The following is a 72,089-nucleotide window of genomic DNA, read 5'->3' on the forward strand; positions in this document are numbered from 1 at the left end:
GGGCAACAACAAGAGCGGCGGTTTCTTCAGCTTCCTGGTCATGCTTCTCCAGTAGCTCCACGTACAATTCCGCCAACACAAAGTGATCTTCACAAGTTCGATCATATTCCTTTTGCGCCTTACGAGCCACCATTTGACATTGCTTGGCGTACTCAGTCACGGACGCCAACTGTTTTTGTAGATCCCTCATTGCCTTAACCAGAATAGTCTTCTCCTTCAGCGTGTCCTGATGTTTGTTCCTCAGGGACGTCAGCTTCTTCTTATCGACCTCCCAAGGAGCACGCATCCTTGCCAACTCAGCCACGGTACCATCGCCGCTACCAGAACGCTGAACAGTTCAGCTTCAACCTATCGTACCCAGCCAGAAACTACATAGAGAACGTTACTATTAACAATCCTCATTCATGTCACAATAAAAGATACAACTAGAAAACTCACCAAACAACAATCCACGTCGGTGGTCTTCAGGGTCGTCTCCATACTTTCACTCTCCAGCTCGTCTTTATCACAGTCTAGCACTATCCTCTCCACAAGACAGCTCGCTATAAAGGCTGAATGGAAACTACAATTAGAACGCTTCACCATGCGCTTCTTCCCTGTCTTCCCGATGTAGAAGAAGTTGCGCCCCAAATCACCAAGACGCGGCGACGAGCTGCCAGACGCAGCATGGTGATCTCGCCTAAGTTCGTCGCCCCCTCCATGACTCGGGGACCTGAACACGACCCCCCAGGTCGCCCACCTCCCTCCACCTTCGCACGTTTACCTTTCCTGGCGTCAGAATCATCAGCTTTACGCTTACCGTGGTTCCCAAGAGGATGAGGTCAGAATGCCATCTCCTCCATCACGAGGGGAGAAGTTTCCCTCGCCCCCTCACTACCACTAGCACTCTTGTTACTATGTCTAGCCATTTTCAAATCTACAAACATATCCAAGCATTAGCGAGCCACTACGTAAACAAAGTTTACTAGGACAAACAAAGAGCCAAACAACAAAAACACGTACCTGAGATGATCAGTAGAGGAAAGAAAACCAACACTGTCTAAGAGAGCATAACAACTTGAGGAAAGAGACAAGCAAATACTCTTCAGATTCTTGAAACAGTTCTATTTATGCCCAAGTAACGTCTCTTCCCAAGGCAAGTCATAATGACATCGAGACGCCAAACGGCAGGCCACCTGGCAACCATCATTTCATATCTCCCGACTGCTCATATTCATACACGTGCCAAACATGCACTGTAGCTCAAGTACCTACAGCTTATAGAACGCTCCACACGTCCTCAACATATGTGCAACCCACAACGCTTAAACCGAACAACAAGCACGACAGGACAACAAATTCACAGGTCGTTTAGACTGCATCACTCTCATAACTAGTCGCAATAACAGTCACTCGTTCACAAAATGCAATCAGACATATAAATACACAAAGATAATTGAACAAAGTTAGCAGCATGCTTCCCATACAAGCAAATGAGCGAACTGACGACTACAGTAAAGCCTCAGTTTGCTGACTAACCGAGCTACTGAGTCTACTCAGGAAATCCAACCCAGTTAGCCACCGGTCATCACTACTTGAGCTCCCCAATACATTTAAGGAAGCCAAGTAGTTCAGTGTTGTCACAAACATAAAGAAAGACGGACTGCCCAGATTACCCCAGGAAACCAGCTCTATTGTTTCAGGCCAAAGGCCACATACAAACACAAATTTAAACGACCATCTTTAAACAACATGGTCAAAGCTTTCAGTGAAAAGGACATCCAAAACTTGCGACGAGCTTCGGGTCACCAGAAGTCGCTACAGCTGCATTAGTCACGGTCGTATCCAGTTCATGCGAAACTAGAGCCTGTTCAATTATCGTGATCGATGAAGGCGAAGGAAGCACAACCGGGAACAATACTTTCGATCTTGGTGGTTTCGCCCTACGACGCGCCCGAGCCCCACGTTCCTGTTCCTCTTGCAGATCATAATATTTTTTCTCCAACTCCTTTATCTCAACATGGATAGTAAGATAGGCGTCCTTCACTTGCAGTCGCGGTAGTTTTACACCTTTCAGCATAAGCATTCGCGGTCGCTACCTTCTTCTTCAGGTCATCCACTTCATGCCTCAGCCCGACCGACTCATTGACAGCTGACGTCTTCTCCAACGTCAGCATCGTCAGTTTCGTCTTCAAACCATTCGAGCTCTTTCTTCTCCGACTGCTCCACTGCTCGAAGAGTTGTGAGCTCGTCCCTCAGCGACTCAACCTCAATTTTTTCTAGCTCAGCGATCTGGGCAGCCGTCTTCAATTTCTGGTACCCAGCAATCAGCTGTGACAACTCGCACAGTATATCACATTAACATCAAGCAATAACATAAAGCACAATAAAGCAGACAATTCATAGCACAAGAACTACTCACCATGCACAACGCCTTATCCATCCCCTTCAGATTCGACTCCAGCTCCTTCGAATCCAGGTCTTTCCTATCACCATCCAGCGTCATTCCCTCCAGCAAACAAGCAGCAATAGGTGCGGATTTGTAGTTACAGTCCAACCTCTTCACATAGCGTTTTTTGCCAGACACGTCATCCACATATATCAGATTGCACTCCAGCTCATCTTTCCCACCACTGGAATGCCTTTTGCCAGTCTCTTTTATAACAGCTTTCCCATTCATCTTTTCGGAAGTATCTCCAGCAACCCTGGTCGGAGCGACCTCCATGGTCTCCTCACCAAGCACGCTTAAGTCGGGCATCGGCCTCGCCCTCGAGCTATGAGCCGCCCTCCCCCCGGTTCGCCCTTCACTACCCCCAAGCGGTCTCAACTACCCTCACGACCTTGGAAGGTCGAGACTCCGGATCGTTACCCTTCCTCGTCGGCAAGCAACTTCGCTCAGGGATTTCAAAGAGGACGTCATCCAAGTCGAACGGAGCGTCCTCTTGACCCTTCCAAACTCCATACCGGACAAGATTCAAAGACCTCCGGTGGTCGCTTCTTCCCAAATATGGCCTCGGTTCTTATCTTCCCTCGTCACCAAATCACTCTTACGTTTATCCATCACAGATTTCCTCGGTGCTTTACCACTCACCTTACCCCGTGCCCTCTCCTTTTGCACTTCCCTCTTCTCCCTAATCGCAGGTCCACCCCGTTCCTTGAAGAAATGTGCAACCTCCGGAAGCTTCACTCGTTTCTTAGCTTGCGTCAACCTAGCGAACTTCTCAATCACCTCCCGATTCGTCTCCTTCTCAAGAGCGACGTCTGCACAAACAACAGAATAGTAGTGTCAGTATAAGATCAACCAACGCAAGTTCAGAATTCTCAGATAAAGTACTGGTACCCACCAGTAAAGTCGCATATTTTATTTTCCACACTTAACCCCCTCGCACAGTAGTTTCCAACAAGCAGCAACGGTCTTTTATCCCAAGACTCGTTACTCACACCATCCAGAACGCTCGACAGCTTAGCTCGGGTTTGCAAGCTAAAGTTAAGCGCCCGAGTTCGCTTTACTGAGAAATGCTCAATAATATCAGCGACCTCTATCCGGTATTCACCGCTGGCGTTCAACAGGTTAAATACTTTGAACAACCGCCACGTGTTACCCACAAATTGAACAAGTGCTTTGCCACAACGGTTCAAGAACTCACAAACCAGCTTAGAGAACGGTATCGTCATGTACGCCCTTAGCTGCCCCTCACAGATTATAACCCCATAGTTCGGTGTACCTATCACTATAGACCCGAGCGTCCTGGTCGGGCTCATGGATCTCCAGACCGCTTATAGTTATCTCATATGTTTCCCTCAAATAGGGGAATGCCCCCAAAGCGTGTCTGTCTACAGCCCAAGGAGGCAGCCCGCTAGAAGACGACCTCTCACCGTGACCTGAAGTGCTAGCTTCAGCAACCACAGATGCAGATCGTGCCTCATCTTTCCCACTTTCAGCCTCCTCAACATCATCATCTTCATCACCACCCTCACTCACCCCACACACCGACTCTTCCTTCTCTTCCTCTGTGTGATCCCAACCAAGAGAAACTTCGCGAACTTCATTAGATCACGTATCGTCTGAGTCAGACATTTCTCTCTGGTCTCTCACAAATTTTAGCCACAAGCAGCTAAACGAACGACCTAACAACTTAATATCTAAGAGCAAGAACGTAGCAAAGAGCAGAAGATCAACAATGGCAAAAACTAACCTGAACAAACTGGGTGTAGTGAGTTTTTCTACAAAGCGAAGCAACAAAATGGTGTTTCAGAGAGCCAGCATTGTTTTTGTATAACCGCCCCTCCAGTTCCCAAGGCGTTATGATGGCACCCTAGCCCTAGCCGCACACGACTTCCAACAACCTGTCCTATCTTTTCAAATCCGAAAAATAGGGCGGCACGTTTTCTCTGCAGCTGCTTAGATCCGCTCACGTGTTGTCCACATGTCAGATGTTTCGCCCATCAGATCACCAGATAGTACGGAGCGATCCCCACAGTTCGCTGGGTCTTTCCACTTCCACCAGCTTCTCTCTTCGCCATGCTCCACACGTGCTAATGTGTTCTCTCAGCAGCTCGCTTCAATGAGCAGCGCGACCTACTAAGAGGGGGCTTTGTAAGGGAGTGATATTCTCCTTCAGGAATATCAGGCATGTCAGCATGGTGGAAATACCGCACCGATCTCCAATACACCTCGCCGACCTATGTCACCAGCTCGCATCAACACACTACGAGATCGCTCCAGAACAGTTCGTATCATCATACAGACCGATCTACAACGTGACTTATCTTATCTTCTAGAAGCAATCATGAAGGAATCTACACGTACGCAAATCACTGCCGCCAGCTACTGACCACTGCCGCAAGCTACTAAGCCAGGCTACTAATCCCCATCATTATAGCAGATCTATAAACACAGTTCTCACACGCCTCCACAATCTGGACCCTACATTTGTGTTGTCCTTTACACGTGTTGGGTGAGGATTCATTTGGATCACCTATAAATACTCTCTATATGAACTACGCCAGACCTGATTCTTCTCTCCCCCTAGAATCCAGAGAAAATATGTAGGCAATTCGCTCCTCGACGAACTTGGTCTTAACTATATTCTAATCCGTTCTCCATCTCTCCCTTTGTATGTAAAGGAAATACCGAAACGCCCCTTTGCAACCGCCAAAACTGTTACTTTGACTTAAGTAAAAAAGAGGGAGTTAATTTGAATGTGAGCACTTTACCAGAAAAAATTTGAATGTGAGCAGTTTGAATGGAATCTCTATAAAAAATGGTTAGGAACTTAGGACCGGACACTGCACTCTGAATACAATAACCCGAGTAGGGGTGTAACCTGGGTTGGGTAAACCTAAGCCCGACAGGCTAAAACCAGAATTTTGATGAGCTTGGGTTACAATAAAATTTTATTTGGTTGGACTTCGGTTGGAAAGTAAAAATCCGGCCTTAATTTGGATGGGGACATCAAAAAACCCGAACAACCCAAGCCAGATCATAAGAATCAATAAATTTCATATCTCTATTTATATTGTTTCCTTCAAGTTAATAAATAAAATGTCATGCATACACGAATATTTTTAACTTAGAGAACAATATAGCCAAATTGAGTAAACATTCGGTTATCTATTCCAATCTATAATATTTTGTTTAATTAATTTATTAAATTTTCCAAATTCAAAACTGTGGTGAAACTATTCAATTAGGTTTACAACACGATGAGATATGGTTATTCTTTGTATTTATTTTTATTCTTCTGCCTTGTAGAGTAAGAAGCAAGAAATGATCTGTCTGCTCATAGTATAGTAATGAATAGGAAAAGAAAAGGTCTATTGTTTAATTCTTCACAAAAGGGGAAAAAAATCCGAGCCACCCGAGTAGGGCTTGGGTTGATGTATTTTCAATTGGGCTCAGGCTTGGGTTGGCAATTTAAAACCCGATGCAGGCTCGAATAGGGCTTGGGTTGAAGTAATTGAAAGTTGGGTTGGGCTAGAGTTAGATCTCAACTCGACCCAACCCACCTGAGTTGCACCCCTAAACCCGAGTTCAAATCTCGGTAGAACCTATTTTTTAAGGGGCTGTTTAGCTTTTGGGCAACTTTTTAATTGAATAATTTGCAGTCACCAATTCAACGTTTATTTGCGTTTGGGCCAAAATTGATGGTTGACTGCATTGACTTTGAGTTGATTATTTTGTTCCATCTATATTTCCCTAGAAATGGCTAAAATGACCTGCACATGCCATACACCTGACTTACTTATGGACCAAACACAAATATTACTATTAACAATATGACCGAATACTAAAAATTCTAAATAATAGTCAAACACTTGACAAGATCGAAGATTTGATTCAATGGCCATATACGAATCTTTTTGAGACCACGACTTAATCAACTTACATCTTGCACCTAAGCCAAGTTAATTAACATACACACACAAATAGGACCCAAAAGTGATGGGTGGAAGCAAAAAAAATGCATATTATTAATTTTTGCATAATTGTACGAATTAAATAATCTCGATCATTACACAAATTTTTTTATGGTAGCGCAAAATGAAACTTCACGAATATTATTATGAACATGTTTGAGGTTGTGATAATTCAATTGCTATACTTAGTACTTAAAGGTTATAAGGTGTTTGCTTTTCATTAGCTTTTAAACTAAAATAATTGTGAGGTATTGTTCAAATTAGACTATCTCAAGCCAAAATTTGAACAAGATTCTTACATCTATACAAAGATGACTGATTGCAGAATACCTCGTACGATTTTTTACCAATGTTAATCATGGGGTTGAACAATCTATTGTTGATTCAATCACTATCATTAGATATAAACTAGAATAATAAAGGTTGGTAAAAGAGAGTGAATATTTGAGTGGTCAGTTTATCCAATTAAATAGTTCTAACATTCAAGAAATAAGCAGTGGTGAGCTTACGCTAATTGGGGAGGTAGAAGAATAGAGGGGTATAATAGATAATATATATATATATATATATTTTTAAGGTTGAGTTTATAGACATAACAAGGGGAGAATATTAGCACTCTAAAGTTATTGTTTAATGGTATCAAGAACTGGTGACTCATAGACATAGTGGCAAAACTCTTTACGCTGAGAGAGGAAAAATGAGCATAGCAACTTTCGTTACCCCTTATTCTCTTTTCTCTTCCTAATTCGAATCCTACCATTGTTTCTCGTTTATCCTCCATCTATCTCCTTTTTTTTTTTTTTTTTTAAGGTTTTTTTCATATATACTTTTCCGGTTACATGTTTTTTCATATATGAGTAATCAGGATCTTGAATTCATTCCTAATGAGAGTGAAGAGGATAAGCTTCACCGTCTCCATCTTCAGATGGAATCTATGTGGAAAATCAATAGGTTTCCAGACGAGATTAATTTGGATTCCATTAATGATAAAGAGCAAAAGCTTTGGGAGAAATCTCTGATTGGTAAACTTTTCTCTTCAAAGAAATTTGATGAAATTGATATTCGTAATCAATTAGTTAAATCCTAGAATACTAACTCAAAGATTACTATTACTTTCTTATATAAGGGTTTATTCAAATTCAGTTTTGAGGATGAACAGGAATTGAGGTTTGTTCTTGAAAATGGTCCATGGTCTATTCATGGATATATTATGTCTCTTAAGCAATGGATACCAGATAATCCTACTAATAATTATATATTTCAGGAGTTTAGATTGTGGATTCAGGTTTTTGGACTCCCGCTCGAAAGGTCTACTTAGGAAAATATCCATAAAATTGGATTTGCTTTTGGGTTAGTTGTGGATATTGATTCAATTGGAGGTTCTGATGCTGGGAATTCCTTTTCTCGTGTTCAAGTCATGTATCCTATTAGGAGGATCGGAGGATGGTTAGTAATGTCGTGGTTAATCCTCATGAAAAAAATTCTATTCATATCTATTTCAAATATGAGAAGCTTCCTGTGTTTTGTTATTGATGTGGTTTAATTAGGCATGATTATAAGGAGTGCAAGGCTTTTATTCATCATCCGTTGTTTGTTAAATAGGGTATTCATAAACCCCCGGCTACCTCTATTCTTCCTTTCTCAAATAGGATTAGAGCTGCGTCTTTTAAGTTTGGTATTGGTGTTCAGTCCAGGAAAGTTCTTGAATGGGATCCTAAGGCAGAAAAGTTGAAAATTAGTGTTCCTATGGAATTCAAGATGCAAGCATACAATAGGAAAGGTAAGCAAATCTTTGTTGCTGAACTTTCCTTTGAGACTGGCTCTGGTTTTTCTGATGAGATTCGGGTAGAGAAGTTGATGGTAACGGATGAAGGTGTGTTGCCGTCTATGGTTAACGGACATGCTCTCAATATGGATGTCACCTTTTCTGAGGCTTCAACCAATGCTAGCTTGCCATTGGGGATGGCAATGCTGTTATTCCTGATATGGTATGTAATTCTGCAAACAATTCTGTTACCTTTTCTGAAGCTTTAACCAATGCTAGCTTGCCATCTGGCAATGATGTTTCTTCTGATATGGCATGCAATTCTGTTATCTTTTCTGAAGCTTCAACCAATGCTAGCTTGCCATCTGGCAATGCTGTTTTTTCTAATATGGCATGCAATTCTGCGGACAATTCTGTTACCTTTTTAAAGCTTCAACCAATGCTAGCTTGCCATCTGGCAATGTTGTTTCTTCTGATATGGCATGCAATTCTGCGGACAATTCTGTTACCTTTTCTAAGGTTTCAATCAATGCTAGCTTGCCATTTGGCAATGTGGTTATTCCTGATATGGCATACATTTCTGCGGACATCTGGTTTTCTCTCTGATGCTTCCTCATCCTTTGGTGGCTTCCCACCTGCCCTTCCCTTGGTTAGTTGTTTGGAGCATGAGGGTCTTGTTGATCTAGTTTTGAAGTCTGTTGATTCTGCATCTACTGGCTCTTGTCCGTCTAAGTTAACAGGGGATAATAATCTAGATATGGAGCTGGGCTTGGATCTAGGCCCAAAGGCTCTTTCTGATTCTTTAATATTTTCTAATATGGATATGGATTCAGGTATTTCTTTTAATAGTATTAGAAGCCCAACTTCTATAAGGTACCCTTCTAAGCCTTTGAAAAGCTTTATCCCTTCAAAAGCCCATACGAAATCAAAAGCCCATCTGTATAACCCAGTATCTCTTTTACCCATCTCAAAATCACATAGGAAAGCATTTATTTCTCCAAAACAAAAAAAATCCATCTTACACAAAACATTCTCTAGCATCTACTCTTTCAAGTATTTCTAAGGTTGTACCCATTTTTCCTGACGGGTTGCCTTATTTTTATCCAAATATCTCTAAGAATATCGAGAAACAAGATAATGAGTCTTACGAGGTCTCCTTGGAAGAAGGAAAAGCTGGTTGTTCAACGCATGTGCTCATTACTCATGTCATTTTTCTGGTTAGAGAAGATATCTTGGTGGTTCATAGAATAGCTATCAAAAGGGTGTTTGAGTTTTCGGAGTTTCATACGGTTGAATAAAGGATTTCCAAGAGAAAAAAAAAAGAGTAATAGTAATCTTCCTTATCCAGTGGGGAAGGAGCTTTGTCCTTCAGCTAGTGCACGTTGGAAAAGAAGAAATAATAGGCATTGGGAGGATGGGTTAAAAAAAGATCTGGAGGAATCCAAAAATTCAGTAAAGGATAACAGAGAGAAAAAAAAATGGATGGGTTTCATAAGGATGAAGTTTTAGAAGATGGAAAAAGGATTCAAAGACAATTTTTTTATGGGATTCTTTTGAGTAAAGGTCCTCTTGTGGAATGTGTAGATAATATAGAAGAAAGTGAAAAGCCAATTGAGCATGGAAAGTCAGTTTTGCATGTTGCTCCTAAAGAGGACAATAAGGGTTTTCTAGGGTCGTCTTTTGTGGTACCTGGTTCTGATGCTGATCATACTGCTGAAAGTGGAGATCTTAGTGCTACTGACCATGAAGATGAAAGAGGAGTTTTTGGAGAGGGTGGATATGGATTCTCCTGTTGTGGCACCTACTCTGGTTCTTGCTACAAAGATCATTTCTTAAAGGAAGATTCTTATGGGTTTATCTTGGTGTCTTCCCTTGGTAGCTCCCTTAATCCTGCCTTTGCTAATGTGTATGATTCTAGTAATCCTAGTTTTTGCTCATATGGAAATGGTGGTCTGTCTAGTGGGAAGGAGTCTTCATCTACAAGTGGTTATGTTTCTTACAAGGGTTCTGATCCTTCTGAGGGGTCTTCTGATAGCTCTGATAGTTCTAGCTCTGGTGGGTTCGCGGTGATTGACCCTTCTCAGTTGCCTCGGTTTTCATGACGATTGAAGCCTGGAATTGTCGGGGAATTGGTTCCTCCACGACAATTCAATCACTAAAGGACCTAATCTTGGTCTCAAATCCTGATATTATCTGTTTAGCTGAGACCAAGGCATCTGAGAAAAAGTTATAGTTAGTTGGAAAAAGGATTAAGTATGGTGGTAGTTGTTTTGTTCCTGCAGTTGGTAAAAAGGGTGGGCTTACTGTTTTTTGGAAAGAAGGTATCCAGATTGATATCATGCGAGCAACCTCTAATCATATCATAGGCAAGATTTCTAATTATCTTTCTAATAATGATTGGTTTTTTTCCTTTGTTTATGGTGAACCTATTGCTGCCTTTAGGAAGAGGGTCTGGGATGAGCTTAGAGATCTCTCTCCTCTAATTCCAGGTCCCTGGCTCTTGTTTGGTGATTTTAATGCTATTTCCTCAGCTGATAAAAAAATTGGGGGGAATGGTATTAATTTTAAATGTTTGAATGATTTTAATGAGATGATTTATGATATTGGTCTTGTTGATATGGGGTATAGAGGATCCAAATTCACTTAGTCTAATAATCGTTTCTTTGGCAATCATATTCTGAAGAGACTGGACAGAGCTTTAACCACACCTGATTGGCTTGAGTTATTCCCTCATGTCTCTTTACATAATAGCCCCTGTGCTTCTTCTGATCATCTATCTCTTACTATCAATTTGGATGGTTCTACTGCTCCTCTGTGTAAACATTTTCACTTCTTTGAGATGTGAACTCATGATCCTTCTTGTAAGGACACCATTGCAAATGCCTGGCAGGATTCCTCCCCTGATAATTATGTTGGCATGCCTACCTTAACAGTACACAGAAAGATAAAGTTCACTAGTAAGAAGCTGAAGAAATGGAATAAGGAAGTCTTTGGGAATGTTTTCTTGAATAATAAAAAGGTTAGGCAAGCTTTGGAAAAGGTTATGTCTGATGATATGCTGGTTGAAGAAAACTACTCTAGGATTGATTCCTTGAAAAAAGAGCTGTTAAATTTATTGAAAAAGGAGGAAAGTTGTTGGAAACAGAAAGCTGGGTTTAACTACGTAGCTGAAGGTGGCAGAAATACCAGATTTTTTTCATTTATCTACTATCTACAGGAGAAGAAAGAATAATATTGAGAAGCTCAGGAATGATGAAGGAGGTTGTGACAGTGATTATTGGAAAGGTATAAGAGAGAATGTCAATCAATATTTCAAGAATATCTTCACTTCAGATAACATTCCTCCAAATGAGAAAGTTCTCAATCTTTTCAGCTCTTGTATCACCCCTAAGGAAAACACTCTTCTCACCCAAGTTCCTTCTGATTCGGATATCTGGAACTCTGTTAAAAACATGGGAGCTCTAAAATCCCCTGGGCCTGATGGTTTTCAAGGCATTTTCTTCCATAAATACTGGGATATTATTGGTCCAGATATCTCACTAGCTGTTAAAGAGTTTTTTTATCTATGGGAAACTTTCACCTTGCCTCAATGAATCCTTTATCACTATCATTCCCAAAATCCCTAACCCAGAACATATTACAAAATTTAGACCTATCAATCTTTGTAATTTTTCATATAAGATCATTTCTAGAATTCTGGCTTCTAGGTTGAAAGCTCATTTACATAAATTTATCTCACCTCTTCAAGGGGCTTTTGTTAAAGGCAGATCTATTGGTGACAATATTGGTCTGGCTAGTGAAATTATGCATAGGATGATGAAATTAAATAAACATAAACAGGGTTGGATGGGTGTTAAGTTGGATATGGCCAAATCCTTTGACAGAGTTGAATGGAGGTTTGTGGATCAGATCATGGGAAGGTTAGGGTTCTCTGAGAAATGGAGAAGATTAATTCAGCAATGCCTTAGTACTGTGTCCTATAATGTTTTGTTGAATGGATCCCCTCTTGAAAAAGTTTTTCCTGAAAGAGGTATCAGGCAAGGGGATCCTCTATTTCCTTATCTTTTTATTATGGTTGTTGAAGCTTTCTCAAGACTTATTGCCCTAGCTGAGGATGAAGGTTCTATTTCTGGTATAAATATTAGAAGAAAAGCCCCAAGCATTAGCCATCTGCTTTATGCTGATGACTCTCTCATCTTTTGTAAGGCAAATCTCATTGAATCTGCAAATATAAGAGGAGTGGTGGAAGATTACTGTAAAGCTTCTGGTCAAGCTGTCAATTTTGATAAATCTAGAGCTTTCTTCAGTGGTAATGTTGCTTATAAGCATTAGAAGATGCTCATGAAAAGGTGGAAAGTCAGAAAGTTTGATGAGAAGGAGATTTATCTTGGAGTTCCCATTCTCCTGGGCAGAAAGAAAGCTAATGATTTTGAATATCTGGTGGAAAAGGTACATAGGAAAATTAGTGGATGGAAATCTAAAATTCTCTCTGCTACAGGAAAAACCACTCTTATCAAAAATGTTGTTCAAGTTGTTCCAATATATACAATGAGTACTTATATTCTTCCAATTAAAATCACAAATAAGCTGGATAAGCTCAGCAGAGACTTTTGGTGGAATGGGACTGATAAGTCTAGATCCTATCATACTCTTAGATGGGATAAGCTATGTAGGAGCAAGGGGGAAGGAGGTTTGGGGTTCAGGAAGTCCAGAGAGATGGATCAAGCTTTGATTAGTAAACATAGATGGAAGCTCGTGAAAGCTGAACATTCTAAGTGGGTCAATCTATTTAAAGCAGCTTATCCCATGTTGGAAGCTATGGTGGATATGAAAACTCTTCCTGGGGATGTCTCTTATTTCTTCAGAGGAATAGTGAGAACCCTCAAACTGTTTCTGTGGAAGGTTGGGGATGGGAGTAATATCTCTATTTTCCAGGATCCATGGCTTTCTCATCTTGGTAAACCTCTTATTCTTAAAGATTTGCTAGATCCTGGACCAGAAGTTATTAATCTTAAAGTCAATTATCTCATCTCCCAAGAAGATTTTTCTTAGAACCAAAATAGATTAGGAGAATTGTTTCCTAATCAGATTGTCTTGTCCATCAATCATATTATTATCCGACCACTTTCTATTCCATATCACATCATTTGGCCTTCTGACAAGTTTGGTCAAATTTTTGTTAAACTTGCATACAAATTTCTCTCAAATCAGTTTGATCCCCCATCAAGTTCATCTTTTAATCCTCTCACTCTTAAAAAGCTCTGGAGATTAAAGTTAGATGCTGCTTCTCAACTGTTTCTTTGGAAAATCTATTCTAAAGGTTTACCAACTGGTGATATTCTTCACAAACACAAGTTTGGGGGTGATATCTCCTGTGGCTTTTGTCATAATTGTGTAGAAAATGCTCATCATTTATTTTTCTTTTGTGATTAGATTAAGAGATTATGGTATGTATCGGATGCAATGTTGGATGTTGATTTGCATCCTGACTGGAATGTTTTGGATTGGCTTAATGAATTCATTGGATGGTGTGGGGTGAAGAATGAGGATTTGAATCGCAAAGGATATTACTGTCTTTTGCTCCTTTATGATATCTGGTCTAGAAGGAATAAAGCTAGGATGGATTTGATATTTGTGGATGTCAGAAGACTTTTACAGCATACTCAAGCATCAAGATTAAGATGCTTTGATGCCTTCCTTCCCAGCAATGACCCTAATTTCTTTGATGTTTTGCCTCTGATTACTATTAGATCTTGGTGTCCTCCTGATGCACCTTGGACTAAAATTAATTTTGATGCTGGCTTTGACAGGTCTAATGGTAAGGCAGCAGCTGGAGTTATTTGTAGGAATGCAGATGGCTTGATTCTAGGAGCTGCTTTTAGGAGGTTTTATGCTAAGGATGTGGAACAAACTAAAGCAATAGGAGCTGAAGTCTGCTCTTTTGGCTCTTAACCTGAAGCTTTCTTCTGTCATCTTTGAAGGGTATTCATCTTCTGTTATTTCTAGTTTTAAGAGTTGTAATATGTCCTCTGTTAGTTGGAATATTTCTTCCACTGTCTGTTTTGTTAAGTCTGTAACTGCGAGCCTTCAGGGCTGCTCTTTTGTATGGGTCAATAGAGCAAGGAATGGGTTGGCACATGGACTTGCATCTTGGGCCCTCAAGCAAGTTTTCAGGGAGTCAACACCCCTTGTGTCTTGAGTCTGTAAAGTCTGTTTTGGATCTTTGATATGTATATAAAGATGATGGGATTATCGAAATAATAATAATAATAATAATAATGGTATCAAGAACATAAACTTGTACACCCCAATTAGCGGCTAATTTGATGTCAATTTAGAGTTGGTCATTATATTTAGGGTCAACTACCAATTACATGAAGGATGCATCATAATTAGAGCATACAATTGCAATTCGAACAAATTTAGGCCCTTTATTAAATACCCGAGTCTTATCTCAAACTTAGGGTTTGGCCCTCAAACTTTAATGGTAAATTAGAGTTTGGTCCTAAAGATAAATGTGTCAATATATAAAATATGGATAGGCTACCGTCAATTTTGGCCCAAATGCAAATAAGCGATCAGTTGGTGACTAACTACAAATTATCCAATTAAGAAGTGACCCAAAAACTAAATAGCCATTTTTTAAGAGACTGTAAGAATACCTTTTCAAAAAAAAAAAAAAAAAAATGGGGTCTATGTAAAAAAATTATGGAGACGATCAAGATCTGCCTAACATTCTGTAAGGATAAGACTACCTTTAATAGAATATAACAGGTCTATTGGGGACAATACCAATATGGCTAGTGAGATTTTTCATGGAAAAAAAAAACAAACAAAACAAACAAACAAACAAACAAGGATAGATGGCCATAAAATTGGATATGACCGAGGCTTTTGATAGGATATAATGGTGCTTTATAGACCATATTCTTGGGCAGTTGGGTTTCTCAAGAAAGTGTAGAAGTTTGATACATAAGTGCATCTCTACTGTTACAGTGTACTTCTTAATGGATCGCCCTTAAGCAAGATTTTTAATTTCATTTTAGGGGACTAACATGAGGGGATCCCATCTCCCCTTATATATTCATCCTTGCATCTGAAGCTCTTTCTAGACTTCTCCTTCAAGAGGAGACCAATGGTAATATACATAGAGTCAAACTCAAACCAAGATCTATTCCTTTTACCCATCTCACTCATATATGCATATGACTTAATAGTGTTCTGCAAAACAAATTTTGAGGAGGCAAGTTCTATGAAGGTAGTAATCAAGAGATATTACAAGGCGTCAGGACAAGCAATTAATTGGGACAAGTCTAGTACTTAATTATTTTAGCACTAATGTTCATTCTATGCAGCAAAAGTTTCTTAAGAAGCTTTGGAGGATAAGAAGTTTCAGTGAATCGGAAAAGTATCCGGGAGTACCTATAGCTTTGTCAAGAAAAAAGAGTGAGTGAGTTTCTGGTGGATAGAATTCAAAAGATGGTTGGTTGGAAGGTTATCTCAGGCTGGGGGTAGCTCAGGCAATACCAATTTACACAATGAGCATTGAGCATCTATGAAGACATCTGATAAATTGGCATCTAATTGCATTGCATCCAACTTACCTGTGCTTGGTAGACCCAAGGCATGATGTAAAGTTGGTTACGTTATCAACCCACTTCTTTTTTCACATTTTATATAAGAGAAACCACGTCTCTTGTGGTTGCATCTATTTACACTGCTCTTTTGGCTACAAGTGGATGTCATGGAAACTACTTATATAGTGCACATAATTACAACTTGTTTACTATTAATGGTATTAATACCACCTTAGAAAATTTCAAACCTAATGACACTACCCTCCACTCTCTCAAAGTCAATCATATCATTCGTCTATAATCAATGACCTGGAATTTAACTAGGATATGATAATTGTTCCCATTCTTTATCAAACACATCATCAGTCTCATCCACATCAGACCCAATGATTTCCAAGATAAACTAATTTGGTTAGGTCATCCTAAAGGGAGTTTCACTGTTAAAACTGCCTATAACCACCTATGCAGCAAGACTTCAAATGCTCAAAGTTATTCTCTTAACTATAAATCTGTCAGAATAATTTGAAAGTTGAAAGTGGAGGCTAACCTACAACTTTTATCTGGAAATTATATATTGCACTATCTCCCAACTGGAGACCTCCAGTCTAGAAATTTTCAAGGTGATCTCAGATGTTGCTTCTGTTATAAGTGCATAGAATATGATATGCACCTCTTCTTTGAATGTGAGTGGATTAAATGCTTATGGTATGGTCCTATGGCTGCCATTCGAATACATTCTCAATCTTTTGTGAACTGTAGACAATGGATTGAATTGTTTATCTCATGGTATAATGATGACTGGGAGGATACTAGTAATAGAGGGCTATATATTGTTTTATCCTTATGCATGAAATATGGAAGCATCGGATTTATGTTAAATTTGAGAATGTGCATTCTTCTCATATAGCTATATGGAGAGTTCCTAATAGTGCTTGGTACATTCATCAAGAGGCTTCCAAGCAAGATGGAGGCACAACAGCTGGAAATGTTGTCACCCCCACAGTTGTTACTAATGTTCCTAATGGGTGAAATATTTATTCTTATGATGCTACTTTTGACAAACTTTTGAACAGAGGAGCCGCATGTGTTCTATGTAGAAGTGCAGCAGGGAATATAATACAAGCAACATTCAAAGCCTGTAGTCCTTTACAGGCTGAATTTCCAGTTGCAGAATTGACATGCAAGTTGTTGAAGCTTAACTCTCCTGAAGGAGCAGTAATTCAAGGTGATAATAGTACTGTCGTTGCTGCCATGAAGGAAGTCCTGACATCAGTGGACTGGAAGTGTACTCCTATCCTTAAAGTATTCGAAATGGTACTACCTCCTTTGATTTTCCATTTTGCTGTTAAGTAGATAAGTAGAACCTGTAATGGGGTGGCTCATTCAATTGCTAAATGGGCAGCAACATTTTCTGGTTTGGAGCCTCCACCAAACTTTCTGACATGTAATCATTTATATTTTGAAAGTTCATATATATATATATATAAACTAGGATTATCGAAAAATAAAAAATAGAATATTAAAGAAATGAATGACTCACAGCCCAATTCCTTTTTTCTGTGACTCAATTTTATATCGCAATAGTTCTTTTCGAGAAAGGGAGAAACACCACTAGTTTGTGTTCAGACTTCCGACACAGCATGATGCAATGCACAAACCTGTGAACATATTTGTTATAAATCAAAACACCAATCATATTTTTTTCATCTACCAAACAGCGTTTTCACTTCTTAACATACATGAAGCACTCAAGTTACCTTTAGGAGCGTGAATGCGACAATACTTGTGCAGATCCTGGCCATATCTGGTTGCATAAGAACTTGAAGTAAAATAGAATATTTTCCAGTATGATATGGAATAATTTCCATAAAACAGCATATTACCATCAGTCGTCAAATATAACAGTTACATAATCTCAGGACACGGCCAGCCACAGATGCTCATGGAACAACAACCTGAGCCATAGACGGGGTAGCAGATATCCCAATTTTCCAGTTGAATTATATTTCTAATCTTCTCTGCTACTAGCTAAACCTCACCAATCTCTATTGCCTGTACACCTGCCAACTCTACCTAGTCAAACAAAAACTGAAACCCTCTTGAACAATATCATCTCTTATCTTATTTACAAGATAATCCTCGCAGATAAATGAGGCACAATTTCAAAATCTTCTGCTCACCTACCAGCATCACCATCATAAAGTTGGCAAGGGATCTCTTCCAACACCTTAAGCCACCACTTCCACAATTGCTGCAACTTCTGCTTGGCCTTGGGGCCCAGAAGCCACAGTATCCTCTTCCGTGTTGCCCTTTCCCCCATCTTTATCATCAGCACCATTAACATCTTTATCTTCAACACCATTAACATCTTTATCTTCAGCTTCTTCATTTTGATCTTCATTCCAATTCAGACCCCCCTCACCTTCATCTTCAATCCTTGGTCGCTTCTTCGACTCCACCGTCTTCATATTTTCCGCAAGACCATCACAATTGGTTGAACCAATTAGTTCTTGCTTATCTTCTTTAACTGTATCAAGTTTAGGAAATGTGGGAACATCACGTTCTGATATTCCAGAGCTTCCGGACTCAGTGCCCTTAGCAGCTGTGGAGCATGCAGATAGCTTCATTCCTGGACTAACATTTGCAGATATTGCAGACAGTATGTCTGGCCTTCTCTCAATATCGACCCACTGACTCCTCACCCAATCCTTGGAGATCCTTAAATTCTTTCTTTCAAAAGTTGAGAAGATATCTTCACCTGAATATATAGAAACAGACACTAATGTTCCTTACCAAATAATAGTCACTTATTAAGCAAGTTAACGGCTTAATGCCCACAAACTCAACAGTCTTTGAATTTTTGACAAATCAATTGAACAGTACTGCATGAGCTGTAATGTGGCATAGGAAAAGAAAAACGCAAAACACAATAAGTATGGTGAAGGGCTTACCCGGAAAGTATACTTGCAGTTTATCATTTTCACAGTTGTCAATTCCAGTTACCACGCCTTCCCACCAGCCATCATTCCATACTGCATCCACAGGAGATCCAATCTCAAAAACAACCTTTGCAAAATCTTGGGAAGGGGGGCAAGGTCGGACTGTTAAGCGGCCTAAACATCTCATTCCAAGTTTGTCACGAGCTGCCAATCTGAAGGCAGGAATCCATTCCTAGACAATATAAGAAAAACATAAGTATTAGCTCCTTTTGATTTCCAACTGTCACATTCACCTGGAGTACTAACTAGTCAACCAACATATCTAAATAGTGTTTCGATTGTCCTTGTTCGAAAACTTGTGGCTCAGTAATATGTTTATCACTAAAGGCCAAAAAATAAAACACCAAAAGAGCAACTAATTAGCCTAAGCCAACGACAAATAAGAGGAAGGACACCCCCTCATAGTTCAAATGCATGTGACGGCGGTGGAAAAGACGAAATTTGACTAATACACAGACATACCTCAAGATTGCCACATCCATCTTCATCTTGCACATCATCATATTGAACCTTCAGTTGCTTTCGAGAAACGTGCAAGATTGTACACTTGAACCAGCACCCTCTGATTCCACTATCTTGACATAGCAACTCTACACTGTCATCAACCTTAAAAGGCCATGGCTGGGTCTCAACGTACTTAAAAGCCGTTGGTCTCATACCCAGATGTCCAAATTTTATGTTCTGATATGTAGGTCCAGAGGCATCTACAGGGCTCCTCTCGGCTGACACTCTGAGGCCAGAATTACTTGTCACAAACCTTTGACGGGAACTTCTAGTCTTCTTAGCTCCTTGCTTTATGGTGCATTCTTGACCTAAATCTTCCACTTCGTCTAATGACAAGAGGATTTTTTGATTGAAATAGCCCCGCAATCTACTCAAATCGAAGGGCTTTACTTTATTGTTTCGGAACTGCCTTGAGCAGAGATTAATTATTGCTGAAGAATCATTAGGGAGGACAGCTGAACATTTCTCATAGTGCTCAGGAATTAAAACAGTTGCAGGACCATCAACGCATTCTGCACTGATGACCTGAGCATGAGGTGTGATGAAGACTTCTCTTGAATGCGTATTTCTTAGGGTGACTACACGCGCAACTTCCCGATTGTCATGAAACCACCGTGCTCTTACCTTCTTTTGTCCTTTACGGTCTTCATACATATCCTCCAAGTATGCGAGATAGCGGTTTTCTTCTTTAGCCATAACAAAAACAAAGGAATGCATCTGGACACGAGAAGAAACAGAGGGTTTTATGAACAACAGGGTTACTGAAAAGAGGGAAGATGTAATTAAAGTGTTGATGCTCACATTGATTTGGATCCCATTCCTAAAAAATGCGGGGTAATGCTTTAGCTGTTTACTACAGGTCCAGGAATCACCCGACCAGAAAATGTCTGAACCATGACTTTGTAGGTTGCTTGCAATTTGGTTCTGAGTTAAGAAACCACAGAGAAGAATAAATTCATAAATTAAACTGATAAATGCAAAAAATGAAAACATAGAAGGAAAATAAAAAGGTGGAAAAAAGGAAAAAATGAGGGGGTATGACGTGTAGCATTAAACATACCGTGTGGTCAGATAGATGGTCCCGTGAAGCATCAAATCCACTCATTGAGAAGTCCGGAGATCCTAAAGATTTTCTTGGTGACACTGTCAGTTGAAAAGTTAATATTGCTCAGCAAAACAAAACATTAAAAGTTCCATATATTACAGTTCTTTTAATACCTAACTCTCATGTAAGGTAAGATTCTAAGAAAACCTATGTTACATGGGCACACCATATTTTAACAATAATCTGTGTCAGATACATATCCACATGTCCATGTCAAACACACACGGACGCATTTTGTATGTGATACATAGCATAACCAAATGATTGTTTAGCCAATGAGGCTCAGGTTTTGATAGTTCGCCGTGTCAGACACTTTGTATCCGTGTCAAATAAGGACACACGTGTCTCTGCCAGTGTAACTTACAAGAAAACAAAACCCCTATACAAAAACTGGGTAATATTTATCAATGGTCAGTATATAGTGTTCGTGAGAGAAAATGCGTCTGAATATACACCAAACAGAAGTGATTGAATGTTTATAGAAGCAGAAATATTTTTAATACTGGTGTCACGAAGGATATTGGTGAGTCCTTTTAAAAGAGAACAGATCATCTGCGTCAAGGATCATTCATTCATCATCTGATCCTTCTTCACATAAAAAAACGTCACTTTTTAACGTCATTGTGTGATCCCCAAAATGATGAATTCATATCATGTCAAAAGGTAGCCTCTAGTGGTGCTTAAAGGAGGATTCAGATGTCAAACCTTTAGTCGTTGGCGCAAGTTATTCAACCTCTTTCCAGAACACTAATTATCAAGAACCAACTAGCGGATCAAAAGTTATGTCACTTTAGAATATAGGAAGTACAGAGCAAATGCATCACTGGTGATTACGTGACATAGAACATGTCAAATGAATTAATTATGAGTGATTGAGTTCTACTACATCTGCTAAACACAGAAAATACATCATTAATTTATTCTTAGCGACAATTCTCTTTCTTCTTTTTAGCTTCATTTTTTCTTCCTTATTCGCATTGTCCCAGAAAGGATCAGTAATCTTCTGTTACAAAGATAAAGGTAACAGGTAAGGATGCAATTTTTTTTTCTTATTTTGTATATGAAAAAAATTTCATTAAATGGGAAAACAAACTCCAAACAGTCAAAGCCAACAGTGTCAAAAGAGAACTACTTATCATTCCGTGCGTATTATCTGTGTCTCTTCTCAAGATAAATTATCTTGCGGCATGTGGCACAACAGTTAAATGACTACTTAAATGATATTCTTCGTGGGTTTAACTTGCGCCCTGACGCTTTTAGCATTTTCTTAACTGCAAAAACAAAGATGTGGTCATGCGACCTCCCATATGTGGGACTCCAGGAATCATTGCTTTACCAGCATGTCACCACGTGATAGTGTATTTATTGCTTGGATGAATGGTAATGTTTTAAATACAGTTTAGCACTGAAGTACCCCACTTTCATCCTAGACAGACCTTTAAGGAAACCTCTAACTATTATGTGGCACCAAATATGGAGGCTGCATTGGAAATGGACTGACTTGAACCCTACTACGTCCTTCCAATGGTGGAGTGCATTGAGGAGTCAAGCCTGCTAGCATGGGCATCTAAAATAAAGAGCCAAAACTTCTATAAGTGAAAAAATAAAATGAAATAAAAGAAGTAATGATCATTCCTACAGGATACCCAAAATCTATAGCCCAACCAAAAGTATACCTTGCAAAAGAGAAACACCTCAGGGGGCTGGATATTTTTGTCACAAACACTTCAGATTTGCTCTCAAGATTAATTAAGAAATAGCAAGTTATCAGCAGTAAAGTGACAGCACTCATAAAGGAAAAAAAAATGAAAGTCGTTCCTCCAGGATCCTCAAACCCAACCGTACTACCTATTACCGACTTTAAACCAATTTCACTCCAATCCACATTCTAAATTCCTCGTCAAACAAAAAATCCTCTGCCTTTATAAACAAAATATGTTTGTCCTTAGACCTGAGACAGCCTCAAGTAAATTCAATTGTCAACTCAATAGTTGATTTAAAATGTAAATGAGATATAGAAAAATAAAAAATCTATATAAGATGGAAAGACATACTTGAAAAATCTCGTGAAGAGTGGCGTTGTTGCTTCAAGAGTGAAGAAGTAAGCCAATCAACAACTTCTCTTTTGGATCGCCATTTAAAAGAAGAAGTAATAGATTTTTGAGAGCCATAAAGCTGAACAAACTCATCTGAAACAACATAAACCATATGCCTAAGACTTCTCTCAGTGCCCACTACAGCAAGTATTGAATTCCCACTAGTATCTTTAAAAAAATAGTGTACCAATCTATTCCCCTTCTCTTGTGATACAAACACTTCTTTCCATTCCAAAAATCCATTCATTATGATTTACCTCAAAACAATGAATGGGTTCAGAGAGAGTTTGGAACAAGAAAAGATAGAGGAATGGGTAGACCCTACCTAGTGTTTTTTTTTCTCTCTCACTTTGGAAATCTCACTTTTGCCACAGTACTGACCGAATAGTGATGTATGTATGTGGGTATTCACTTTTTGAGGCCTGGTGTACTGGTGGACTCTGGGTATGCTTTTCTATTGTGCTTGTTAGTTGCACATTTCTATCTATAATTGGAAAAGGGAAAAATGTTATCTAACCTCTCAAATAACTTACCAGAGAATATACATAGTGCGTGGCAAAATGGCGGGTCAAACACCACATGCATTGCATTGCATTGCATTGCATTGCGATTATAAGTTTCACAATTCAAAAATGATCAAAGCATTTTCAATGCAAATCACTTTTTTTCACCTCCACCTAGGACTATTTCCCATCTTTGCTACTTTTGTGGTGAAAAACAAGAAAATGTTGCCCAATGTAGAGATGACTTTAAACTTCGAACGGAATGTTTGATTCCGTCTGAATGTAAAAATTGAAAAAATGGCCGGACAGAATGAAACATCCCGTCTCTAAAAAAAAAAAACATACGAGATGGAATCAAACATCCGGTCCGAAGTTCACAACTCAATTACTATCTCGGTAGCAACTGCTATTTTCATTTTGACTTAATGACAAGTCACCGTCATTGTCACCCTTACATTGGGCAAGGGTTTTTTGCTCCAAAGCAGTGAAAACTCTCAATTTCCCATCATACTCCCTTGCATTGGGAATGCTTTTATAGCTAGTTAGACTTGCTCTCAGTCAATAACACTGTAAACAACATTGACCTCCATTCACAAGAGAAATCGTTGAAACTAATTTGTTTTTCTTAAAATTGCAAGAAACCTTCTAATTGGTCGGGTAAACATTGTTATCTTGTAGCTTATATAATATCCATCAAACTTAAATTATTGGTATAAATATTTGAATGAAAGGGATTTCATTCAAAAATTTCACATCGTTCCATCCCAAAAGATTCAAGTCCACTACTTAAAAATGGCAAACAAACCCTAAACTTAGGAACGGTTAAACTTTAGGGTTTGTAGCCCCTCCAATCTATATGGTTTTCAATTTTTTGTCTTATAGATTTATATAAGTTCATGTTAAAGTGTGTAAACCTAGTGTTGGTTGGGATACCAATACCTAAGCCTGATCCTCAAAATATTTTATATAAAGAAATAAATTTTTGTGCAAGTTTATTGTTTTATGCATTGCGATTTAGTTATTGACACTAAATTAAAACACCAATGTTCACAAAAACAAGAATAGTAAACTATAACAGGCCAATTATATTCCATTGTATGTCCCAATACGAAGTGTAATTTGGTTTTCTCGTCTCCAAACGATGCACATGTGCATCTAATTTCACTAAGCATAAAAGTGCAACAACTGCAAAGGAGTTGCTCCGGTCTGTGGAGAATTGATGCAGGGTATAACGATTGGCGTAACTCTTCAACTCACAACAATAAACAGAGGCTTAACTCTAAAACTCAACTTTTATTAATGGACTCTGCTATTGTCAATGGGACTTCTTCTTATGCCAAGGGGTCTTTTTTGGTTTGCCAAAAGTGCCCTCTGACAACTGTTTGTACAGCTAGTTATTTAAGGGAAATCTTATTGAAGATTTTATTTCGCATCAAATAAGGCATGATATCTATCAAGAACCCAGAAAAAAAAAACTTAGAAACCAAGCCTAGAATAGTAGAGTTCACCACTTTCATCTTTCCCGCCAAATTAACTCCCAAAACACCCAACAAAGATGACTTAAGCGCCATGAATCTAGTTGGACGACTTTAAGACCAAATATATCAAGTAAGTGAGAGTAAATTAAAAGGTTCTACATTGCAACCCCTACCTTTGAACCGTCATGACCACTCACCAGCAACCCATTATTCGTTTTTAACGTTTTCCATACATAAGAAATATAAAACATATACCAGGATTTTTTTTTTAATAGTCTAATCATTTTCTGCCGCCACGACGACTATGGTGGGATCATGTTTCTGAAACAACAAGCGAAAGAACTGCCCACAGTAAACAACATTGCCAAAAATTGATAGAAAACTAAGTAAAGATGAACTAGTCTTGAAATCAATTAAAAGTATGAAACTTCATTAGGCTAACATAATATCTTGCTCCAATATACCATTATTAAACTTAATTGGGGGAATAAAAGAGTCTTTGTCGACAAGATTATGCAGCTGCATAGCTCATGAATTGACATAATAGTTGTATGTCGTACTTTCTTCCAATATATTGTTTATTCCTCTGATGTGTCTGATGAACTAGTCTTGAAATCAATTAAAAGTATAAAATTTCATTAGGCTAACATAGTATCTTGCTCCAATATACCATTATTAAACTTAATTGGGGAAAAAAAATAAGAGTCTTTGTCGACAAGATTATGCAGCTGCATAGCTCATGAATTGACATAATAGTTGTATGTCGTACTTTCTTCCAATATATTATCTATTCCTCTGATGTGTCTGATTACGTATTTGCAAAAAAATCCCTACCTACCAAAAAAAACACCACAGTTTAGCTACTAAGTGTAGAGGAGAAAAAGAATAAGTAAGAGGATTGTTAAGAGAATATCTTACGTAAGCAGTATGCATAAAGTTGGGAAACATGGAAATGCTTTAACGAACCAACCTGTTAGTCTCACAAAGTTACTAGGCAGAGAATTCAAATCCAGTGAATTCAAGGGGATTCTAGTAACTGGAATAGCATTTGCTACACCAAGTGGACACGTTCAGGAATTATGACCACCTTCTTTACACAAGTTGCATTTCCTTGCTTTTTCTACAATCTCAAATTGTGAAGGATCTCTAGTGGTCGAGTTTGATATCTTCTTAGCCTTGGATCCTGACGGACAATTGGATTAAACACGAGGGGTTGTGACAAATTTATAAGTTGAGACAAATGGCTTTGAGCAGCTTCTGATCCTTTTGTACGATAGGTCATTCCTGATATTTGTTTTCCAATTCTTGAAATTAAACCTTTAGTTTATCATTTCCATCCATTGCTTGAACAAGTACCGCCATCTTCAAATGAGTGCTTATCGAGTCGCCATTGTGAGTGCACATAAAAAAGGTGCAATCCATCCTTCATGTTTCTCATCATATGTGCACAAGGAAGACCCATACTAGCTTGAAAATGACCTATACACGCATGCTAACAATGGTGAATTAGACAAAGCTAATTTATACTGCGCATTAAGCTTCTCCACTGCAAACAGTGATACACCATGAACAAGCTCTTTAAATAATGGAACACATATATGCTATGGGAGATTCTAATTTTCTCACTTGCAAGTTATGTCTTGATTTGGTGATAATTATTTTCAACTGCAAGGCATATCTTTTCTGTTGCCACTTGGAGATTACGAGTAGAAATTTGCAAATACTTCTTAAGGACAACATGTGCACCTTCAGCCCTTGAAGTAACCCGATTTCCAAAGTGCAAGTGAATATCTGTCCATTCTTTTACAAAACGCTCTTTGAAAGGCAACCATGTGTTTTTGATGCAGTCAATGGCAATATGCTTTTCTTTATAAGAGAGTTCAAATGTTTTCCATGCTTCATTATACAAAGATATAGAATTAGATTTCACTAGTTCTATTCACCTAGACAAAGATGCTTCCCAATCTTTTTCTTCCTCAAAGTGCACCTTACAGTTTGCCAAAACATTTTTTTTTATGTGCCAGAAACACAGAAGGTTGGTAGTCGTCCTTGGAAATACTTCCTTGATAGCATTCATAAGAGCAAATTCCCCGTCTGAGACAATCACTATAGGCTCATCGGTACCCAACATTTTTTTGGACATATGAAGCGTCCAAACATAATCACATTCTTCCTCTTTCAATAAGAATGCAAAACATGAATATAATGAAGTGTTAAAGCATGAGATGCCAACAACATCAAGTAATGGCATCTTGAACTTATTAGTCTTGTAAGTATAATCCATCACAAAGACATTTTGGTAACTCCTGCTTAATGTGATTGACAAAGGGTGTGCAAAGAACAAATGTGAAAGGTGCCCTTCTACATCGCATTTATAGTTATGTGTAAACCCACCTTTAGATAGTTCCTCCAATAATTCTTGAATAGGGGTCCGCCCTTGTAACTCTTTTGTTCGGATCTTGTCTTTGGCATTGTAAACAGTCTTAGATATTGCTTTAAAGTCTAGATTTGCCTGCCGAAGTGAGGTAAGCATTTGGCGCGGAAATATGCCTGCTTTAGACATTTCTTTGATCCTCACAATCTCATTCTCAGAAAACCGGCGAAAAGAAGGATGCCCAAACATATCGCTTGATGCTTCGTGGTTATGATCTCTATTTTGTACTTTAAGTATCCAATAACCATCAACTTTGATGCCTTTAATTCGAAAAAGGCAGTTTATAAGTCGAGAACTGGTTTTTCTCTTTTGCTCTTTAGCCACAATATTCATCCTATTTTGATATATAAGTACCCCTTCTATCACAACCAATTGTCACATATTTCTCTCTCTAAGAATCTCGTATGGTTGTTGCATATCCTTAGTATAAGGAAAAAAAGAAAATATGCTTAAGCTTGTTCACAACCCTGGAATTTCCTTATTGGTGGTGGAAGCATCTTTCCATGTTCAAAGATTTCTTCATTCTCATTATAAGTGATGACATTGGGTTATTCTCTGTTTTCCGTGTATTGCTCAGTAATATCCACATCCATATTCCTCATAAAATGTGTTCTTCTGCAATCAAATAAAAAAAAAAAAAAAAAGAAAGAAGAAGTAATATTAACACTAGTAAATGGTTAGTTTCTATACTTTGATTGAATAACGTATTTTTGAACTCAAAGTACATCCCTGTACATTCCTATGATCATATCAAGCGCAAGCAATCTAAAGTTTTTAAACAATCAACAAACCAGAAAAGCAAGCACCATAAAAAATGCTTACTCGCTCACATTACAATCTTAGATTTCAATTATACTTAGTTAACATGTCATACACTTATAGGAAACTAGACTTAGATTTATTGCACAAAGTAATTCAACTCCTCTAATTTGTGTTAGCTTAAGAAAAATGAGTATGTTTCACTATTTACTTCAATGAAGTGTTTTGGATTCTGCACAAACAATCAACAATCTCAATCAATTTAGTTTACATGGCTTTAGCCTTTAGGATCCCCACCCAACTAAATGTTGGATTCATAAAGGAATGCAATACAACGAAAAAAAAGATAGTAGAACGCCCACCCAAAACTGATAACTTGTGTTGGTGAAGATTGAAGCATTCAACCACAATAGATCAACTGAAGTTCATGTGAGCGGTAGGAAAGATAATATTCATGAACTCTAGCTTTTTTTTTTTTTTCCCGGGTTCTTGATAGATATCATCATGCTTTATTTGACGCGAAATAAAATCTTCAATAAAATTTCCCTTAAATGACTAGTTGTAGAAACAATTGTCAGAGGGCCCTTTTGGCAAACCAAAAAAGACCCCTTGGCAAAAGAAAAAGTCCCATTGGCAATAGTGGGCTCCTTATTAATATCCCAAAAACCACCATTCAATACATTCTAAAGGGCCTCATATAGACTTACAACCAATTGCTAATATTACTAAAACAGAGCCTCTTAGTTTAGCAAGACTCCTAAAATAAAACAATACAAAAATTATCTACCTATTAAACAAGATCCAACGAAAATAGAAACAACAATTACTATGTATGAACTCTAGACTGGACACTTATTTTCCCATGCTTCCATAAAAGCATTAGCTTTGAATTAAGATACCATATATGTTCATTTTTACTAATATATGTTTGATATATGCATAATTACAAGTCCGGTATATCCTACTAAAAGTATTAACTACATTTTAGTTTTTGTGAGGTGGTTTAGGAAATCTGGGGTTGTGGGCCGGATTCATATTCCATGGTGAGAATGGCTCGGGATTGACGTCTTTTTAATTCCAAGTTGTTGTGTTTCTTTTCATGTATATATAGTTCGTTCTAATGGACCATAGCTCATTAAAATTCACTTGAATTTTGCCAACTTGGATAGGAATCTAAGTCTAGACATATTTCTAACTAGGGTATAGATCGAAGCATTCTCGATTAGACCATTATTGTTTGACTACATGAAGACTCTTATTTCTATTTCATTCTATTGATGAAAAGTAGACAATAATTAAACAACCCTAAAATAAAATAAATAAATAATCCTTATATATTGGATCAGGAGTCTAAATTCTAAATGCTTTTAGATGAAAATAGGATCTGAAAGTAAAGCATTCCATAATTTCGATACACACCTGAATCTTGTAAGAGATCGTGTAGGTAGCCAAAAGAGTATAGTTTCAATGATCTCCGATGGGAAAAAGTTTGAGTACATTGTCTTATACGTGGTTCTATATCACAAGTAGTTGTTCAAATGAATAACCCTTAAAGAAATAAATAAATACTGATGGTGCTGCCTAGGGCTGGCAATGGGTTGGATCGGTCCGGATATAGGCAAATCCAAAACCGATCCGCTTTTCAACAATACAGACCCAGAACCGGACCCGACCCAAACGGATATTTGAGTTAGAGAACCAGAACCGAACTGAAAACTTTTTTTTTGATTCCGGATCCGATCCATTCGAACCAATAAGTTCAATTTTAACCCGGTGAACCGAGTTTTTAATAATTGGATCATAATTTTCGTTATATAAATATTAAATAATTTTTTTTTGCTAAACACAAAAATAAGGTACACAAATCAAAAATGCATAATGAATTATTTGAAATCCAAATCTGTAAAAGAGGATTTTCCTCTAGATAGAAACCATCTTTTTATTATGTAACAAAACATCGTAATATTACATATGTATTTTGCATATCTTATTTTGGAACTTTAAATATTGCAATGTTGTATAAGGTAATAGAAATATATGGTGGAAGAAAATTAGGAAGAATAAGACTAAAAATTTTAATTGGATTAGGCCCATAACGGTTCGGTACATACTTAATCCAGAACCAATCCAATAAGAGTCTAGTTCTGATTTTCAAGACCCAGAACCGGTCCAATATGATAACTATCTGTCCCCGACCCGCTTTTATTGGTTTGGACTGGATCGGGTATCGGTTCTTACCCGACCCATTGCTAGCCCTAGTGCTACCTTTGGCAATCCAGGTCCTTCGGGTATTAGCGTGACTTTTAGAGACTTCGAAGGGTCTTTTAAACTGTCTTTATGCAAAAATATTGGTAATGGGTCAAACTTTAGAGTTGAATGCTTAGCTATCCTGAAGGGTATTGAACTAGCTATAAGTTAGGGATGGCTAATGTTATGGATTGAAGCCACTACAACAAATGCCTTCTTTAGCGACAAAACTATTTGCGACGCCAAGAAAAACGTAGCCAATGAATACAATTAGCGATACTTTTCTTCGTCCCTAAACATTTTTCATCTTAGGATAATCTTACCACTTTGGCGATGTTCTTTTCGTCAGAAATAGGACTTCGAAATATTATAAAATTATAACCAACTCTTCTACGACGATTTAAGCGTTGTTAATAGGCTGTAAATTTCGGTCATGATAGATATTGTCGCTAGTAAAATGGCATTGCCAACGCTTTGGAATATCGTCATTGTACGTCTATCTTCAGCTACATTTCGTTTCGCTAGCAATTATTATTTGTGAAATATATTAAAAACAAAAGAAAAGGGACTAACCCTAAAAAAAATTAGACGATCTCATCCTGCCCTCTCCCTCTCTTTCTCACTCTCACTCTTTCATCAATGCCTAGCGCCATCTGAAATGGAATGAAACCCAATTGGGTGTGTACTTTCCTAGGAATGAAGGTAATTTTTATCTATATTGTTCAATTGATTGATTTTTATCTTATCATTTCGGTAAAGTTAAGGTTTTTGTGAAATGTTTTATGTGGATTCCACTTCCATGTACAAGAAATTTATCATTGGAAGAAACTCACTCATCTCCTGGAAATCGAATGGGAACATAACTGAAGCAGAAGAAAATATTACAATTTTCTCTTTTGTCGTTTGTTACTAATGGAGAGTTTGGTAGGTAAGCAAAATTCTTTTAGTTTGTAGAAAATTCAGAGTGAGTTTTGAGTTTTCCGTTCATATAGGAGTCTTAACCCTTAGATACAAGTTGATATATTGTAGATATATTGCTTTAATATATATAATTGTTTTTGTGTTTCTCATTTTGCAAGTGTGTTGTTGCTGTTTAGAAGATTATTTAATGTTGCTTCTAATTCTTGATGTGGTGCACTGAATCGTGTTTGGGACAATTTGGTTATGTTTGTCTTGCATTTGAACATTAGTTGGTTCTCGCATTTAATTGGTAAATGGTTAATGTGTATAAATCTTATTCAATCTATTTCATTTCGAGTTTTGTAGGCACAACACAAGTAGCAAATTTGAGTCAAAGGCCAAAGGATAGAAATACTTTAATGTGAAAGGAGGTGGGGAGGCACAATAAACAAAGTGGATTGCTAAAATGCTAAACATGAACAATCTTAGTATAGTTGGATTGGTGGTATCATATTGTCATTGTTATTCTCATTCTTATTGGCATTTGTTATGCATGGATATAATGTACGTATTATTTAATCATCGAATCAGTATGTTTATCCTACATTTCTTTGTATTCATAGTATTATATTATTCCTAAAATGTATTGTTGTTTATTGCTTTGTGCTTAGGTAAGGTACCTGGTCCTTAACGTGGATGTTTAACAAGCAAGTATCAAGGAACAACAATGCTTATTAGATTTGCTCATGTAGAAGTTTCAAGATGATCCTTAACTGTGGTACAAATCCTAAATTTTCTATAATATATGCTGGTCATTGTTTCTGTATGAATTTTAAGTTTTCTACTATTATATGTTGGTTTACTATCTTTCTCAACATTCACGGGACATGTGTCATGTTGCTTTGTTTGTGGAACACTTCAATTACTTAGTTGAATCTCTTTGTGTTCTACAAACTATTGGAATTGGATCTGTGTGTTTTGAGTTTCAACTTACCCCATTGTCTGAAGCTATGATCATAGAAACTTAAGTGTGAAAAGGGTGGGAGTTTCTTAGAGCAAAATTAGTTTCTATTTTGGGTTATAATTTCTATTTAAAAATTGGAATACTTGGTCTTTTTTGTTTGGTAGCTTTAGGTGTTGAACATTTTGGATTATGTTAGGTTGACTCTGGCTAGGGATGATGTCCATACTTTTACCTTAGGTAATTTTATCTGTTTATATGTTTTGGGTCACCAAACTTAAGGGAAGCCATTAATACTTGATTATTTAGATCATAAGCATCCATTTTAAGTTTACTTGATTTTATTCTATATATATGTGAGTTGTAAAGTTGTATTATGTCATACGGTAGCTACTACATTCTTACTTCTATTTTGGGCTTCTTAGTAATTGTATTGTCTTATGGGGGTTGTCTTCATCTTTTGTCGAAGTAATCCTTTTGTTTTGAAGGAAGATCAAGTTTAGTTCATAATATATTGGTGATTTTTGGACTTTTTTTTTAAAAACTTTTGCCATACTTATTATTTTTTTAATACGTATTAGAAAGTGACTTGACATTTTTGTTACAGAGGGACTTGTGTTCTAAGAGTTGCTTAGCCTTGTGCAGAGGGACTTGTGTTCTAAGCATTGAAGCTTGGCCTTGTAAGGACGGCTTGTACCAGATTCAATTTTGTGCTCCTGCAATGTTTTAGCATTTTCTGAGGCATTCAACTAGCAAGAAAGATCAGCACGAGAAGCTTTAGATGTGGGAGCTTGTTTCTTTTTGTCATTTTAACTCTCTTGAAAGCTTTATGTATTTATGTAAAGAATGATGCAACTCTTTATTAATTCTTAAATGTATGGAAGTCTTGGTGATTAATATATATTATTATGTGGTTAATCTTTTCTATTGTTTTAATTGTATGGAAGTTTCAAATATTTAGGTTAATCAAGGCATAGAACTATAGGTGATTCTGCTAAAGTCCAAACAAGGCTAAACGACGTAAAAGCCCGAAAACAAAAATTGTGAAATTCATGCAATTACTGTCGCCAAAATTTGTTTGCGACAATTAAAATCATTGGTAAAAAGGGCTTAATTTTCAAAAGAATGAACAATTTGTGACACTTAAAATTGTGTCTAATGATAGCTTTTTATTGACGATATTTGAACTGTCGCATATGGTGCACCTTTTGCGACGTTTAATAGTAGAAAATGAGCAGAAACATTAGCGACAATTTGGTAGTATTTGCCACATTAAAAGCGTCGCAAATAGTGTTGGATATGGCTACGCCAAAAAAACGTCAGAAAATATCTTTGCCGACTATATCATTAGCGACGGTCTGGGGACGGTTCAAAAAACGTCGCCAAAACTTTTCAGTGACGATTTACTAATTTTTAGCAACACTTTTTTTCGTAGTTAAACATCCCATTTCTTGTAGTGAGCGGACTCGAAACCTGCAATCAAAGCTTTTTGCAATGTTAGCCTACCATGGGAGATGCAACCGCGATAGAAAAATTGCCGCACTAAGCTTCAGGCTTTTACATTCACATCGATTTTTAGAGAAGCCCTGCAATTGCAAAAGCTGGAGTGGCACTTCAAACTAATGAAAGGCTAATCTACGAGGGCAAACCACCATGGTTACTGCACTGGGAGTTACCTTTTCAGTGGTTTTTAAGATTCTAATTTCTTTTACAATTCAAAATCAAGTACTATGTTTTTGGATATTCCGAGCTTGATCATGGTAGGACTTCATAGTCCAGAGCACACAATTTTGTAACTTTTTCCATTTTTAATTTAATTTCTACTTGCCAAGCAAAAAAATAAAATAAATACATGTCCCGTATTTCTAATATAAAAAACAAAAAACAAAATTGTTGAATAAAACAATATTCTCACAAAGGAGCAAGGTCCGAAATGGTTCAATTCATAGATTTTCCAACCTCTACACACACACACACACAAAAGCCCTAGATTTGGTGGATGAATTTCCATGTACATAAATACTCCACAGGATACCCATTGTCTCTCACAGTAATTAGCAAGGCAAGCATCTTTAAAATCTGCACACTATCTTTATTTGGAACATTCTCCACTCCACGTTATTATGCTTTCGAAAATAAAATAGCTAATATGTTAGAACATAAATGAATGAAATAATATAAGTTAGTTTTGCTTCATGATCTTTAGAAACACTTAAAGAAATATGGTTATTTTTTAACCAATGATGTGTTTGTAATATTGCTCCCAAAAAATAAAGTGAAAAGCCTTTTACTGAAGAGATTGGTAGTTAGTTGAATTTGATTTGTCAAAATATCTTGATAAAGTTTTTTTGGTCAATTCCTTGAGACTTGAAGAGCAAATGAGTTCATATAAGCTTTAATGCAGTTTTGTGAAACAATGCTTGAGAGCTTTGTAATGGGATTATGATGTTTGGTTTAACTTCAAAATGAATGAAAAACCCATTTGATTTGAGCTTTGATTGGTAACGTTCAACTAAGAAATTGAATGAAAGTTTTGTATCGTTGTTTAAAGTATTGGTCACTAATTTGTAGAGAAGGTGGTGGTTAGGTGTTAGACATGGTGCTCGGTGGTTGGGTGGTGGTGGTGGCGGGTAGAAAGAAATAGACACTATTATCAAATATTGGACATTGGAGTATCTATCTCTTAACAACGCAAATGATGCCACGTGTTGAGATTTAATCTTGTTAGAAGATGACTTGGTTACAACACATCAACGAGAAAGAATTTTACACTTCAAATTATGATTGCCAACCGGTGCTGCTTGCAATTGCCAAGTTAAGGTTAGGGTCTAGTCGAATAATATGTGTCAACCTTTGACCCTTTCCAGAAATAAGAAGTTCAAAACAAGAGATAATGGAATCCCAGAGAATTAAAAACAAAAAAATGGATGTGAAAATGAAAATACAAAAAACCTTCTAATTTGCCAATGCAAGTAAACATTGTTGTTTGCTTGATCATCAAACGTAAATGGTACAAGTACTTTTCCTCTTCATTCTTGTTCGCCTTCACATATTTAAAATGACCACTTCATTTAAATCCAAATCATTCCATGCCATGCCAAATTTAAGGAATGACTACTTATAAATCTTAAACACGCCCTAAACTTGTGCTTGGAATGATTTGAATTTTTATCCGGTAGAGGGTGATTTTATATTAATAAAAGAATAAGTTACAAGAAAATAAAATTAAAATTTTACATCAAAGATGTCATTGGAATTGTCTTTTATCCATAGTTCAGGATGATTCCCAAAAACTGGAATTCCGACCTCCGACCAAATTTCAAAATTTATATATTTGATCTTGTTATTTCGATACAAACTTGTTTCTTGCAGCAAACGAAATATTCATCGAAATTATGAGATTCTGTTAGGCAAGTTATTCAAAAGAACTTGAAGCTAACTCAATAACCTTAGGGCATTCATACAAAAATAATAATAAAGAAAATGTGAGAAAGCTTGAGATGAAAAAGCTAGTTAACCATACTGATGTTATAATCTATGGGCTGACCCAATGTGGCTGCCCGAGGTCTATCACTATCTATGAAGAGAATATGTTACGTTACCTAATGTAAGGAGGTTACATACATTTCCTATTATAACTTTATATCTTAGAGGATGTTACCTCATCTATATAAAGGTAAACCTCCTCCCATTATCTGACTACTCATAATAAGAATACCTCTCTTACTTTCCTCTATATTGAACTGCACTCATTTGCATCATGATTGAGTCGCAACACATTATCAGCACGTTATCATGATTTTCAGCAGAATTTGATGAAATAGCTACCATGCTTTCATTGTTGGATCTTTATAAGGAAGTTGTGTCACCATTATTTGTAAAGATATGACCATTTTTAGAAAGAGTTTTGTGGGGTTAAGATACGTAGCCTGCATCAGTGCAATAATACTGGGATTATAAGATACTAATGTCGATGGGGAAATGCGTAGGCTATCCTATAGGCATAGACAAACCGACGTCAGAGAGGGATTTTGGTTCTATGCCAGTGTTTTGGTGGATCTCGACTTATCAACACCCATCCCTAACCAGATTATTGTGGAAGTTCCCAATGGGGTGGATTTCTTGCAGGAGATTGAGCTCTCTAGATTACCAAAGTTTTGTAGCCACTGCAAATTTATTAGGCACTTGATAAGTGAATGTAAATCACTTCAAAAAGAGATGCGAATTGAGATGGAACCAAGACCTGATAAGGAAAAGAGAAATGAAACACATAATAACACTGAAGCTGCCACATCTAAGAAAAAGAGAAGCATAAACAGGAAGAATAGAAACAAAGAAGCGGGGAGAAGTGGAACCAAGGATTCACAAGGCATGCCTATTTCGACTTCATCAGAGGATGCAAATGCGGATGCGAATGGGTCAGAGGATGCGAATGGGAATGTGGTGACTGAAGTTACTCCGACAACATGCCGCAACCATGTAGAGAGTACTACAACTCCTCAGGTTGCCACAATCCTTGAATATGGATATATATTAGATAAAGCTATTGAGCAGGCGAACACTATTGTTGCTTCACATGATCGAGCAACTCCAGTAGTCCAAGTCACAGCAGCAGCACAAGTCCAAGACACAGTAGCAGGGACTCACACTATAGCCACTGAAGTAGCTATGGAGAAGGAAGACCACATGTTGGGATTACTAGGCCTTCTTGAAGTAGCCATTGCTGGCAACAAGTGTCCCCCAAAAACTTCCTTGAATGCAAACTCAGCTGCTGAGAACATTGTTTCTCCAACTTTGCGAAATACCACAAACTCAATTGTGCCCAACTTCAGGGATCTGGAGGGCGAGGATGTGGGGGTTCAGAACATGAATATTAGAGCTATAGACTCTTATTCCTCCTTAACAACGAAAATGGTCGAGTCTTCCTCTTCTTCTTCTGCTGATGGCAACAAATTCAATATCTTAAGGGAATCCGAATTAATTCTTAGAACCGTCAACTAGGGTGATCTGGTCGAGGGCGATGGGGAAGTGAATTGTAAGGAACCAAGGCAGACCAACACAAAGAAAAATTATAAGCCTAAATGGATGTTGCAGGAACACTCTCCTCCATCTACAAGGGATAGAAATCCTTCTCTACACAAAAAATGATGAATGCCCTTTTCTGGAACGTTTGAGGCATGAGAAGAACTTCACCATGTGTATACTTAGCAGAAATATTACAGAAGTACAAGTCAAATCTTATTAGGCTAGCTGAACCTCTTATAGCTCCCACAGTAACAACTCAGGTGCTTATAAAACGTGGCTACAACACAAACTTTGCTCATAACCATTCTACTCTCGGAAGCTAATTCAAGTGCAGATTTAGCAGCTAGACATGCATGGAGCAACACTGAAGAAAGATAACTTCATGTGGAGTGAAACAAGTCCTCCTTTTGTAGCCAAACTAGAAAATTTATATCAGTTATACTTTAGATTCATCTAGAGTCCATATAGATCAATTACATGTTTTTTGGTATAATGGTGGGAACCTAACTGAAGGTCTACACATCCTTCATGTAATTTTATATTATATTAATATATTCACAGCTTCCCTATGAAAAAATTGCATCAGTGCAACCTTGAACTATTTTATCATTCGAGAAAACTCTTTGAGTGTGTAGAACATTCCCAATTCTTTAGTACTCATGAGATATTCTCCTGTAATCAATGCAACTACCTTTTGGTATCTTATAAGTCTATAGTTTTCATAAAAACTTAGACGACATGCATCTTACGAATGTAACTGTTGCCTATCTTTATGGTCATTTAGGTGCAGATATCCATATAAAAATAATTGAGGGACTTACTATCCCAAATTGTAAAACAACGAGATATGTATTTGATTGATCAAATACAATATGGATTGACACAATCTTGACGTATGAGACAACATCATCTAAGTGACTATTTGATCAAATAAGGATACGTAAATGATCCTATATGTGCATTAAGAAGTCAAAAACAAGTTTTTGCTATCTCTGCAATTTATGTTGATGATCTCAAACCTTATTAGAACTCATAATGCAATAATCACAGCCTCACATTCTATAAAGAATGCATAAAATACCTTGGGAGATGAACACTATGCCTAGGACTGCAACTAGAGTAGAAAGTGGAATACGAGTTCATAAGGAAACGTATACTGGGAAAATATTGAAAAGACTTAATAAATCTCATCCACTTAGTTCTCCAATGGTTGTAAGAACTCTAAATTCAAATAAGAATGGTCCTTTCCACCCCAACTAAAAGGGTGAAGCACTATTTGGTCAAGAAATTACCATATTTACATGTTATTAATGTTTAATCATGTTTAGCAAGACCTAACATTTCTTTTGCAGTTAATTTAATAACAAGATTCAATGATAAACCAACCAAAAGACATTGGAATGATGTCAAATATGTTTTTCGATATCTCATGAGTACTAAAGAATTGGGAATGTTCTACATACTCAAAGAGTTTTATCGAATGATAAAATAGTTCAAGGTTGCACTAATATGATGCAGACTACGTACGGTAGTATCTTTACAAATAATGGTGACACAACTTCCTTATAAAGATCCAACAAGAAAAGCATGGTAGCTATTTCATAAAATCTGGCTTGTCGAAAATCATAGCATTACATGAAGCAGTTGAAGAATGTTTCTGGTTGAGAGCAATTGTAAAGCATATGAGAAGATCAAGTAGATTGCCAGCCAGTATTGACAAACTGACCACCATATATGAAGACAATGCAACATGTATGTATATCTCAAATAAGAGAAAGCTACATTAAAAGGTGAACAGGAAAAGCACATTCAACCAAAGCTCTTCTATTATCACGAATTGCATACAGAGAGCTCGTTGTCTTCAACATTGGAATGAGAAGAGTACAAAATCAGTATTGTTGATTTCAGGGGGAATATTCCATGAGAATACTATATCAGGTATTATAAGGACTTAACGTGTTGTACTCTTTTTCCTTAGTCCAGATTTTTTCCACTGGGTTTTCTGACAAGGTTTTAATGAGGCAACATTAATCGTGTCCAAACACCAAATCTAAGTTTACCTAAGTTTCCCACATGGTTTTTCTGGTAAGGTTTTAATGAGGCAATATACTTAGAAATGGTGGACATCCAATGAGGAGTGTTATAATCTATGTGGCTGCCCACCATGAGGTCTATCACTATCTATGAAGAGAATATGTTATGTTACCTAATGTAAAGAGGTTACACGCACGTTTCCTATTGTAATGTTATATTTTAGAGGATGTTACCTCATCTATATAAAGGTAAATCTCCTCCCATTATCAAACTACTCATAATAAGAATCCCTCTCGATCTTACTATCTTTATATTAAACTTCACTCATTTGCATCATTATTGAGTTGCAACCATTGATGTATTTTCTGAAAATAAAAAGGAAAAATAAAGAAATACTTCTCAATACAAAGAGAATCTCATTCAGGGCTCGTGCAATGGTGTCTAAATAAGTACGTAATCCCTTTTAATTTTCTAATTTAAGTCTGCTCCATTGAAGCAGGACAATGTTGGCCCAGCTGCATATTTACTGAAGAAGTCAAGATGGAGGGAAGTTGCAAGTATATTACTCTTTAGTGTTATTCATTGAGCTGAAGATGACACTTTAAAGATAAGGGGATAATTAGATTTTCCTTCTTTTAAAAATTAAGCCACAACCAGTCTCACACTCTCAAGTCTCAACTAGTAACACCAGAACCACTTCCCATTCAGAAGAGAGTGTTCTAAACTTAAAACAACCGAGATATGAATAGTAGTTGTACAATCAGGTCTCGTTTCTATCTTCCTAGGCAATCATACCTCAGCACCTCACCAGCTAAAACTCTATTCTCATATTCATCCAAAGCACCCCGTGCTCCTGAAGGAACTACCTACACCAAATCAAGTGCAGGGCACCTCACAAAACAAAGCTTTAGAAACAAGCCTCTCATCTTGAATACCACGACAGCCACCAAGACATTAATAAAGGTCGTAGTTCAGCCAGTTTCTGATGATAAGTATTCAAGATTTGTCGTGTTGGGAGCAGTTTCATTTGGGTTCGCCATGCTGCTTGCTGCAATGGATGACCAGAATAAGGCATTGGCCTTTGGTCCTGAAGGACCTTTGATGGAGGATTTTTGTGACAATATGAGGAGATATGGTTTGTATGCCCTTACAGTTAGTACAGGTGCACTTTACACCATATTTCAGCCTATAGTGGAGCTTTTGAAGAATCCCATCTCTGCAATTCTCATAGTAGTTATTCTAGCTGGCAGCTTTTATATTGTGACTCAAGCTGTTTCAGCAATGGTTGGTGTATCTGACTTTGCTTATGAATATGGATACTAGATAAGATGGTTCCCATTTTCACCTTAAATTCTTTCATGAATTTTGTTACGTTGGTTACAAACAAACGCCCGTCTGTGTTTACAGAAAGGGGGTGGGTTGAATTATGGACCTGTAAATTGTGATTCAATCCTTATCCCGTAACTTGTAAATCATGCACCTATGAATTATGGATTTATGGTTATGTCCTTCAATTTTTGACGCCCGAAAAGTAGAAGAAAGAGGAGTCATGAGTGGAAACTAGAAAAGTATCAATGTGGGAGACTGGGAGTTTTATGTCTTCTAAAGTAGAGGCATAGATCACCAAAGTGTAGAAAGCTGTATATTGCGTTTTATGTATAGAGTGCAGGGCTCAGATATTAGCATGATGGAGCGCACTCCGCGCCTCAGGCATGACCGAAGTCCAGTAGCTTGGGCGCACCCTACGCCCCGTGTTTCTCAAGCCACCGACTGTTTTGTTTCTATTTGTAGCAACTTCTATATAAACAATTGTAACCTCTTTAGAATACAATCAAGTAAATATACACTGAATTGAATTGAATCCTCTAGTTTTACGCAAAGAACAATACTACGTACATTACTACCTACCAAGGTCAAACACTATCCCTTAGTTACAAGGGAATTAGGGAAACCACAAACTCCAAAATGTCGGCAAGAAACCAGTTGATCACTAAAGAAAACAGATCCACTTAGTAACCGTGCTTTACTAAGGAACATGTTCTACTTCGCATAAGGGGTAAACACTTGACCTTTTGATATTTTAGAGCTACCAGTTCTAAACCATATTCTTCCAAGTGTCACACACGATTTGATATTTTGATCTTCAGTCTGAAGGGTAAACGCATTCATCAAGTTATTAGGATTCCCTGGTTGTAGATTGTATTGTACCTCAAAATACAATTGCTGCGTAGTTCGTTCCGTCATGGAAGGAGGATGACGCTGTAGGCGGTAAGTGCTCCATCCTTGACCCTCACAAGGATAGAGAGGTTGACTGGCTGGTGCTTCCAAGCCATCTTCTTCATCTCATTGTTGGGAAGTTCATCCACGTCTAGGATTGTATAAGGTTTGGTGCTGTGTGTACAGATTGGCGATCTGTTTATGTTGAATATCACAAATTTAAGCATCTCATCTCTCTTCAACTTCATTCGCTTATGCTTCCCACTGAACTTAACTGCAATGACCAGGCACGAAGTTTGTACAGTCTGTCTAAGCAAAGGATCTGCAGTTCCCAGTTGTGAGTTCCCCATGACAGGTACTGTTATGGTTCCAGCCATGGGTGGCAGCTTACAGTGCATGCAAATTATGCAATCATACTGCTGACTACCTTGGCGTCTATCTGCAAATCCAACGTTGACCACCAATTATGCAGTCATGGCAATCTATGGTGGACATAAAAGATTGGCCTATATCATACCCAGTGTGAAAGCATGGACTTCGCTTGATCTCCTGGACAAGATAATATCGGATGGTATTTAATGTAACGACCAGTTTTATGCTCTAGACAAATAGGGAGCAGTGTTTGCTTTCGATGTGCATCATCACCCTTGCCCCAAGGTATCAGTAATCTCACCAGCACTGCCTGGTAGGCTGGTAGTCAGCTTCTTAATCCATTATTAACTTGATTATTAACTTGGTGTCCGCTCTTCATAATCTGCCCATGAAGTTGTTTACAATCCACCCATACAGGTATGACAACCAAATGCTATACCAAATCATACACCACTGGAAAGAGAGGCCAGGCTCTGGAAGAGATTTCCACTAACACTAGCAAATTCACCCTGACAATTACAGCCATACAAGTAGAAAATGTTTGAATATGGGGACAAGTAACCACTCCATCTCTAAAACAGTAATCTGGTATATTATGAGTCATCACCACTAAGATCCCCCCACCGAACATTGTGCTTGGCAGCAAGATAATGTGCTCCAATTGGCCCTCTACTGCCATATGGGTAGAGCTCTGGTGCAATCTTCTTCTCTTCCAATTCAGTCAACACTGGTGTGAAAAGTTTCCATGCCGCATCAAGCTCATCACTTCTAATGAAAAGTCTGCGCTCTCCTTCAATGGCATCTAAGAGTAGCCTTTCATATGCATCCGGTATTTCCTTTGTATATCTTAGAAGTATGACACACAAAGCAAGTTAAAATTGTCAGTGTCAGAAACGAAAAATATGTTGATATTAAGACTAAAAGATATGTATATAGTTGGACAACAGAGAACAGAGAACCTATCCAACTTGTGTGATACACCTCATGTCTTTGATGTCCTTTAGAGAAAAATGTTTTAAAGTTCACAAACTCATTTTTAACGAATTGATAGAGCATTACTTCATTTATACTCTCTTTAGTCTTTACGCATCATTTTCTCACCTTGCTTTATAAAGCAGATTCAGGTCACTGCGATCCAATCTCATTCCAAGACCTGGAACCTTATTATTGATCTTGAGATATATAGCTTCATCAGGTTGTACACGGAGTACGAGCTCATTGGTAGCTTTATCCAAATCAGTTCCAAAGTTTCTCTTGTACAAGTTACCAGGGACATGTCTGAACTGAACTCTGATCTCTGCTCTGTATTTCGTTGCAACAGGTATCACCAACATATTTTCTGTATGCAAACATAATAAAAGGCAGAAAAGAAGCGTTTCAAACCTCTTAGTATGGAGGGCTTTGCCTGCTTTCATCAAGAAAGGCACCCCATCCCACCGTGCATTATCAATAAAAAGAGCCGCTGCTGCAAAGGTTGGAGTGAGGCTGTCCTTTGGTACCGTTGGGTCATCTATGTATGCAGGATATGACTTGGCACCCTTTGTATGACCCTTATATTGCCCAACTATGACATCATCAAGTACCAGCTGCCTCATGGAACGCAGAACCTTGACCTAAAAAGAGATCATATTCATTGTCAGAAATTACCTCCTAGTGTCTAAGTGTCTTCATAAAGACATGTTACCGATGTTAAAATAGAGTGTAACAGTGGAAAGCAGTATTCATGTAAACAACAAAGTCATCTTTGGACATTGTGTGATATTCAATCCTATCACTCCGAATAAACATAGTGCCATTCCAGTGAATAAATTCCACAGGCAGCGGAAGATAAAATACACTCTAAAGAGAAGGAATAGATAATTAAGAAAAGTAGATACCAAAAAGTATTTTCCCACACCTTTTCATTCCTGATATCCTCAGCCTCTAATGTAACAGGCGTCTCCATTGCAAATAAAGCAAGTATCTGAAGGAGATGATTCTGCATAATATCCCTGATGATTCCATAGTTATCAAAATATCTGCGAAGGAGAAAACAAACACAATTATCATTCATCGACCGAAAAAAAGACATCCTACAAAGATAGTATTGAGGAGTACATTTGGAACTGACCCTCCTCGCCCTTCTGTTCCAAAATCCTCAGAGAATATTAATTGCACATTCCGGATGCAGTTCCTAGACCATAAAGGTTCAAAAACGAGATTGGAGAAGCGAAGTACAGAAAGATTCTCTACGAGCTCCTTGCCTAAGTAGTGATCGATTCTGCACAAAGTAAACATAGCAAGACCGCCAAGACGTTAATTTTTCTCTTTTCTTTTCAATTTACTGAGAAAACACCACAAGACGTACCTGAAGATCTGGTCCTCAGTTAAATACTGTTTCAAACATCTGGTCAGTTCTCCAGATGACTCCGAATCACGGCCAAATGGTTTTTCAACAATGACCCTGGTCCATCCACTTTCTGAAGAAGCACGACGACTAGCACATCGTACTACGTCCACAAATATATTTGGGGGAATTGATAAGTAGAACAGCCTATTGGGTAGTCTACCAATCTGAAATGAATTTTAAATATACTGTAAAATGGGGAAAGATAAAGAAAAAAAGTATTATAAAAGAATCGTCGTCAGATAAAATCATCTAAACAAAAAGCCAACATTATAGGGGAGGAATTCCCATGGTCTAAGATTTTGTTTGTTTTAAATGCCCCAGCATTTCAGGGAAGAGCAGAAGTTTCAGGGTGGATTCCGGATCAAACTATTGATTTTCTGGGAACTTTTCACAACTCAAGTATTTCCATTCAAACCCTTCCAGTCCCCTATAATAGTTACATAGTTGCACTATAGCTTCCCAATCAGTTACAATTGAATCAAAACTCAAATTCCTAACAGTAGGAAGATAAGATACCCAACCCCAAAGGATGTATCTGCAATTACAAACAATACTAATTAAATCGCAAAACCTATCATAAAATGTACTTCGATTTCTTTCCATCCAAATGGTCCACGTAATAGCATGAGCAATGGTTTTACTCAACAACATCCCCGTAAACCTGTTGGGGTCCCTCACCATGGGCTGGTATGACCTGGTGAGGTCGAACTAGTATGAAGGTGGACGACCCCGTGGCATCGTTTGGGAAAAAGCTGGAGCGATGTGGCGGTGGAAGTTCAGTTTCGAATGGTTTGTGCACATCATGTGGTAAGAAGCTTGAATGACCTGGCTGTGGCATTCGAAGTTAATGCTCCTGGAATTGAGTCTCCACGGTCTGCACACACCGTTTGGAGCAACATCAGCCCGACCTCACCATGTCGTTCGTGACTTGATATTTCGACATTGGCATGTCGTTTGGAACCGAAATTTCGTAGACGCGCCGAAATTTCAGATTACTATAAAACCAAAATTAGGTTTTGAGTAAGATAAGTCTTTTGAGAGAAACCCAATTTTGAGAGCAACCAAAATTGAGAGAAAACCCTTGCAAAGAGATAAAACTTGTAAGGAGAGATTAGAAGAGAGATTTAGTAAGTTTGGAGAGACTTGAGAGGAGTGGTTGTAATCTTCCTTCCTACACTTATAAAAGAATTTGCTGAAGTAGGCATCATTAGCTGAACCACGTTATATCTTGTGTCTCATTGTGGTAAGTTACTTTACATTGCTATTGCTTGTTTGTGATAGTCAATTCCATAACTTAGGTTGTGGTTGTTGGTTGTAGTTAAAGTTTAGATTTTTCATTAGAGTAGTAGATTGTCCAAGTGCAAACTATCTTAGTAGGGTTCGATTATAATCATTTTCCCCAAACAAAACCCACCAATGGCTTCTCAAGGAACGTACTTTTCAAGCCAAGAGATACTTCTCAAACCGTTCCAATCCCTCTAAAAATTACAAGATTTGAGTAGATTTGTTCCCACAAAATCAAGAGTTTAATCCAAAATTACCCATTACAAATTTTGATAATTAGACTTCAGATGCTGTGACTTTCTATTGAGAATGTACAATAACCATGTAATTTAGAGAGCCACGTAAAATTATACAACTACCCTATACAATGCAAGAACATCATCTTCATAGTGTGTATCAATTAACTTTGCCAAAATAACTAAGCCATAACTACAGGGCAATGCAATTTTTCCTTCTATATAACAAGGACATTGACATGTTGCCGGTCTATAGTACTACTGTAACAAGAACACCCCACCTTCCAAAAGTCGGGAAATGCTGACACGTTTGTGGGGATCCATCACATAGAAGCAACACTAGTTGTAGCCAAATTAGAGTTCAGTTTATTGTAAATAAAATAAAAAATCTTAGCATTAAAAGTTAAAACGAAACATGTCTATATGGATCAAGATGAAACTAGATCCTTAGTGTGAAACTACGCTTTCGTATCTCCACTCAAACTAGTTTGTGAAGGATATAATACAAATTTTCTTTCACAAGTTGATTTGTTGGGCAACGTCACGTCTACCCCCCTCCATTCCCACTTAGCAGAAATCAGGGATTCCCATACCTGCCCTGCCTGGGTATCAAATTCCCTAAACCCGCCAAGGCCCCATGACCACTTTAGAAGGGAGTTTTTCCTTTTTTCCCAATATCCTGGAAGCGTATGGGATTATTTGTTATAGTACACGGCATAATATAATCAATATTTTATCGAAGCGTTTTCAAAGAAAGTCAAAAGTGGAAGACTTGGCATGTATGTAATTATAATCATTAAATAAATATCACATTACATTTAATTATGTAAATGTTGAAAACATATATCTTGGTCGGTCCTAGTGGTATTGAAACTTATATTCCAACCAAAAGGCCTTGTGTTCAACCCCTTACAGAATTTTCCTATATAACAAAACATACGTATTATCTATATCACGTATAATCGGGTCGGATGTCTGGTTGGGGACCCCATTCCTCGTACTCGCCTCAGACCCTGGTCAGGTAGAAAGAGTTGCCCCCATACCCATCCCTATCCCCATTTAACACCCCCATTCCCTCCCCATCAGGGTCAGGCCCCGTGTGTCCCGTACCCACTGGTATTTTCAACATCCCTAAATTGTTGCGAGATGTAATAGAAATTTACTTGTTGCCATGTTGGGGACGTACGACCAAGGCCATAAAACACTTTTGTAGGAGAAATAAAGCTAGATAGACCTTGTGGATTTCAGAACTTTGTTAAAGTAAGGGTTTAAACTATTAATAGTTGATTCATGTGCTTCAAGACAATACACAAGCGGTATTTCATGTGCAGTATGATATTGTTGTTTAATATTTCATGGTTTTGTACTTAACATAATTTTTCTACTTGTTAGACATACCTACAGTGAGCATTTTGGCCTCTTTGACAGAAGTGCTACTCTGCAACCTGGGGCCTTAGGTTCGACCCTTAAGGACTGTCATTTTATACTTAAAACAACTTTTCTTAGTTATTTTATCTACAAGACTTGTACCAATCATACTCATGAAGACCAGACTTGCACATGTGCATATCAACAAGCTTCCTACTAGATACCTAACAAGGTCTCAAGTTATCTAGATCTAGTTCTCTTTGAACGGAGCCAGGTTTGGACCTATCATACTCAAATTGGGCTATACTTGCATAAGAACATATCAACAAGCTTCCAATTGGAAACCTAACTTGCGGACTATGATGCACAGATACTGCTGTTTCCCTATTGCACCGGTGTCCACTGGGTACGATACTGGTACTGGTACTGGATACACTTCGGATACTGCTGAAACATATTGTTCCATACTTCCATATCCTCACATAGCTATGAATAATATGAGGGGTGGGGGGTGGGGGAGAGTACACACAAACATAGATGGAACAAAAGAAATAGAGAAAGATATGTTTGAAATCACATTAAATTGCTATTTTTTCTAAGAATTTTATATTTATATTATCGTATCCCTATCTGTACCCGTATCCTAGATTTTCAAAAAACGCCATATCGTACCCGAACCTGTGCTGCCGTATCGGTATTAGTGCCCGTATCCATGCATCATAGCTTGCAGACCTATAATGGGCCAAAATCTGGGACACTAGACTCCAGACTAGGTCGTTTATGCTCAGGGATGACCTGCATGATGGAGTTGTATGACTATCTAACCAAGGACATAAAGAGCTTCTGTTGGAGTAGTGAAGCTAGATAGACCTTGTGCATATCAAAACTTTGTTAAAGAAGAATGGAGCTAAACTACTAGTAGTTGACTCGTGTTTTACAAGACCATATACTAGTTACATGTACTAGTGGTTGCTCGGGCCTCTGCCCGCAGTAATACAGTCCACTCACTATTTATGTCGGGGTTTACTGAAAATTTCAAATGTCATCTCAATTCTCCACTACTTTGCTTCAACGCCCTAGAACAATAACATGTGCTTATTACGTTCTCAACACTACCAATTTTTTTTTTCTTTGTTTGGTAAAGACCACAAACTTTGTTCAAATTTCAAATACTTTCATAGGTCAACAAAGACTGTTGGACCTTTGGACCATTGGCCAGATTATAGAATCTTTACTACTAATAACATTTGTTCTATAACCAGGCCCATGGTCCAAAAGCTCAGCATTCTTTCTTGACCTTTCAAAGTATTTGGAATTTGAAGAAAGTCTATTGGCAGTGTTGACTATGTCATAGGCTCATGTTATTGTCACAAGCTGTTGAAGCCGCATTATAAAGTAGTAGAGACATATAGACATCAAACACTGCCATTCTCGAATCAAAATTGTCCACCTTTTAAAGTTGCTTCATGATTACTATAGATCATCATTAGAAAATCTAGATGATACAATTGTAAATTATTTAACATTAGAAATAAATTTTCAACACCCCCTCTTAATTTGTAATTTTTATCCCCACCCCCAACCTTGTTTAATCATCTTTGTTCGTTCCTCTGGACATATTAGTTTTTCCATTAAACACAATCTTCCAGCTTCACTTTGAACTACGATCCCCACTTGAAGCTTCAATGTCTCTTTAACCTTGGTTTTGGGTGCTTCTGTTCTCTGCAAACTTTAGTTACTCCCAATGCATGATGCTACAAGCACACCAAGAAGGTTCATTGGACCATTGTGCAATTTGTTTTGCTCTAATGCACTCAAGTAATTGAGGAAGCAATTGCTTTTCTCCCAAATAAACTAAGCATTTGCATATTTGGGGGCAGTCAATTGCTTCGTCACTGCTTAAGATAGCAATTTCGAGGATGACAAACTCATTGATCACAAAATGAACAACGTTTTCTCGTCAAGAAAAGAGGGAAAACAAAGTCAAGCAAATGGGGAATAGATCCATTTTTGTTATTGCAAAAACATGGAGATTGATGGAATACGGTGATAAAAGAATTGACACTCAATTGAAGAAATGAGCCACGCAACATTGAGATTGGAGAGACAATGTCGTAGCTAATCATGGAAAATGAAGGAACTATAGTGAGGAATTAAAACCTCAAGTGATTGGATAGTTGGATATCAGAAATTAAACGGGAAGACTATGAGTGATGGAATCAAGCCAAAAACGAAGATAATAGACAAGTCCTAATGAATATAAATGAAAATTACAAATTAAAAGAGGGTGTTGAAAATTACGTTGTCATCTAGTTAATAAATAATAATAGCATCTAGTCGTTTAATGATCTAGTTCTAGAGTAATCACAAACAATTAAGAAGAGTAAACTATTAGGGATATTCCGAAAGTTTCACTGACACGATTCTAGCAAAATAGTAAAGCCAAGATACAGAATGTCAGTGTTGATGTCTATAAATGCATCCAATAGTTGTACTTCATAAGCACAAATTTCAATAACAGTTTACACCTCTTACTTTTTTAGCCAAGTTTCAACAACCACAAGTTTCATCTTGTTGCAGTGCTCTAACAGGACCTATGGACGGCCCTTAGCTATATGTCTCCAATATGCAATTCTTTATTTGCTTTAACACTTAATGTTTTAAATTCTAGGTTACATTGACACGGGCACGCGTGTCGGTGTCCAACACGGATACGGGGTGTCGGATACGGCGAGCAGTTGAAGATCGACACGGGGACACGGATAGGAATAATTAATTAATTTTTTAATAATTATAAATTTATTAAATTAGATGGTAAATCAGAAATTCGAGGTAAATTAAATACAATATGTGTCCGTGTGTGTCCAACACGGATACGGACACGGACACGTGGATACGTATCCGACACAGATTTTTTTCAAAATATGGCGTGTCCATGTAACCTAGTTTAAATTTTATGTTTTAGGAAATTTATTCTACTTAGACAGTGGTATTAGATACAATGGATTCTCATCCGTACAAACTATTTATTCACCCTGCATATTCTGAAACAAAAGAAAGTTCATACCATTACCCAGTTTATTTTTGCAAAATGAAAATGTTACATGAAACTATATACAACTTAAGAGGCTACCTATTAAGTTAAATAGGCTACCTAAGAAGTTCTCATAAAAGATTTATTTCTGGTACAAGTACAACACCAAGTCAAGAAAAGCAATGAAATTAATCATTTGGAAGTAAGACCAAGTGCTCCCTCAATTGTCAAAAACATTATAAAAGTATTTCCAGAAGTGGAAAAATCCATAAATCACGGGAACAACAGTGCTACTGGTAGATCAAGAGCAAATACTAACATAAAACTTTTAAATTTGGAAAATTGTTTAGTTTTGCAGGATATGGCCAACACAAATTCAAATAAAGCAACTTTAAATATGGTGCAACAAAGAAAGGACAAAGGAGCTAAGAAACAATTTCAGGCATGGCCTGAGATTGATTTCGCAGAAGACAAAACTAAAAGGAAGAAACTCTATGCAGCCTTTACTCCAAATTGAATCCGAGCAAGATGCTTCAAAAGTTGCAGTTCATTATTGAGAATCTTAACAATTTTGAAGTACTAGTACTTTTATACTTCTGAGTGTTGAAAATTATATTTTAAAATCTCTTGAAGGTGTATCTTAACCTCTTTGTTATCAGTGTCCTGGGTTAGGGTAGATTCAAAGTCCCTAGCTTGTGAATGATTCTAGAAAGTCGATGTGGTTTTATAAAAGTCGAATTTGTCTATTGAATCGATAGCTCGGTTTTTGAGTTGCTATACAAGTGTGGTGATCTCAACTAAATCGAGTTTAACTATAATAAATTGGATTTCATATCCAGGAAGCGGGTACCCAATCTAATTAAACACAAGAACTTCAAAACAGTCCCTTGGTCATATATATCTGATATGGATTTAGAATTACTAGGCATTTTCTATTTTATATTACTAGTTATACTTAATAGTATTGTTTTTGCTAGCAAGGTCATGCCCCAACAGGACAGAACCGATACTCTTACACTGATGCTACCAATCATTACAACCCCATAAGTGCTCAAAACACAAACATTGTTACTCCAGCATTCCTACTGAGATACAGACTACTCACCACAGTCACACCCTTGACATGCATTGTAAGGATTTGGTAGTTTTATGCCAATGATGTCGGTAAAAGTCTGAGCAAAGAGTATAGAAATGAGTAATACAGCTAACTTATACTTAACCTAAGTCACATTGACACGGGTACAATACAGCTACTTAAAAAGGAAAATTATAACTATTCTTTAGTTACACAACTAATTCTTGGTCTCAAGACTTTAGGAAGCGGCTCCTTAGAACTATGCAAATATGAAAATGGCATATCGTAGAGTTGTAACTATGTTCACAGATTATTTTCTTAGTCTTTAAGGGTTAAGAAGAAACCCTAGTTTGAAATGGTATGCACAACGTGTCCATTGTTAGAATATATGAAGATATATTCTATAGGATACAGCTGTATATATCCATATATGTCCATTGTTAGAATATATGAATATATATTCTATAGGATGCAGCTGTATCCTATAGAATATATCTTCATATATTCTAACATCCATGTGTACATTACGAGTGTCCGCGAGTCCCCATTTACGACACGGATTTTTTTAAGAATATGAAGTGTCCATGTTACTTAGTACTTAACCTAGTGAAAATCTATAACAAGTCAACTACACGAGAGAGCAAAATTAAGACTTCATTAGACTGGACGAAAAACTTCAAGGCACACATCATGACAGCCCTAGTTCTCCACTACACCCGACGTCCTTATTACTTCTTCGTATGTTATCTAAAACTTAAGAAAAATGGAATACTCTTACAGTTCCATATACCTGAAGTTGGTCCTATGTTTTCGAAAATACATTCATAAGTCGCCCTCATCAAGGGAAGAAGATGTAGGACATAGGCATGGTAGGATAGCACTATAATCACATAGATACAGCAAGATGGTCGTAATCCTCCTATAAAACCACAAAAAAGATCTAGGTTTGCAGGTCCGTGAATAGCCCAACGACGCATATTTGCCAAAAAGTTCTTAATTGAATTTTTCTATTATTATACATTTAAATTCATTTTTTCACAGTCACAAATGATTATAAAAGCTCAGTTGATATACAACACCATTTTTTTTTTGTTTCTTTTTTCAAAATTGAGAATGCAAAGAACATAACCGAAATCCGAAAACAAGATTCATTTAATGACAAAAGGAATAAATGAATCACCTCTTTCTCTTTCAATTTTCTATGCAATTCCAGAAAATCTTCCTCGGAAGTATACTGACCCGCATGGTAGAAGCATCTTTGCAAAAACTCGTCCATCTTATCACCACAATTCTCCCTGCAAATTAGTATCAAACTTAGTAATATCCATGATAACATATTCAACTAAAATGAAACACTAGTATATTTCCACACAGAATGAGTACCTCTTATCAATTCTGCAAGTTAAGGTTCTGCTAATCATATTCCTTAGTTCCTCATCACTCATCTTACTCCTCGCATATCCAAATATCGTAAAATGCTAAAAAAAAAAAAAAAAAAAAAAAATACATACATCAGACATATCCAATATTAACCTTAAGTTTCACAGTATCAAACCTTGGGTAAACAAGCTTCATAAAAAAGAGCAAAAAGAGCAGGAAAGATTTTCTTCTTTGCAAGGTCCCCAGAAGCTCCAACCACTGTAATGCTAATAGTGGGCTCCACTTTTTCCGGTTTGGAGTAAAAACTTGACTCGCCCACTGTTTCATTTCCAGGTGAGGAACCTACATACAACAATAGTAAAAACACACATTTAACAAAAAATAATCAACAAGATAAAATGACTGGGCAGGGCAATTACCATTTTGCAAAGAAACAGCATTTAGAGGATACCCATTTGATGATTTGAGATGAATTTGTTTACTGATGAGATGTGATATTGTGGGATTAGTATAGTGAGATAATAAGGTTATTTTGGGTATAGAAATTTGTTTCTTAGTATTATTACTATGATTGAATGATGAACATGGATGACTACTAGTACTACTACTACTACTCAAGCATCTAGCCATACTGTGATTTCAAGAATTGAGGTGCAAATTAGTCGTGATAATGTGGACATAGAATTTTGGCTCATGGGTTGTACGAAAAGACAAGTTGCTGCTGCTGAAAGTGGCCAATCCGGAATGTGAGGTCAAGTATTTTTTTTGGTTTTACAAAATTAAGAAAATAAAAAGAAATAAAAGACAAATGTTTGTGAGAACGATCGTTGCCACATGGCGACAGTCCAAAGTCCTCCCCCCCGTTGTTTTTTGAGAATTGCTAGCGTCCTGCCCCTCTACCGGGGTAGGACCATTCTAACCCGCAAGAAGACAAGAAAAAGTACCAGACCACTTAATCAACCAGTTTCTCGTTCATTGAGAAAAAACTTGTTCTCATCTTCTCTAAGTTTCAAACCATACAACACCGCTAAGTTGCAAACCACTACAACCACTGGCGACCACACCAAATTTACTTGTAAATCAGTTAAGATTATTTATCTAAATCTTCTTCTTGGCTTTGGCCAATAATTAACGATGATAATTTAGACCCAATGAAGCAACCCATGTTGAAACTCAAAAGTTTCATTTTATTTTTTTTTGCAAATTCACCCCAAAGATCCAAAATAACATCTCTAAATGAACACAACTCTAGATACTATTCATCCATTAACTCCATTCGTCCGCACTTCAAAATTTCAAAAATGTAGAGTCCAACCGGCCAAACAATTGTGAAGTTAGTGAGTTTCCTACCCCGGTAGAGGGCAGGACGCTAGCAATTCTCTTGTTTTTTAACCAAACTAGATTCATTTTAAAGGTATTTCACTTTTTAGTCATAGACCTGAGCTATGGGTGAGTTAGTTTGAGTAGCTCGACTCAAAGATCCAAGACAAAAAATAATGAGTCGAGTTTGAGCTTAATTTATAAAGCTCATTTTAGATATATATAGTTTATATAATTTATAATTTATATGTCATTTTATACTTTATATAGTATATAATTTATAATTTATATGTCATTTTATACTTTATACCCAACTATAATTTACAATTTATACTAGTTTTAATGTTATATATATATATATATTTTCGAGTTTGAGCTCGAGTTCGAATTCAAACGAGCATAACTGAGAACTCGAGCTCGAAGTGTAAAATGAGTCGAGCTCGAACTATTAGTAAAACTAGACGAGTCGAACTTGAGCTTCAATATTAAGCTCGAATGCGAGTTTGAGTTGAGCTTCTGCATGTGCGAGTCGAGCTCGAGTATAGCAAAACTCAACTCGGGTAGCTCGATGACCAGCCCTACTTTTATGGGATTGGCACTTTTGGCAAAAATGCATAAGAATAAGAATAATGGATATTTCCTATATGTCCTTTTACACTCCACATATCACGACACTGAGTTGCCGTGAGTTCTCACATACTATGGCAGTGAGTTGTCGTTGAACACCTACAGCATACAGATACCATGATATTCCAAAATTCATGGTAAACAAATGCCGTGATATCTCCAAAACCACGGTAACACGTTGTCGTGAGTATGTAAAGATTGTAGAAGTTTGTTGCCATGGGAATAGAATGGTATAGAAACTTATAGGGTTAATGGAGGTGTGCCAATACCTGAGAATTTGTCAAAGGGGTGCCAATCCCATTAGTTGGGGTGTAAATACCATGCCCCTTACAAAATGTTCATACAAACATATCGATCTTGACACTTTCAAATAAAACACTTGACAGAAAAAGGAACAATAGTCCCATTACATCCTAAGTCTGTGACTTTTACCAGTTTTCACCAACTGGTGAGCATGTTTTGTTGTTGATCTGAGACGAAAGACAATTCTGCAAAAAGCAAAAGACTCCTTAACACTGACAATCATTTTTTGAAGATAGTTTAATGTCCATGACGAACATTCATTTTGACCATTAACAACATCCACCATGCTCTTATAGTTAGACACTACAATCACATGTATGCTTAAAATCTAGTTGACAAGCTTTTTCTAATCCCCACAAAAGAGCTCTAAATTCCGCTTCCTCTGCTCTAGAGATTGCGAAGAACTTGCTACCTGCATACATAATATCACTAAACCATTTGCCAATGGTGTAACCAATTTCTCGCTCCTTTTTTGGATATTGGCTCAAAACCTCCATCAATTGTGATTAAATAAAGGTTGGGTATTAGATTTTGAGGGATGTAGTACTTGTAATCTGGTTGTGGTTTGTTTGGAAGAAAAGGATGCATTTGCTAGAGCAAAAAGTTGATTTGTAAGCAAAGGTTTAATTTGTAATGTTGGGTAAAGATTACTTGATTTCTATTGAGCCAGATGAAATAGGATAGGTTGGCTAAGTGTGTTATATTGTGTAGAGTACGTGGTATCTTTGGAGTGGGGTTCTGTAAGAATTGTTAACAACACGTCTTTAAAAGTTGTTGTGGATTGTATAAATAGGGAGAGAGGGCTAATGAACCATAAGATGGTTAGCTTAGGACACGTTAATAAGGCATGATCAATAGATTCAGAGTGCTCATGGCATCTTGGACATATATCATATGAACTTAAATGTCTATTAAACAAAAAGTTTTTTGTTGGTAGAATTTTGTTATGGATTTGTCATACAAACTATTGAATTCTTAAAGGTGATTTGATTTTCCACATTGTATTCCAAATTCTGGTATTGAAGGTAGTAAAAGAGATAATAGTATTTAAAGATTCCATGTACCAATTATAAGCTGATTTAACCGAGAATTTCCCATTTGTTTCTGCAATCCAAATCCATTTTTTATCTGTATTATGATTTAGTTGAATTTTATAAACCTCATTAGCAATAGCTTTAGTAAACATGTTATCAATAATGTTTGAGTTCCAATCCTTGTTTTGAAGCGAATCTGATACATATAAGATACCATTGTTATGAGTTGGTCCCATTGGTTTCTTATAGAAGATGGATGGGATCGAGTTATCTTCCCAAAGGTTTATATTGCGACCATCTGTTATGACCAGACAAGGTAAGAGTTTAATATCATTTTTAACTTTAATAATGTTTTTCCACCAAGTAGATGAACTGACTTTGGCTTTAACATGAAGAAAAGATGTTGTTGGGAAGTATTTTGATTTGAGGATCTTGACCCAAAAGATTTTAGATAAAAACTTCCAGTAGATTTTAGATAAAAGCAATTTGTTATGAAAATATGTGTTTTTAAAACTGAGACCTCCTAAGCTTTTTTTTTATGACACACTTAGACCAGCTTATATAATGAACTTTATTATTGCCATTTTCATTCGCCCTCCACCAGAAATTTGCTTGAATCTGGTCGATTTCATTGCAATCGTGATGAAAGAAGAGATGAGTTTGCATATTATATATGGGGATAAAGGCAATGGCACTATTGACGAGAGTACCTCTACCAGCTTTAGATATAAACTTGTTTTTTTTTTTTTTCCAATTTATGATTTTTGTTGATATATTCCTTATAATTTGTTTAGTGTTAAAAATATGTGGATTCAAAGGATTAAAAAAAAAAAAAAAAAAAAAAAAAAAAAAAAACAACAACAACAACTAGGGTTAGGCATACCCCCACCTGTATTAATCAATGTTTCCTTACATAGATTTTCCCATTTGCATCCTCGTTTACAATGGTTTGTAAAAGCAAAATCTAAAGGACCTAGCAAAATATATAGTAGACTGCTCATGGTTATGATCTAAACCAGCAAGGTAGTCAGCTACCCTATTCACTTCTCTATATACATGTGAAAAGGTTATATAACTAAAACTAGCCTTTTTCCTTTCAATAGCAGCCACCATGTCTCGACAGCACCATGGGGGTTTCTCTAGCTTGTTAATAACATTAAGTGCTCTCATGGAATCATATATATTCCACTTCATTCTACCTCAACAAAACCTTCTTTATGACATCTCTCCAAACATACTTCAATAGCTTTGAGTTCTTGGTAGATCACTGACCGATGACCTCCACTGCCACTAAAAGCTACAACCACTATGCCTTATTTGTCTCTCATCACACCCCCATGACTTGGGCCGTTGTTGTTCAAAGCTCTATCAGTGTTAGCTTTAATCCTGTTGCCCATTGGCCGAACCCATGAACAATTTGTTTCTACTTGTTGCTTGAACTGGGTAGTGATGTTAAGCCTGAGGAAGATATTTCGAGCAGTAGCAGTGTCTTTGACATCAGGTCTTATGACTTGTAGATGATTCCTCAAGTCACTTACCATCTTGTTGTAAACTACCTCTAAAGGTTTAGAGGCTTGCTGAAACCTTCTATCATTCCTTTCTTTCCAAATGTTATTCACTGATGCACAAAAGAACACTTTCTAGATCTCTCCCACTTCTGCAGTTTTACACAATCTCAGCAGAGAAGCTCATTCTCAATTTGCATTACTATTATCAGTTGAAATACCCAACAACATTTTTACTCTCAAGAAAAACTCCTTAGAGTATTGGCATTCAAAAAACAAATGAGCAGAGAATTCTCTGTTGTTAGAGCGGAGACAACAAGCAAACTGGTTTATGATTTTTTTGCGAACTAACCTGTCTTGTGTGGGGATGCTATTGGAAAACAACTGCCACGTGGTAAAGGAATGACGTGGCATTACCCACCTTCCCTAGACCATTGTACACCATTTCTTCTTTACTCGTTCAGGAGATAAAGCTGTGTAGGCACTGCTGGAAGAGAAAATCCCACTATGATGTGGTGTCGAGACTATGAAGTCAGAATCAAGGTGTTGATTTATCTCCACTGCCAATATTCTTTCCTTCAGAGTTCACGATTGTAGACTTTGCACTTCAGTATTCCATCTACCCAAAGTCATCATAACATTTACTTTATAGTTCAAGGGGAAGCGCCAAGCAGCCACAACCTCAACATCTTGGATCAGGGGTGATCGAGAACACAATCAATGCCAAGATAAGTATTATTATTTTGATTAGATAAGGGAATTTTTAAGGCATTAGCGATTTATTTTTTTTTTTTATTTTTAAATCTGTGATATAAGTTATGACTAAAAATAATAGATTTTTTTTCAAAATTGATAGTTTGCCTTGACATATTACAATAATTATTAAGACAATCAGCCACATTATGGGCTTCAGTAAGGTTTGCACAAAATAGTCATCTGCAAACATAAGGTGTGTGTGAAATAGGAGGTGAATTTCTTGCGATTCTTAGAGCATTCCCAATGCAGGTGGATATAATGGGAATGTGACAATATTCACCTCTTTATGGTTCAAAACCTTTGCCCAATGCAAAGGTGAATATGGTGGTGACTATTTTCCCAAGTCAAAACGAGGGTGAAACATTCAATCGAGATAGTGGCTAAGTTGTGAACTTTGGACGAGATGTTGGATTCCATCTCGTGTGTTTTTAAAAAAAATTTGGTTTTTTTTTCGGACGGAATGTTTCATTTCGTCTCGCGTGTTTTTTCGGGGGTTTTTTTTTTAAAACTTCAGATGGGATGTTTCATTCCGTCCGGCGCATTTTTTCTATTTTTACATTCAGACGGAATCCAACATCCCGTCCGAGATTAATATTCACCTTTGCATTGGGCAGCCTCACCTTGTTTTTCACCAAAACGGTGGAAAAGAGGGGAAATTGAGCCTACGTAGAGGTGAATAACATTGACATGCATTGGGAATGCTCATATATAGTTTATTTTTGTGTAAGCATTAAATTATTTATATATCTTGAAAAATATTCTGAACAAATGATAAATAAGAAGGGAGATAGATAGAGGATCTCCCTAACGAATGCCTCTAGTAGATGAAAAGGAACCATAAGGTGATCCATTGAGATTAATTAATAAAGAAGGATGTATTAGTCAGACAAATTATTTTAATCCATGAATTGAAATCCATTTTTCAGAAAAACCAAATTGATTTAAATTTTTGAAAAGGAACGACAATTCAACCTATCAAAAGCTTTATGCATATCCAATTTTAAAGCCATACATCCTTGAACACTTTCCTTTCTTTTTAATTTGTGAAGAATCTCTTATAATAAGATAGTATTATCAAATTTGTCTATTTTTAACAAAAGCATATTGAAAAGGTGATATAATTTTATCCAAAAAAAGGTTTTAAACGATTAGCTAATATTTTTAAAATGATACGATAAATAATATTACATAAACTAATTAATAGGTCCAAAGTTTTTAACATGTGTAGGATTATTTATTTTAGGAATTAAAGTGATATTGGTATGATTAAATTTTTGCAGAAGATTATTATTTTGGAAAAAATCATTTATCATACTGAAAATATCATTTTTTTAAACATATCCAATTATCTTGATAGAAGAGAGGTGTAAAACTATCAGGACCCAGTGCTTTGCAAGGGTCCATGACAAACAAAGCATTGTGAATCTCTTCCATAGATACCTCGTTTGTTAATTCTTCATTATCCATAGTAGTAATTGATATGCACCCAAAATTGTATAAATAACCCTTAATAACATTTGGTTTTGGTCAATAATGTGTTTAATAAATAAAAATAATAATGGTTTTCATGCTTTTGCTGGTTTTGATATGTAAATAATAAAATTTCAGCAAGATCGACATTTTTGGCATGGAAACAAGGTGAATATGCTAATTGGAAACAAAATATTTCTATCAAGTCCAAAAGGAACCCATTGAAACCTTAAAAAGATCATATTCAAGCCCATGAAGTGTGGCCAAAATAGTCAATTCCGGGTCAACCCTGGTCAAACTTTGTAGAAAAGACAACGAAACTTCAGAAAATCATATCTTTCGATTACAAACTCCAATTTAGGCATGTGACCTGTCAAAACAATCAGCGCAACAAGCTCTACGCAATTGTATATATATTTTATCAATTAATTAGACTGGGAATTAAAACAAGTCCGAACCAGGACAAAGTAAAAATCCAATTACTATTCACCATGGTCAAGTGGAAGCTTATATGTTTTTCGACTTTCTCCACTTAAATAAGTGCACAAACCACTTTTAATTATTTATCTTGTAATGGGAATTACTATTTACCCACTTTCTCCACTCATATTAAATTAAGGAATAGTAATTTTCATTATAAAAATAGATTAATTTGTAACATTTGTATTGAAAATGTGAGATGTAATCTTGGCCACCCATTTTACTATTTTGTAACTATAAATAGGAGGGGTAGTGCTTTTAATAAATTTGTCAATTCCTTTGTGGCCAATTCACTTAATTATGGCTTTGTAGCCAATACAACTTTTCTCTCATTCCTCTCTTTCTCTAAATAATTAGTAAGTAGGAGTAGGATTAAATTAGTTGTAAAAATAGTTGTAATTTTAGTAATAAAATTCACTTCTTCTTCTTCTTCTTCTTCTTCTTCCATTTTCATTCTCTTTTCATGTTTACTTATTTGTTATTAATTAGCTTCCAATGACAATGGGTAATACTCTCAATTGGAGAGTTAAATAAAACCCCAATAAGAAGTTTGATGTAATAGATTTAGCTAGTTTGATTTCATTAGGAATTATGGTATTTTTATATTTGGAACTAAAAGAGATTTTATTTTATTCATAGAAATGCTAGGGATTTCATTGCATACATATAGTTATGCGTTAATGGAGTTCCATATGCTTGTAATCGGTTATTAGAGATGATAACACAACTACAAAAGATCAATTATAACTAATTGTCTATGATTAGTTATTGAAATCAAATTAGTAACATTTATTACATTTGAAAAAATCTTGAGGTGGAGTTTAATTACTCCAATCTCTATCACCTTCCATAATCTAAACCACCTTCTTTTATTTTCTTTTTAGTAGTTAGATTTATTATCTTATTGATAAGTGCTCAAAAAGTGCAATTTAACCCTCGATTATGCCTCTTGTTTAGCCATCTTAGTGGACTAATAGTATTTGTAAGTTGTGTTTTATGATTCTACAGGTCAAAGAGAGAGTTTTGTAGAATATTAGAGAAAAAGGGGTAAAACGGAGCAATTCGGAGCATTAAGGATCACATGGGAAGCCCGTGGACAATCATGGAGAAGGCCAAGGAATTGGAGCTATTAAAGATGCGACTTGGACCTATTTTAAAGCCTATTTGGAAGCCCAAGGCCAAAGAATTCATTGCTTGGACCAAAGCCCGCAAAAGAGGATAGAAGGATAGAGCGTAAGAGACAAAATCGGCTAACGCGTGCGGGACGATAGATCGAAAGGCCCGTCGAATCATTGCTGCGTCGAGACGCATGAATAGTGCGACGGATGTATGAATCGAACTGTAGCCAATTCCTTCTCCGGTTTGGAGGCAATTTGGACTCGAAAGAAGTCTATTTGTATTAGAAAACAAATGACGGTTTGGAATGCTTCTAGAGCTCATTGTAACCTCTATAAATAGAGGACCTAAGTGCCTCATGTAATTTGCCAATTCACTTATATTCTTGTCTCGAACTTGAGAGAGAGATTAATAATAAAAGATCGGTTTTAACTAGATGAGTCTTAATAAATTAGTCTTTCTAGTCTTATGTTCTTCGACTCTTCTTCTTCTCGTTCTTCGTGTTCTTCCTTCTTTATGGAAGGCTAATCTTCTCCTTCAAGGGAGAAGATGAAGCCGGTGCTTAGGGTTTGTTGATTCTTTTGGTTCATGGTGTTCTTCAATCAGGTTAGTTCTTTATGTTTTTAGTTATTAGTTCCATTGCCCACACTAGGGGATGGAAGTATAGATTAAGGTTTTTATTTATTACAATCGAATATCATGCTAGTTTAGGATTTTATTTATTGCAATTGAATATTTGCTAGTGACATGCTTTTATTTATTGCAATTGAATATAATGCTAGAATAGAGTTTTATTTATTGTAATTAAATATTATACTATTATTCTCTACTTTTCTTCTAGTTGTGTAGTGTTTAGAGTAAGGGAAGTATTCCTTGAGTTTGCCTTAGATGGTGATAAGAGCCCAAAACTGTAGTTTTAACCCCTTAACCATCATACTTTTAGACCAATTATGTGAGTAATAATTAAGAGTTAATACTGATTACGTGTTTTTATGCATTTCAGGCTTCAAAGTCCATGATGTGCAGAAATGTGCCACTTTAGCGAGATAAAGGAGCAAAGGTCGGTTGCTAAGGAGTTCCGTGATTAAAGGCCAAGATTCAAGAAGACAAAGCCTTTGTAAAGCCCGGTCAAAAGCTGAAAAGTCGACGCGGGCAGAAACATCACACAAAGTCGTGAGAACTTCCGGCGCCGTATCTTTGGACTCAGACCTCGGAATTGGGCCTACCTTATGTCAAAACGACCGGCTCGGAAAGAGCTTTCCAATGGTCTAAGCTTTGACCCAATCAAAGAAGCAAAAGTAGACGAAAAGTCTGTTGAATCCAACTGCAGCTGAGAATGGGTGTAATCGTTCACATGCTAGTTATGAATTGGTAGAAATGCCATGTGTAATTAGGGATTAGGAAAAACCAGATTGTTCTGCGAAGCAGTTTAATTCGGATTACGACGATTCGTCATTAGTGGATTAAGTTGAGCTAAGGTGGAATCAATCCCCCTCTAACTCTTTATCATAGAATCAACGTAGTATTCCCATAGTTGTTTAAATAGTCGACTAGTTGCATCTTGTGGGTAGTTGCATCGTAGTCTAGTTATCATTTCGTAAATCTCTCATTAGACTTTAGTAAGATTACTTATACGTAGAGAACATTACCATGCGGAAGGACTAGGAGTGGAACGAACTTTCTACTCCACTATATCTCAATAGGATTGAGAGTAGAAATCTTTGATAAATATAGGCACATAATAAAGTTTTAGTTTACTTACGTTTTGAGTTTTATCGTTCATTTCGTAGGTAAACTAATTATCATTTTTATGTTTTATCAAATGGCGCCGCTGCCATCTTAGTTTCACTTTCGCATTGTTTTCGTAGTATAAGTACTCTTCTTAAAGTCCCATTTCACCCACCCACCCTTGTTCGATTCTAACTGTGGTTGTCTTTTTCAAAGATTAAACTTCCTCGAACAAAAAAAAAAATTTTGCGGAGCGACGCGACCAAAAAAGGAGCGAAGCTGGTTCTTGGAAGCTGGAAGCGACCCACAAACGCAAAAACGTAACTTCGAAGTTTACACTGAGCACACCTGCGCCCAAAGTGAGCGCACCCGCGCCCTGAGCTGAATTTTGCCGGATTTCCACAGGTTTGATTCGAACTTCGATTTTTCAAGTTTTTCAGTGTTCTAACTTGTTATATACACTGAACACGCGTAAACAAGACGCTATTCATAAGCGAAGCAAGGACGCAATCAGGTATTCCTTTCTTCCATACCTCGCATCTCCTGTTAGAGGTTTATACTAGTATATCAGAATTGTTTGGAGTGTTGACGTGTTTAGCTAAGTTTGGTCTTAGCCTTATATGAGATTAAGGTCTGGTCGAACAAAAACACCGAACGTAATTACACAACAATGTCAACAAACAAGTCTATCTAGTATACCACCCACTACACCTCTAGCTACTATTTTACACACACCACCTGATATAATGCCTGAAGAAGGGAGAGACTCTCTCGACTTCTACAAAGCCTTGGCGATAGCCCCAAATCTTGCATCGTTCTAGCAGACCTAGTGGGGATTTCGAATCCCCAAATATTTTAATTTGTTACCCATTTTTCATGGTTTAGACCATGAAAAACCTTATCACATTTACGCGTGGGATTGAACAAGTCCTAACAACATTCCACCATCCTACGGTTGGTGCGGAACAAATTAAACCGGAGGGTATTCCCTTTCACCTTAGCCCGATAAAGGCGGCGTCTTGGTTAACTGCCCAAGCCTTAATTAATTTCGTGGACTCGTGGGCTAAACTTGTTCACCTATTTATGGAACATTTTACCCCCCCTAAAGACGGATGAGATGCTTTCCAAGATTCATTTTTTTCGACAAAATCCTCATGAATCATTTTCAGAGGCTTGGAATCGTTTCACCGATCTACTTATAGAGTGTCCACATCATAACCTAGCAAAAGACACGTTAGTTAGTTCGCGGCCTTTTTCAAAGGACTTCTACACCACCATAAAGAAGTCCTTGACATAATGAATGGGGTAGTTTCTTAAGTAAAGGAGCCTCTGAGCTTTATAAATTTTAGAGGATCAAACTAAGTTTAAATAACAACTAGGGGGTAGTGACGATATCCACCGCCCGCTAGTTCTTCTAATACGTAAGGCCGGTATGTTTGAAATTAAATACGATCCCGAGCTTAAAACTCTAATCGAATCACTCACTAAAAAGGTAGAGGCCATTTACGTTCAACAAAAGCCTATCCCCGTCATGAATGTAAATTCAAATCCATGTAGTTTCGGTTGAGTCCCCGAGCATCCCGGCTCCATCGCCCTATAGCCTATGAACAGGCTTGTTCCATTAATAGTGAACCTAAGCGCTTTGGAGACAAAATCCCAACTTCGGTTGGAGAAATACCCAACACGTCACACCTCCAGGGTACAATAATCAATATGTTAGGCCAACGCACAGTTTTATCCAAGCTCCACCACGACAAGGACAGGGTCAGGGTAATTATAATAATTATAACAACCAAGTGTAACCTCAACAAGGTCAAGCACAAGGTCAAGGTAGTTATAATAATTATAATGCTAATAGAGGTATCGTTCCGGTAAATAATAACTATCAAAATCCGCCCATAAATAATTCACACGAGATAGTTCCAGTCACACCACCCGTGACTACTACACCCACACAACCGAATCGTCTTGACACCTTCATACAAGTGAGCCAAAAACTTTTCCAAACTATGGCTCAATCTAACTAACAACTTCTACAATCCGTTAATAATTTAAGCCAACAGTTGGCCCAAGATAAAGCCCAACCCAAAGGTGTGTTTCCAGGTCACGCAATACCTAATCCTAAAACAACAAACATAGCCTTTGAGGTAACCAATAATACTAGTAATGAATATGCAAATGTAGGTGAGCTAAATGCCATCACCACTCTCCGTTCTAGCAGAGTGGTTGATAACAAAGTAACTATGCCTATAGTTACCCCACCAGTAGCCCTTACACCTGCTATTTTACTAGATACCAAATAGAAACTCAAGAGCCTACCATTTGTAGAGGTACCCGATTTACAACACAACCTAAGAAACAGAAAGCCAAGGTTAAACATCCAGGTGATACCATTGCTAAATATAGAGAGAAACCACCCTTTTCCACAAAAATTAGCCATGTTAACTAGGGATACAAATTATGAGGAGATTAGGGACATTTTCAAGAATCTAACTATAAACCTTCCCTTCCTCGAAGCAATTAAAAAGCTACCACACCATGCTAAGTTTCTTAAGGAGTTGTGTATTACTAGGTGTCACACCTCGAATTTCGACAGAATTCGAAAAAACATTATTTGTTCCCGACTCTTCGATTTCCGAGGTGTGACGCACTCTCCACTTCCAAAAACCCATAAACAATTTAAATATGCGGATAATTAAAAACCAATAAAAATTTTAACTTAAACAAAAGTCATCTTTATTATAAAAATTAACAAATGAAAATACAAATAACCTTATCTCACCTGAAAATCTATATCACCTCAAAGGAAAACAAGACCTATCTTGAAATGCGACGCTTAACGCAAATCAATCGAAAGCAAAGAACCAATCTTCTTCAACACTAAACTCGGTCAAGACTTATCAACTGTGTTCATTTAATGAACACACCCGATAAGCAAACATGCAAATCGGTCAACATTATAAAAAAATTTGGTGTGAGTAGCCCTAAAATACAACATATACTTATACCAATATATACACAAACCATACGGTAGTTAGTTCATCCACCGAGGCCTTTAACTTTCAACAACTAATACAACATCCGTAAGTACAATAATCTCGCAGGTAGTTCCTCCATCGAGGCTTTAACTTCCAACAACTAGTACAACATACCATAACGATAATAAAAGGCATTTAGTTCCTCCACGAGGTTTTAGGTTCTAACTAAACTACTAACCGACCAAACATATACAATCATCTATCTAGAGATATATCATTTACCAACATATTACCATAATTATATTAGTTTAGACTTTCTTTTTGTGTGTCCCTAAAAATCACGTCAGATCTATGTCTTACCTAGTTTCCTGGCTACCACAATCGCTACCCAACGCCGAACATGTACATCCACATGCCTCCCCTTACATAATGTACCACTCCATGCGTAACTACCCTGAGCGGGATGCCGCACACCAGGTAAATCCTCACACGGAAGCCATTATGTAAGTAATGCCACTATTCGGCATAAAATATCGCGCGTCTCGTTCTATTTTGCGAACGGAATAATCAAGCCACTATTCGGTTACGCCCGGAAGGGCCATTCAAACTTTATCAAACGCCCGGGAGGGCCAATCACATTACTTACGCCCGAAGGCCATTCAGATTCATCAAACGCCGGAAGGGCCAATCACATTATTTACGCCCGAAGGCCATTCAGATTCACTGAAACGCCAGAAGGGCCAAATCACATGAGTTGTGGTAGTCAGGTTCTAGGATTTTCGTTACGTAATTTATTCAAGTGTCATACATTTATGACTCATCATCATTTCACTATATCACGTGTATGTCAAATACATTATTGTACTAAGCCACAATATATAGAAATATCTCAATTATATCTCATAACCACTTTTATTCTTTCACGTGCCAATATATTATTGCACTATGCCACAATCCCGTGGGAAATATCCACAAATACTATACTACCTCATAGTAGCATCTCATATATATAATAATGGAGCGTTTATATAAATCTATGTCTCCAAAACTATTGCATTCAACATATATATCCCACATATTACATAGTGTCACAATATCCACGTCAAATCTTAATTAGATAAATGACAACCAAATTTATACAAGCTTTCACAGCATTTTAGCATTGGATTTGTCCATATGATTTACAACATAAAATGTAGCACAATTAAACAGTCCACAGTCCACAATCAAAGCCCAATAGCTATATGTTTTACACACTACTCACGTCAAATCATAATTAGATAATGACAAACAACGTTATATAATGTTCGACAACATTTTATTATTACAATAGTCCATAAAATCAAATATGTGAAAAATTGGGAAAAAAAGTCAACGGTCAACGGTCAAAGTCAAAGTCAACACGTCATGGTCGAAGTCAAACTGTCATTATCAAAGTCAAACTGTCGTTTCCATGTTCGACAGGTTCAGGGTCATAGCCATGGTTCGTAGCTAAGGTCAATGTGCATGGCTCATGGGCTCATGGCTAAGGTAATGGTTCGGACCCAACTGGCCAAGCCCAAACCTTAGAACCCGAAAGTCTAAACCCAACTTATTTATTCCACCTGACCTAATTGGGATCTATATTAAGTCCTATGGACTGGCCCCAAGCAATATTAGAAACTGGCCCAAAACAGTTAAGTGGTTCTCATTCCAAAACCGAATCAAAACCGCCCAAAAAAACTTTAAACTGAAACCGGCCCAAAAACTAATTAGTTTTGGCCCAAAACCGAAATAGAACTCGGCCCACAACTAACACTAAAACTAGTCCCAAAACTTAATGTAATCGAGCCCAAACAAAACAATCTAATTGGAAAAAGGCCCAAACAAAACAAATGAAACTGGCCCATAGAACTTAATCTAGAACTGGCCCAAACAAAATTTAATTAAACTGGTCCAAAATACAAAACAAATAGAAAAGGGCCCAAACAAAACCAAAAAGAAATGGCCCAAACCTTAACATAAAAACCGGCCCAACTAAAATATATTTTTGGGCCCAACCAAACAAAAGGTTTAGGCCCAAAGAAACCGACCCAGGCCAAGCCCAAATCGTCCTCTTCTCCAACAGTTCTCCTCCACCACCAACAGCCCAAATTTCCGGCCACCACCATCTCTAATCTCCACTCTTCCAAACCAGATCGAAAATACTGTGGAAAAACCCCACAACATTAACAAAGTCTAAAACCCTCAAATTCTTGAATCCAAATCCTTCATCCAATCTAGATCTCAAAATTCACGCCATTAATGGTCGGTTCAAGCTTCCAACACCCCATTTGCATCCCCCACAACCACACTACACTACCCCATCATCATCAAACCCAAACAACAACAATATCAACAAAAACATTCAAAGCGTTATCAGTAGGTGTTTGGTTTGGGCAAGCCGCCATTAACAAGTCTTGGGAGCTTCCACCAAGCTTCCCAGCACCCATTCGACAGCCTCATACGCCCTACACTACCCCACTTCAATCATACATCCACAACCAATCAATTCGACATCAAAAGTTCAAACCTGAGGAGGTCGTTCTCTTGCTGGGCGACGCCATTTACACTTCTCCAAGCTCCCAACCGCCCCCAACAGCACTCAAACCCCTCACCCCAAGTCTACACCCCATCCTCAGTCAACAACAAAAAAACCAAAACCACCATACCAGTTACATAAGATTGTACTGGCGATTTCTTGGTATAGGGCTTTCTGCCATTAACGCCCATGAACTTTCAACAGTCCATACCACATAGTTTCAGATTTACTCGTTTATAACTACGACAGTTTATCAATTTTAACAAAGTTTCGACAGTTTAAGTTCAGAGTATCGCAGTTCAACAGTTCAAATAAAATTTCCAGAGTTTCAAGTTTAATAATACACAGATTTCAACCGAAACAGAAACCAACAAGAATCTAGACTTTAATAAAAAATTCTATAAAATATCTACTCATAATAATGAAACTTTCGAATTTAAATTTCTCCGAGTCCGAGTCGTCGTGCTCCAACGCTCTAGCAAACGAGTTTTTAGCTCTGCCTCCATTTTTATTATTTTATTATCTTCAAAACCCTATTCTCTAGAACAATGTGTTTATATACTTGGGTTCGAAACCCAAGCCCAACACAGACTTGGGCCCAAAAACCAAGCCCACGTATCTCGAATTTAATCTAGTGAATTTTGAAAATAAATAATTAAATTAATTAATTAAATAGATAAAAACGTATTTTTAAAATACGGGCGTTACACTAGGCGTAAGACCAATATACCAAAAGACGCTTTTTTAACAGAACAATTCCCAACTCTATCTGAACATAATGGAATTGTTAAGTACAAGGACCCTAGTCGTCCTACTGTACAATGCACCTTAGGAGATTCCTATACGACGACCGCGTTATTAGACCTATGGGCTAGTGTTAACTTACTCCCGTTTTATTTGTATAGACAAATAGGTCTAGACGAGATGCAACCCACTAAAATGACGTTGCAATTAGCTGATCGGTCTATTAAGTATCCTAAGGGTGTGGTCGAAAATGTGCTGGTAAAAGTTCAGGATTTCTACTATCCGGCTGATTTTGTCATCCTCGATACAGAAGTCGCTAACGACTTTGTCCCGATCATCTTAGGGCGTCCTTTCCTGGCAACTACCAATGCGCTCATTAATTGCCGCTGATGGTTCGATGTCCATGTCTTTTGGCCATCTTGTCATTTGAAGTAAATGTTTTTAAAACAAAGACACATTTACCCGATTCGCCTATGGATGGAGAGGTTAGCATGATCGAGAGCTTCGCCGAGATTATTTCAACAACACGCCCCACGATAATCATATGCCCAAATTTCTTTCCTTTAGAAGTTCAGACTCCAACATTTTCATCCCTACACTAGTCAATACACATATTATGGATGAGGACGAGATAGATGACTTTCTCAAAGATATAGAGGACTACCATAGTAATGTGGATATGACCAATCTAGATGAGGAATTGATGAGTTTCTTAGAGAAGGTGATGATTCACCACTCTATCAAGAACTACTTTGCACAACATCCACCTCGACTCCTCCTTCCACCCTTTCAAAGGAATCTCGAAGTTTGCACTCGATCCTTTTTGTTTCTCCCGGCTTCAATTTTTTAAATCCACTTAGTAAACAAATACTTGAGGAAGGACAAACCATTTAACACCTTCATTTTCAGACTTGAGACAGTCCCTACCTACACCAGGAATGAGTTTTGAGCGAAACCCACATCCTCATTTTTTCCATGCTTTCCTTCTACAACTTATCCATATCCATCATATCTTCCATAACCATTCACTTTTCCACACTTATTCACTAGGACACCCTCTCGTTCAAAGATGAAAAAGAAGGTGTATGCTAGGTTATGTTATAGGATTATCCGACTTCGCTTTCAGTTCACTAGGTTGCGTCATAGGAAATCTTGGTGCTTGATTGTGTTTGGATATGTTTTCGGTGATATTTATTTATGGAATGATCCACAACTATTTCGGTTGTTGATATATGATAAACTACATGTTCATACATATGTTTAGATAAAGTCTCGAGTATCTGACTATAAACAACTTTATTTTTGTGTTTGGTGCATTTCCTTTCATTTCCATATATTGATGAGTGCACTATTAAGGTAACCGGGCCCTCCCTATGGAGTGTGTGGCTATAAGTACCGGATCCTAAATCCACGTTTAACATAATTCACGTTTTCCACTCTTGCATGTTTTCTCGGATTTTTGAGTCATGTTTCTCTATGGGGTGAATTATGTCCTTATTGCTTATTGTTTTTCCTTATAAAAATAAAAAAATATTAAATAATAAACATAGTAATCTAGAAAGTTTCAGGAATCTGACTTTAAAGGACCCACTTTAAAAAAACAAATTTTCTAAACTCTGTTGTAAAAAATTTGTTTGGGGGTGGGGTGTTCGTGTTTCCATCCTAGAATGTTTTACATCCCATTAGAGTTGCTTAGGCCGTTTAATTGTATTTCGATTCGGGTTGACATAATCTATGAATTTAGAGTTCATTCGTTCGCATAACATACGTCATGCACGCACTTCGAGGCATTTTCCACTATCTTATATGTCATCCACGGTTGGAATAAAGTGTTTTATGGATCATTGGATTGGAAATTCTCTCCTGATTATTTTCATATCTCATTCGCAAAAATCGGACCGGTAACGAAGCGACAATATTAGTTTGAAGTCGCGTTAAAAATCGTCAAAATTCGAAAAATTCGAATTGGGCTTGGGCCCAACCTGCACCCCTTACCTTGACACCAACAGTCACGTTCTTCATCTTCTCAAACCGCCATTAACAAACAAAAACAAAAAAATTCAAAACCTAAAACAAAAAATTAAAAAGAAACCTAATTAAACCCACGCCCACAGTCAAATCAACTTCAAATCTTCTCTAAAATTTTTCCACCACCACCTCCACCAATTTAAATCATAAAAAACCACAGAAAAATAAAAAAATTCAAGCTGCCGCGCCACCACACCACCACCACCATCGTTTTTTTGTGAGGTTGTCCCTCATTGCTTCCTACACCTCCTACAAACCCCAAATCAGTTCAAACTCCAATGGCCCAACAACATCGAATTTTGCCGGAGCAAGCATTTACTGGCGACCACTTCGCGCCGTTTTACGGTGACGAAATGATTAGTAGAGATTGGAATAGCTTGTGGTACTCGACTGACGCCTTTTACCACGAAGAGTTAGTCCGACGGTTTTACAACACGAGGGAGTTGGAGGGGAGTAGAATTTTTGTTACGGTGGCAAAGAGGAGGAGGGAAGTAACTGCTGGGTTGTTGGCTGAGATTCTAGGCATTCCGCCTAGAATCCATCTTGATGTCACGTTACAGGAGTCGCAATATAATGGGGTAGAAGCCTTGATGAACATGACTGTTACCGAAGGGAACTACAATGCGAGCTCGCATTGTGTTTGCCAGCATCCCTCAGAACCAACCAGCTGGCTGCAGCTCAGTGGATTGGTCGGAACGTCCTAGGGAAGGAGAAGGTCAGCGACATCGGTCTGGACTGCCTCCACATTCTATGGATACTCCAGGAGCAGAAGTACGAATTCTGCATTTTGGAGTTTTTGCTTAGCATGATTAGGGGAGTGGGAAAGTCTATTGCACCTCTCCCTGTTTTGATAACCATGATCATGCTGAAGTTGAGAGTGACTTCGACGTCTGATAGGATTTACCTCACCCTACACTGAAATCCTCGTATTTATAAGAATTGTGTCCAACGAGTTTAGAGGTTGTCTGAGGATAGGGAAGAGGATGAGGAGGATGGTGGAAATGAGAATGACTCGGATGATGAGGAGGACTTGACTTGTTTTGATGCTGATGCCTTGGAGAGGTGTTGGTCAGATGCAGAACGCATGGCTGTGATTCATCGTGGCATGCGTTCACTCAATACTATCTGCGAAGACCTCCGGACTCGTCAGGCTACTATCCACCATAACTTCAAGATCCGTACCCAGCGAGAGGATGAGCGGTGGGAACAGATGAGGACTGAGCTAGAAGCTTCCGCCGATTCGAACCCGATATGCTTGCACGCGCTCCCACCTCACGGGGATTCACCTTCCGAGGATAT

At 37.4% G+C, this 72,089-nt stretch overlaps 3 protein-coding genes and 1 long non-coding RNA gene across 7 annotated transcripts; 1 reads left to right on the forward strand and 3 right to left on the reverse strand.

The window, feature by feature from the left end:
* Positions 1–17,235: 17,235 nt before the first annotated feature.
* On the reverse strand, positions 17,236–22,816 carry LOC147503987 (uncharacterized). 4 transcript variants are annotated; one of them, XR_015192895.1, is made up of 8 exons: positions 22,404–22,816; positions 20,305–20,387; positions 20,046–20,168; positions 19,203–19,961; positions 18,693–18,912; positions 17,922–18,499; positions 17,499–17,801; positions 17,236–17,399 (listed from the first exon to the last, which is right to left on the reverse strand). XR_015192895.1 is itself a non-coding variant. In XM_086557105.1 (6 exons), exons 1-6 carry the CDS (start codon positions 22,690–22,692, stop codon positions 17,970–17,972), a joined length of 2,004 nt encoding a protein of 667 aa, XP_086413231.1. In that variant the 5' UTR covers positions 22,693–22,815; the 3' UTR covers positions 17,411–17,969. The 4 variants fall into 4 exon arrangements, 1 of the variants encoding a protein (XP_086413231.1); XR_015192894.1 differs by having other exon boundaries at positions 17,499–17,545; positions 17,625–18,499; positions 22,404–22,815; XR_015192893.1 differs by having other exon boundaries at positions 17,499–18,499; positions 22,404–22,815.
* Positions 22,817–26,365: 3,549 nt separating this feature from the next.
* On the reverse strand, positions 26,366–27,193 carry LOC147503988 (protein FAR1-RELATED SEQUENCE 5-like). Its single transcript, XM_086605035.1, has one exon. The coding sequence runs from the start codon at positions 27,191–27,193 to the stop codon at positions 26,366–26,368; it is 828 nt and encodes a 275-aa protein (XP_086461161.1).
* A 3,486-nt stretch (positions 27,194–30,679) lies between these two features.
* On the forward strand, positions 30,680–32,698 carry LOC147503989 (uncharacterized). The gene is made up of 3 exons (XR_015220316.1): positions 30,680–30,794; positions 31,133–31,544; positions 32,335–32,698. It is a non-coding gene; the product is annotated as an uncharacterized LOC147503989 (long non-coding RNA).
* An 8,965-nt stretch (positions 32,699–41,663) lies between these two features.
* Positions 41,664–52,924, reverse strand: LOC147503990 (glucose-6-phosphate 1-dehydrogenase, chloroplastic-like). The gene is made up of 10 exons (XM_086557106.1): positions 52,561–52,924; positions 52,317–52,483; positions 52,145–52,239; positions 51,942–52,056; positions 43,723–43,928; positions 43,486–43,635; positions 43,273–43,393; positions 42,759–42,988; positions 42,477–42,677; positions 41,664–42,221 (listed from the first exon to the last, which is right to left on the reverse strand). Exons 1-10 carry the CDS (start codon positions 52,769–52,771, stop codon positions 41,969–41,971), a joined length of 1,749 nt encoding a protein of 582 aa, XP_086413232.1. The 5' UTR covers positions 52,772–52,924; the 3' UTR covers positions 41,664–41,968.
* Between the last annotated feature and the right edge of the window lie 19,165 nt (positions 52,925–72,089).

The sequence above is a fragment of the Coptis chinensis genome, chromosome 4 (genome assembly GCF_015680905.1).
Source record: "Coptis chinensis isolate HL-2020 chromosome 4, ASM1568090v1, whole genome shotgun sequence".
NCBI lineage: Eukaryota > Viridiplantae > Streptophyta > Magnoliopsida > Ranunculales > Ranunculaceae > Coptis > Coptis chinensis.

Coding starts and splice junctions, on each gene's coding strand:
- LOC147503987 (XM_086557105.1), bottom strand. CDS start 22,692: ATGAATGGATTTTTGGAATGGAAAGAAGTGTTTGTATCACAAGAGAAG. Junction 20,169..20,304: donor ACCATCTATCTGACCACACG/GTATGTTTAATG, acceptor TTCTTAACTCAG/AACCAAATTGCAAGCAACCT. Junction 18,913..19,202: donor ATGGATGTGGCAATCTTGAG/GTATGTCTGTGT, acceptor TATATTGTCTAG/GAATGGATTCCTGCCTTCAG.
- LOC147503988 (XM_086605035.1), bottom strand. CDS start 27,193: ATGAATATTGTGGCTAAAGAGCAAAAGAGAAAAACCAGTTCTCGACTT.
- LOC147503990 (XM_086557106.1), bottom strand. CDS start 52,771: ATGGCTAGATGCTTGAGTAGTAGTAGTAGTACTAGTAGTCATCCATGT. Junction 52,484..52,560: donor TGCTGTTTCTTTGCAAAATG/GTAATTGCCCTG, acceptor TGTTGTATGTAG/GTTCCTCACCTGGAAATGAA. Junction 42,989..43,272: donor AGGATATCAGGAATGAAAAG/GTGTGGGAAAAT, acceptor ATCTCTTTTTAG/GTCAAGGTTCTGCGTTCCAT.